The following is a 72,089-nucleotide window of genomic DNA, read 5'->3' as shown; positions in this document are numbered from 1 at the left end:
GGTTTGGACTGGAAGGTGATGATATTTTGGAGAATGTGACGTATGCTAGAGCCTCTAACATTGATCATCAGTCAAGACTTCTTCTTGAAGCAGCTTCTATGATGGTAGAGATGAGGTATGTTACTCTTTTGGATTAGAATTGCATGCTCGTGATTTTTCTGCACAATTGCCTAGAAAAACATTTGGAAAATATTTCAGGCGTCGCACTTGAGCAAACTAGGGTGAGAGATAAAGTTGATAGATTTTGTTGGGTGCATGGATGGTAACACACCAAACATAGGTTAAACCAAGTTTATTGAGATGAACTAATGCATACTGCCGCTAACCTAATTTAAGTCTTTTTAAGCCGTGTGACCAACCTACTTTGGGCGAACGGTTCGAAGCGCTACTTACAGGATATGAGCTACGTGATTTGTCGAGGCCAAAGATGGGTTACAGGGTGAACATATCGGCCCCTCATTGGTCGTCTAAAATAGAATCTAAATTGTACGGTTTGGACGGCTAAGTTGGACTGCCACGATTGATTTAGTACTGCTATAGGCGGTCTTAACCTAATTAAAAACCTTTTTTGAACCGTGCAACTAGCCTACTTTGCTAGCAGCTATGGATGCCTGCAGGCTAGGAGAGTTCTGATTGGATGAAATAAAAGAGGGCCCGTCAGTGAGTATCAGGCTAGGAGAGTTCTGATTATCCTATTTCAAGAAATTGATGATTTATGTATCAATGGTTGGTAATCGGTATCCATCCTTAAAGAAAAATCACAACGGAAATTATTAAAAATTCTAGGATTCTTAGTTGCATGCCGCATATTACCAATTATACTAGTAATCTTAGATTATCTAATGTTATCTCCAGTATTTCTAAATAATGTAACACTAGAATCAAAAAGAGTACAAATAGGTTTACAAGCAAAAGAATACAAACAAGTTTTATAGTAATTCCCATAACTAATCTTGCTTCAACCAAATCTTTAATGTCAATATTCGAACTAAGCATGATTTTAGTTTCATTAACAACAAATAAATTGGAACCAAATATAAGAAAATCATCTACATATAAACAAAAAATAACACATGTTCATTCCTAGATTTATAGTATATGCAATATAACTCTCGTTCGTTCTGAAATTATTTAAAATCACTAGGTTACCAAATTTCTCAGGCAATTATTTATGATCCTATTTCATTCATAAAAGGGATTTCTCTAGCTTACATATTTTTAGAGCATTGCTTGGTTAAGCCTACAAGTTTTGTTATCTCAAGCATCTTGTCAATATTAGATGATCAAAAGTATATATTGACTTTCAGTCTACTAAGTCAAGTCCCGGAACAGGTTAGAATTGTAGTTAAGTATCAAAGATCACCCTTGACGACTTAAGATCGACAAAGACATTTGGATAACTTCTGTATCAGGTATGTGAATACTGAACCATTCTATTTTACTCATTATACCATTATTCTATCTGTTGAGACTATATCGTATGACTTACAGTAGCATTAGTTGTTCAATGGTCCTTAAACAATATTAGTTCGATGATTTAATTTGTGGATTAATTGAAAATTTCCTTGCAAATGATTCGTGGTGTGGGAATGTTTCAAACATCATAAGAGAGAAATATGAACTTATTGATATTTCTACTCAGGGTATCTAGGTTGGAGAACCAGTTCCCAAACCAGAGATATCTGAGTCACCGAAATACAGGGAAGGTTGGCGAACCAGTTAGAAAACTGTAATTTCAGTCGGGAACAGTTCACGAACCAGGTTGGCAAACTGTGGTGAAATTATTTTTAAGTTGGGTATAATTGGCTAGCAGTTGGTGAACCCAGTTCACGAACTGTAGTCAACTGAGTGCGGGAGTCTTGTAGGGTTGGTGAACTTGGTTCACGAACCGTCGTACCCTAACTCGTGAACAAGCTCTGCGGTTCACGAACCTTTGTACCAACTGTCCTGACAATGTTTAGCAGATACTCAAAGACTTATTGTACCAACTATCCTGACAAGAGACGAAGCACATAAAAACACGGATGTACTTGTGAAAAGTGAAAGTGTTATTACCTCTGAGAAAATGCTTGTTAACGAATTATCATATGAATATCTTAAAAATTCGGTTTATATTATTACAAGACAATTTATAGATCTTATCAAAAAGATTAATAAACTTTTCTCAATAGAATTTTCATCATCATTGTTGATACATGAAAAATATTACCTCTTAGCCGGGTTAGTGTACCTAAAAAGGGAGGCAAGCCCAATATGAAGACATGGGGACTTGGGGACTAAAGCCCAAGTCCACTAAGAAAGTATCCGCTAGATGGAAAGGATAAGGGAGGAATTAATAGGAAAGAATGAGGTTTTATTAGAGAAGGAATGACATTATTAGTAATTAAATAAGTTTAGGACGCATGGCATGATGTCATAAAAGGAAGGGGTTTTTGGAAAGTCTATATAAATAAGGACAAGGTACAATGGAAAGACAACTCTCTCTCTTACTATTATTAGAAAAGTGAGGTCATTTGGCTAGCTAGGACAAGTAGAACCTCAAACCTAAATTCACCCCTCAACATTTGGCGACCACACCCGGATGCTTGTTCCTAGCTCACCATGACACACACAGAAGGCGCTAACTCAGGCGCGACATGAAATCAAGTGGCCGGTCAACCCCTTAACCTCGACGAAGTGATAATAGAAGATGATGACAGCGAGGAAGAAACACTGATCCTGGCATTATCAAGCAATCGGTAAAACTTGGACCCCAAGATAAAGAGGTGACAACGTCACAGGAGAAGAGTAAGCAGGCATCCCAGCTAACGAAACCCATATCATACACTTTACAAAACATGCAGAAAGAATTGGATGAGCGCACACAAAGGAAACAGTAGCTTGAAAACTGGATAGCACAGGCAGTAATGGAAGGGCAACGTACTTCCAAAGAGACAATGGGGAGCGCACAACACAAAGGTGACAAGACGATGGTAACATCACAAAAAGAAATAGCCAAGTACCTAGAGCAGAACTATCACGTGGTAAAACAAGATAATCATTTTCGCGTGAATAACCCATACCCCACGCACATCCGGGAATCTTCGTATCCCGAAGACTACATCTCTCCAGAGTTCAAAGTATATGAGGGCCAAGGAAACGCGCTAGAGCATCTCAACTGATTCTTGTCAGCAATGAACGACAAGGCTACCGATGGAAAGTTGTGCTTAATAGAATTCCCCAAGTCACTCACGGGCAGATCGTTCACTTGGTACGAAAACCTAAAGGAAGAAAGTGTGGAGTCTTGGCAAACCTTGTCCATGCTCTTTCTTGGGAACGCTCTTTAACGGCGTTATATCTGAGTAAGTACGGGCAACGAATAGGCGAGGAAGTAGGAAAATATATCTTGTGGTTCCGGCACTTGACATTGGATTGTCACGAAGAAATCAACGAGGAAGCGCTTGTCGAAATCTGCGTGCAAGGAATGGTCCCGACTTTTAGAGGGATTTTAATCAATTTCAGATTCCAGGCATTCGTAGAGCTAGAAGAAGCAGCTGAGAGGATCGCCGACTGCATAGAAGGGACACCTACAGATTCCGTTTGGCATACTACGGTTAGTGCTGCGTCAGGAACCCCATGCAACGTAAGACCTAACATTAGTAAGGAAAATAGAGACCAACCCCAGATTGGTGGAAGAAGCCGAGGGAGAAACGGAGGAAGCACGCGCAATTATAAAATACCACCCACTCTCCCCTGCACTAAAGAACGCGCAATTAAACTCTTGAACCAATGGATCGCTGAAGGAGAAATTCAGCTACCCCCGACCACGGTGGATATCAACAAAATGGATAAAAACGCGACCAGATACTTCTTCTACCTTCGAAGAATGGGGCACCCAACGGAGAAATGCTTTACCATTCAGAGCATATTTGAACACAAGCGGGCAGCTGGGAAACTAGAGCCGACAAGACAGACGATTGCACATGACCCGTTCCCTCGCCACTAGCCCAAAAAAAAAAGAGAATGCGAAGCATAGGCCCTCGAGTTGTAAACACTTTCGTTTGGTAAGAAAATTTCTATCAATGTTTGACATGCGAGTATATCAAAAGGTCTCAGCAAAGCCGAGGGCGCCTGATTGACTGGCAAATTCACAAAAGGTCCTGGGAATACAAAAGACGCCCGGTCGACTGGAAAAAGGTCTCGCGAAAGCCAAAGGCGCCTAATTGACTGACAAATTCACAAAAATTCCTGGGAATGCCAAAGGCGCCCGGTCGACTGGAAAAAGGTCTCGGGAAAGCCAAAGGCGCCTGATTGACTGAAAAATTCATGACTGAAAAATTCAAAAAAGGTCCCGGAAACACCAAAGGCTCCCAGTCGAATGACGAAAGGTCTCGGGAAAGCCAAAGGTGCCCGATTGACTGATATTCACAAAAGGTCCCGGAAACTCCAAAGGCGCGCAGTAGACTGGCAAAAGGTCTCAGGAAAGCAAAAAGCGCCTGATTGACTGACAAATTCACAAAAGGACCTGGGAATGCCAAAGGCGCCCGGTCGACTGGCAAAAGGTCTCGGGAAAGCCAAAGGCGCCTAATTGACTAACAAATTCACAAAAGGTCCTGGGAACGCCAAATGCGCCCGATCAACTAGCAAAATGTCTCGGGAAAGCCAAAGGCTCTCGATTGACTAACAAATTCACAAAAGGTCCCGGAAACACCAAAGGCGCCCGGTCGACTGACGAAAGGTCTCGGGAAAGCCAAAGGCGCCCGATTGACTGACATTTACAAAAGGTCCCGAAACGCCAAAAGCGCCCGGTTGACTAACAAAAGGTCTCGGGAAAGCCAAAGGCACCTGATTGACTGAAAAATTCACAAAAGGTCCCCGACACGCCAAAGGCGCCCGGTTGACTGAAAAAAGGTTTCGGGAAATCCAAAGGCACCCGACTAACTGACAAATTCACAAAATGTCTCAGGGCAACCAAAGGCGCCTGATTGACTGACAAATTTACAAAAGGTCTAAAGGCAGCCAAAGGCGCCTTATTTATTGACAAATTCACAAAAGGTCTTGGGAACGCCAAAGGCACCCGGTCGACTGGCAAAAGGTCTCGGAAAAACCAAAGGCGCCTGATTGACTGACAAATTCACAAAAGGTCCCGGAAACGCCAATGGCTCCCGATCGACTGACGAAAGGTCTCGGGAAAGCCAAAGGCGCCCGATTGACTGACATTCACAAAAGGTCCCTGAAACGCCAAAGGCGCACGGTCGACTGGCAAAAGGTCTCGAGAAATCCATAGGCTCCTGATTGACTGACAAATTCACAAAAGGACCTGGGAAAGCCAAAGGCACCCGGTCGACTGGAAAAAGGTCTCGGGAAAGCCAAAGGTGCATGATTGATTGACAAATTCACAAAAGGTCCTGGAAATTCCAAAGGCACCCGGTCGACTGGCAAAAGGTCTCGGGAAAGCCAAAGGTGCCTGATTGACTGACAAATTCACAAAAGGTCCTGGGAATGCCAAAGGCGACCGGTTGACTGGCAAAAGGTCTCAGGAAAGCCAAAGGCGCCTGATTGACTGACAAATTCACGAAAGGTCCTGGGAACGCGAAAGGCGCCTGGTCGACTGGCAAAAGGTCTCGGGAAAGCCAAAGGCGCCCGATTGACTGACAAATTCACAAAAGGTCCAGGGAATGCCAAAGGCGCCCGGTCGACTGGCAAAAGGTCTCGGGAAAGACAAAGGCGCCTGATTGACTGACAAATTCAAAAAGGTCCTGGGAACGCCAAAGGCGCCCGGTCAACTGGCAAAAGGTCTCGGGAAAGTCAAAGGTGCCTGATTGATTAACAAATTCACAAAAGGTTCTGGAAATGCCAAAGGCGCCCGGTCGACTGGCAAAAGGTCTCGGGAATGCCAATGGCGCCCGGTCGACTACCAAAAGGTCTCGGGAAAGCCAAAGGCGCCCGATTGACTGACAAATTCACAAAAGGTCCTGGGAATGCCAAAGGCTCCCGGTCGACTGGTAAAAGATCTCGTGAAAGCCAAGGGCGCCTGATTGACTGACAAATTCACAAAAGGTCCTGGGAACGCCAAAGGAGCCCGGTCGACTAGAAAAAGGTCTCGGGAAAGCCAAAGGCGCCCGATTGAATGACAAATTCATAAAAGGTCTCGGGAACGCCAAAGGCGCCCGATCGACTAACGAAAGGTCTCGGGAAAGCCAAAGGTGTCCGATTGACTGACATTCATAAAAGGACCCGGAAACGCCAAAGCCGTCCGGTTGACTAACAAAAGGTCTCAGGAAAGCCAAAGGCACCTGATTGACTGAAAAATTCATAAAAGGTCCCGGAAACGCCGAGGCGCCCAGTTGACTGACAAAAGGTTTCGGGAAAGCAAAAGGCTTCCAATTGACTGACAAATTCACAAAAGGTCTCAGGGCAGCCAAAGGCGCCTGATTGACCGACAAATTCACAAAAGGTCTAAGGGCAGCCAAAGGCGCGTTATTGACTGACAAATTCACAAAAGGTCCTGGGAACACCAAAGGCGCCCGGTCGATTGGAAAAAGGTCTCGGGAAAGCCAAAGGTGCCTGATTGACTGAATAATTCACAAAAGGTCCCGTAAACGCCAAATGCGCCCGATCGACTGACGAAGGGTTTCGGGAAAGCCAAAGGCACCCGATTGACTGACAAATTCACAAAAGGTATCAAGGCAGCCAACGGCGCCTGATTGACTGACAAATTCACAAAAGGTCCCGGAAACGCCAAAGGCGTCCGATCAACTGACGAAAGGTCTCGGGAAAGCCAAAGGCTCCCGATTGACAAACATTCACAAAAGGTCCCGGAAACGCCAAAGGCGCCCGGTCGACTGGCAAAAGGTCTCGAGAAATCCATAGGCGCCTGATTTATTGACAAATTCAGAAAAGGACCTGGGAATTCCAAAGGCGCCCGGTCGACTGGAAAAATGTCTCGGGAAAGCCAAAGGTGCCTGATTGATTGACAAATTCAGAAAAGGTCCTGAAAATTCCAAAGGCGCCCGGTCGACTGGAAAAAGGTCTCGGGAAAGCCAAAGGCGCCTGATTGACAGACCAATTCACGAAAGGTCCTGGGAACGCCAAAGGCGCCCAGTTGACTGGCAAATGGTCTCGGGAAAGCCAAAGGCGCCCGATTGACTAACAAATTTACAAAAGGTCCCGGAAACGCCAAAGGCGCCCGGTCGACTGACGATAGGTCTCGGGAAATCCAAAGGCGCCAGATTGACTAACATTCACAAAAGGTCCCGGAAACGCCAAAGGCGCCCGGTTGACTGGCAAAAGGTCTCGAGAAATCCATAGGCGCGTGATTTATTGACAAATTCACAAAAGGACCTCGGAATGCCAAAGGCGCTCGGTCGACTGGAAAAAGGTCTCGGGAAAGCCAAAGGTGCCTGATTGATTGACAAATTCATAAAAGGTCCTGTAAATGCCAAAGGCGCCCGGTCGACTGGCAAAAGGTCTCGGGAAAGGCAAAGGCGCCTGATTGACTGACAAATTCACAAAAGGTCATGGGAATGCCAAAGGCGCCCGGTCGAATGGCAAAAGGTCTCGGGAAAGCCAAAGGCGCCTGATTGACTGACAAATTCACGAAAGGTCCTGGGAACTCCAAAGGCGCCTAGTCGACTGGGAAATGGTCTCAGGAAAGCCAAAGGCGCCCGATTGACTTACAAATTCACAAAAGGTCCCGGAAACGCCAAAGGCGCTCGGTCGACTGACGCAAGGTCTCGGTAAAGCCAAAGGTGCCCGATTGACTGACCTTCACAAAAGGTCCCGGAAAATCCAAAGGCGCCCAGTTGACTGACAAAAGGTCTCGGGAAATCCAAAGGCACCTGATTGACTGACAAATTCACAAAAGGTCCTGGAAATGCCAAAGGCGCCCGGTTGACTGACAAAAGATTTCGGGAAATCCAAAGGCGCCCGATTGACTGACAAATTCACAAAAGGTCTCAGGGCATCCAAAGGCCCCTGATCGACTGAAAAATTCACAAACGGTCTCAGGGCAGCCAAAGGCGCCTAATCGACTGATAAATTCATAAAGGGTCTTAGGGCAGCCAAAAGCGTCTGATCGACTGACAAATTCACAAAAGGTCTCAGGGCAGCCAAAGGCGCCTGATTGACAGAAAAATTCAGAAAATGTCTCAGGGAAGCCAAAGGCGCCTGATCGACTGACTAATCCACAAAAGGTCTCAGGGCAGCCAAAGACGCCTGATTGACGGACAAATCCACAAGGTCTCAGGGTAGCCAAAGGCGCCTGATTGACTGACAAATCCACAAAGCCTCAGGGAAGCCAAAGGCGCCTGATTGACCGACACTCACAAAAGGTTTCAAGAAAACAAAGGCGCCTGATCGACTGCCCCTCCACCCAAGTCACCAAGCCCCTTTTGAAGAAAAAAAAAAGAAGGGGGGTAAGCGTGTTTCACCAACGCCTACCCCACCCAAGACCCTTTCAACAAAAAGAGGGGGAGTAGGCGCGTTTCACTAACGCCCAACCCACCCAACACCCTTTCAATAAAAAGAGGGGGTAGGCGCGTTTCACTAACGCCCACCCCACCCAACACCCCTTCAACAAAAAGAGGAGGGAGTAGGCGCGATTTACTAACGCCCAACCCACCCAAGTTCTAGGGTCTCATTATGCTGAGAACAAAGGTGGCAGTAGTTGGGAATATTGGTGAATTGTGCCAGTTTGGCTGCTGCTGGGACCATTTCCTGAATGCACTTGTAAACAAAGAGTTGTGTCCCAGGGGGTGGTCTGGAGATTCTGTAGATCCTCAGATTGGTAATTTGTATTGCCGGTGCTTTTCATCTTCAGTACCCGAAGATGTAGCATCCCAGTGGGAGTTCACCAGAACCATTGTTGGGGATTTTAGTTGATGAAGATATAGTATGCAATTTCATAAACTAATGACTTGATTGGTCACTAGCACAGAAAATCTACTATGGTGTTTTTGGATTTGACTCTGATTTTGCTAAATCCAATGCAATTTATTGGAGTTTTAGTCGAAGAGTTTCCATCTTGTTTTGGCTTGTTAATTTCGCATTATTGTTGTGCATTCCTTACTGATACTTGTGATATAGTACCCCGAAGATATAGTATTCCAGTGGGGGAGTTCACAAAACCATTGTTGAGGATTTTAGTTGACAAAGTTGGTCCAGATATGACCTCTGGAACAAATCCAAACATAGAATAAGAAACAAGTTGCTAAACATTTTTTATGAATCCTGATTTTGGGCATACTGGAATCTTACTAGGCATATTGCATAAAGACAAAAAAAAAAGGTTGTGAAATACCAAAATCAGATTACCCTTTAACCCAAAATTTTTTTAATGAAAAATCTACCCTTTATGTATTAGTGTTAGTAATATTGATTAGTGATTAAAAATTTTGTTTAGTGATTAAGAAAATTTTCAGAATTATAAAGGTTGTTTAGATGATTTTTTGGATCATGGTTCGGCGAAACAAGTTGAGGTTCGACTCACATCTATGAGCCGAATCTACCAATTGATGAACGGTTCGGCTCACTGAATCTGTTTACTGCATGCGCCGAACTTATAATTTTCAATTCCAACCCTTTTGTTAGACACTGGTTCGGCTTATATGAAAGTTTCGTAGTAAGCCGAACAACATCCTGAATAGCCCGGAAAAAAAAATAATTACTGGTTCGGCTTATATTTCAAAAATCGTATGAGCCGAACATCAATTTGTTATTTTTTGGGTTAAAATATTGTTATTGGTTCGGCACATATTGAGAATATCGTAATAGCCGAACCTCGTAAATGTGCTAGGTTCGGCACATATTATGATTATCGAATACGCCGAACCCCTATGCATCTCTATCTGTGACTAGGTTCGGCTTGAAATTTCATGAAATTTCATGCCGAACTGTTCATATACACTTACAGGAAGCTTTTGTGAAGAACAGTTCGCTAAAAACGCAACTAAATTTTGAGCCGAACCCAACACTGTAACCGTCATTTAATCGATGAAAAACAGCAATAGGAGATTGGGTTTGTAAAACTTACTTTCTTATCCCCATTTCCGGGGTTGGAGATGCAGTTTGTTCAATTTCTGATTCAATTGGTGGTTGATTTTTAATTTTCGGTTCAATTGGGTTTGTAAAACTTACTTTCTTATTCACATTTCCGGAGTTGAAGTCCTCAACACCAGAACAATGCACTAAAAAGAGCAAGCCTGTAACCAATCAAAGCCCAGAAAACAAGTGATAGAATTAGTAGGACCACTGTTAACCCAAGAAGAGATGTTTTCAAAGATGATCTAATTTATTGTTTTTTCTTGTTACCTTCCTCTATATTCCTAGATCTGAGTTAAATTTCAGTAGAATTGCAATACATTATGAGAAAATTCATTTTGGGTCCTATAAAAATTTAGCAACCAAACGTCAAAAGAAGTTATATTCTTCACTGCCGAGAATTTGTCTAATGTTGAAAAGTGTTATATGACGTGTCAAAAAGAAATGTGTGGCTGACTCGCCGTATGAACAGGTGTCTAAATGTACCTAAGACACCAAGTGATGTACGTGTCCTTGTAAGAATCTTGTACTCATGCATGAGCGCCTACAAAAGGGGGCTGCTCGGCTAGTTGTATATACAGAACTTAGAGATAGAAATGATGTGCCTTTTCTCTCTAGCATTAATTAATAGTGAGTACTGTGACCTTTCGTATTCCCTTTGTAAAGTCAGCTACAGATCAGTAGTTAATTACTATAGCTACAAATATATAGATCTGGTAGTATATAGTTAGTACTTATCATAAGACTTAAGTACATAAATTAGCTACGTACCACAGTACCAAATTCAGAAAAGTTATAAAACGTTATCAGCACGACATAGCTCGGCGTGTACGTGATATTCCAGCTTTTAATCAAACTAAAGGAGTGTCCGTCCGTTTTGATCATCTTCAAACTCAGTCTCGACAGGTTTGATTTTTTTGTTATATTTCTTTTTAAAATGTCGTCGAATTTAGTTAGTCTGGATTTTATGCCACTTGAGGACTCCGGTGAAAACTATCTCTCATGGACGGTCGATGCAGAGCTGCATCTGGAAGCGAATAAACTTGGTCATACGACCATTGGAGGAGATTGTACGTCATACGAACGTGCTAGAGCCGTAGCTTACTTGCGTCGTCACCTCTCCCCAACCCTGAAACATGAGGTAGCACACTGCAGAGAACCTCAAAAGTTATGGAGTACCATAAAAGGAAAATATGACCATTTTAAGGTGGTCACCCTGCCAAAAATCCGTGACAAATGGATTCATCTGAGGTTTCAGGATTTTAAATCTGTATCGGCTTACAATTCTGAATTGCATAAAATCGCTGCTCAATTTGAGATGTACGGTGAGCTGTTATCAGAAGAATCCAAGCTAGAGAAGACGTTAAGTACATTTCATGCTTCACATATTGTCTCCAGCAGTTATATCGGGAACGTCGTTTTACACGGTATTCTGATCTTATCTGCTGTCTTCTCGTGGCTGAGCAGAATAACGAATTGTTAATTAAAAATCATGAATCCCGTCCTTGTGGTTCTGCTCCGGTGCCTGAGGTAAATAGGGCATCGTATTCTGGACATGGACATGGACATGATCGTGGTAAGCAGGGTTATTGTGGAAAGAATCGTAAACGCGGGGGCTATAGGCATAGAAATGCCAACAACTATCCGTATAACAAAAGTGCAGAAGCGAAGCAAGATAAAGGGAAGGGATCAACTTCCAATTCTCAAAAGAAATCTGAGAATTCCCCCCAAGAAAAATGACGAGGGTTGCTATCGCTGTGGTTCTAAAGACCATTGGTATAGATGCTGCCGCGCTGATCTCTGTGAGCCTCACAAGAAAAATGAAGCAAACGTTGAGATGAATTTAGCAGAACACAATATTTCCACTGAATCTCCAAAGTTAGAGGTTTCTGACTACCTACTCGATTTTGAAGGCAATGAATACCAGACTGCTTTTGACAAGTTTGCTGATGGTCTGTTTAGTGTAAATGATAGACACATTTTTGTGTCTGAATTGTCCTCAGTGTCTCTACTGTTAGTGCTTGATTTTGTACTTATTATGGTGTTTTTATGTTTGTGTAAGTGTTTTTGGAGAAATACACTTGTGTGGAAAAAGTTGCTCAAAAAGTGTTATTTGGACCCCTGAGGACATTTGCTATACGGACCCCAGATTTGGCTAAGGGGCACCCAAGGTTATGCGTAGCCAAAATTCATCCTCAGCACCCAAATTTGTCCTCAGCACCCATCTTCTATTCGCACTCCAGAATAGGATAGGGGCACTTCATCTTCAACATTTCAAAACTGAATTTTGGCGGGAAAATAAAAACAGAACTGTGTGATTTTTCGATCGATATTTGAAGGGCTGAAATTTGTTGGGTACTTGTGATATATCCCAACAAAACTATCATGAGTGATTTAATTGGCTAAATTTGGCTAGATAATTCACGAGAAGAAAACATGGGAGTTTATTCTCGGAAGAGGATATCACGAGATTTGCGCGAGCAGCAAAGGAGTTTGCACGTGTTTGGAAGACCCTAACAACTATTTGGAGTGTGAAGGAGTTAAATATGACAATTTGGAAGCTTCAGAACGCATGTAGAGATCAAAAATCTGAATTATTTCCTAAACTGGCCGTGAAGAATAATGGAGAATTATATGAAGTTATTACGTGAGATCTTGCTGTTGCTGGGTTATAAATAGGTGCTGGAATATCATAGAAGGTTTACGGAGAGTTTGGGAGATTATAGAGCATCACAGAGTCGAAAAAAATCAAGTTCCAGAAATATTTTTCTGCTGCTATTCATCTGAAGAACGCGAAGAACAGACCATCCAAGACAGTCGTTTTTCAACAGTGGAAATGACACACGAGCGTGGGTCGAAAATCAGCGACAGTACTGTTCTATCGTTCTTTTCAGTTTGTAACACTTATAACTGTTGCAAAACCGGTTATCATTGTTTCTCCCATTTCATCATTTGTACACCACCTTTGAGCAATAAAAAATGAATTTTGAGCGTGTTTTTTCCTAGTGATGAGCTAAACCCAATCCTTGGGGCGACGGAGGAAGTCATTCTCTCAAGAATTATGTGGTAATATTTATTTTATAAATTTATGCAATATTTTTATATAATTAATTGCATTGATAAAAAATAAATTAAATGATTCTTATTAATCAAATGTGTTTTCTCTTGATGATGCATGCTTAGTTTTAGACTCTTGATGCGTTATACTTGCGACTAACATTTGATATTTTTGGGAATCTGATTTTCGCAATATTAATCAATTGTTTAAATTTCATGATATAAATTAATTTAGAACCACATAAGTATTGATGAATGGTGAAATCCTAGCTCCAACTTCTCCATAATTTTCACAACATATCAATATTTATTTGTTTTATCTTTTTTGCATTAAAATTAAGTCTAAAATCTATTGCTTTCACAAGTCTCAACGAACTTTTTACTACAACTCAATTTGAAATCACATCAATTTTTGGCGCCACCGACGCGGACTTGTCTTTAGGCTAGAGTTTTTAGATTTTTATTTGTTTTTCATTTTTATTTTATTTGTTCATCCTTACGTTTTTGGGTTTTTGTCTTTTCCTTACAGATTTTGGAATTTGGAGCGAAAGAAAAATTTGCCAAAGCTTTTGGTGAATACTTAAAGATTTGGAGTAAAAGCAAAGCGAAATGAGCGAAAGAAAAGGAGAATAAAAATTAATTAAAAAAAAGGAGAGAGAGAGAGTGACAATTTTTTTTAGAATTTTTTTTTTAGATTATCTTTTTCTTTTGCACTTTATTTTTCGGACTTTGGATTGTGGACTTTGGGATTTTGTTTTTTAACCCTACGGAAGGGTAGTTTAAATATCAATTGTTTGCAGAGAAGGACGGCGCTTACGATATCGCCTCGGCCCCTCGGGTTTGTACATGACATAGGAGTCGTGGCCCGAGTCGACTTCAGCGGTTCATCCCCCGTCTGGTACGGGAGGTAAGTTTGTCGAAACACTCTCGAATCTCCTGTCAGTGAGTTACTGTATTCCTTCATTTGCATATATGCTGAGGATTTGAAAACTGCTTTAATTTCCTAGTAAAGGGAAAAGACTGGCCATACAAGATAAGGGTTCGTATTTCATCACCGTTCCCTTCTTGCCCGCCTTCGGAAAACGAAACCAAACGCGAACCTAAGCCTAAAATTTGACTAGAACGAGACCTATAGGGTAACGAGTTTAATAGGAAAGTCATTCGAAAAATATTGGTTACTCTTTTAAGCATGCTCCAAAGTTCATGATGGTTTCTTTGAGTTGAATACGCCGCCTTGTAATGCTGGTGAGGCCTTGGGTATCAAATCTCCATTGAGCTTCCCTCGTCTCGATTCAACTTACTTAAACTCGGATTGATTCCAGAGGGGTTTGCTTAAATTGTAACGAATTCTCTTTCGAAGGATTAGAAGCTGGTCTAGAAACAATCTAAGTGGAGTCATCATGCTTTTTTTTTTGCTAGAAATCAGTAGGTTTGTTGTGGTGGAGTCATCCTTGTTTGTGTTTACATAGAACTTCCCTTCCTTTTAGGATTTCTTTCTTTATCTTTTGTTTTTCTAGTGTATGCCCAAGGTTATTAAAGAGCGGGCTTGGAAAACAAACACTCTAGGTCGTTTGATTAGTGATAAACCTAGTAGTTCTTCTTGTGAAGGCGGGGAGCTCGAAGACTCTTCTTTTGAGAGCCCTGTTTTTGGAAACTTCAGTTTTGAGAATCTGTCTCTTCGTGAGGAAAATACCCCTAGTACTTCAGCTGTGCCAGCAATGGCAACTTTGAAAGATTACATGTTCCCAACTAGGTCCACCCGAGCTTCGTGCATTAAATTGCCAGCCACTACAGCTAATTTCGAGATAAAACCTAATATTCTTCAGATGATCCATATATTCTTAGGGAAAGACGATGAGAACCCTTATTTTCATATTAGGGACTTTGAGGAAATTTGTGGAACAATTAGAACAAAAGACCTTACTGATGAAGTCTTGAAACTTAAGATGTTTCCCTTTTCCTTGAGAGATAAAGCCAAGACCTAGTTGAACAACCTACCATCTGAATCCATTGAAACATGGAAGGAACTTATTGCTGCTTTCTATATGAAATTCTACCCTAAGCATAAAACTATGTCTGTTAGGCAGAAAATTAGTGCTAGTGTGCAACAAGAGGGAGAGTCTCTTTATAGGTTTTTAGAGAGATTCAATGATCTCCTATACCAGTGTCCTCACCATGGATTTGATAAGATGAAACTCGTAGAGATTATTTATGATGGTTTAGACTATTCAACCAAAGCCATGGTTGAGTCTATGTGCGTTGGTGAGTTCACTAGTAAAAGTGTTGATGATGTTTTTACCTTCTTAGGAGTTGTCGCTGAAAAATTCCAACAGTGGGAGTCTTGTGTTGAACCCCCCAAAAGACTCTTGGTCAATAGAAGTAGCACCAATGTGGTAGATACAAGCTTCGAGTCTGATGCTAAGTTTGCTGCTTTGTCTAGAAGGTTAGAAGCTTTGGAATTGAATCATCCTAAACATAGGTCTCTTGTTGAACCTGATGATAGGTTTAGAGCCTCTCAAGTGTCTAGTTGTGGAGTAGAACCCAATAACTCGTTTTGGGAAGGTCAGGTTAGTGAGAGAAAGCCCATGCTGTCTATAACAATGCTAGGTTTGAGAACCGTCAGAAGTTTGACCCATACTCAGAGACTTACAACCCTGGTTGGAGAAACCATCCTAAGTTTTCTTGGTCTAAGGGTCAGAATCAAGGACAGTCTAGTAATTCTCAGCCTCCCCCAGGTTTTGGTTGTGCTAAGAACTCTTCAGGTCAACCCCAGTTTCAGAATGAGAAAAAGATCTCCACCTTAGAATAAACCCTTACTATGTTAGCAAAGAACCATGAGATGTTATCAAAGAACCACTATGGTTTTCAAGAAGAAACTAGGCATAATTTTAAGAATAATTCCCAGTCTCTTGCTAACTCAAGTCGGCCAAATAGCTAAGTTTCTTAGTGAAAGAGAAGATGGAAGGTTCCCTAGTCAAACTGATCCTAATCCTAAATGAGAGAAATCGTACAATTATGTGAATTCTATAACAACCCTTAGGAGTGGAAAGAAAGTTGACAATAAAGTTTCCATGCCTGATAGTGAACATGCTGTAGTTCACCCTGCTGAGCCAGAAAATGAGGAGACTGATAGAGTCTCCAAAGAGACCAATGAGGGTCCTGCTGAGCCCGGCTTTGTTCCCAGAGCCCCGTTCCCCAAGATGCTAGTTCCAACTAAGAGGGAGTCCAACTTTAATGATATATTGGAGGTTTTTAAGAAGGTTACTATCAACCTCCCATTGTTAGATGTGATTAAGCAGATTCCCGCTTATGCCAAGTTTCTTAAGGATATGTGTACGCGAAAGCGAAAAATTAGTGTCCAGAAGAAAGCCTTCCTAGCTAGTCATGTGAGTTCTATTATTCAGAATACCACTACTCCTAAGTATAAAGACCCAGGGTCCCCTACTATTTCTTGCACAATAGGTAAATACCGTGTCGAGAAAGCTTTGCTTGACTTAGGAGCCAGTGTGAACTTACTGCCATACCATGTGTACCTTAAGCTAGGACTTGGTGAGATGAAACCTACCCAGATGATACTTCAGTTAGCTGATAGGTTCGTTAAAATTCCTCGTGTCGAGGGCGTTCTTATTGAGGTCAACAAGTTTATTTATCCAGTGGATTTTGTTATCCTAGATACCCAACCTGTCCCTGACCCAGAGAACCAAATACCAGTGATTTTAGGTCGCCCGTTTTTAGTTACATCCAATGCGATCATTAACTGTCGAAATGGTATTATAAATTTTTCTTTTGGTAATATGATTGTTGAGCTGAACATTTTTAATATTAGTAAGATACCCTCTGAACTAGATGACTCGAGCATAGAAGAGGTGAACATGATAGGAACATTAGTCGAGGAGTCATTACCAAACACTTTGTTAGAATATCCATTAGAGAAATGCCTAGCCCACTTTGGAATTGATATTGATGATGCCGATGTGATTAATGGGGTGAATGCTTTGTTAGATTCAACCCCTTTGATAGACACTAGTAATGGCTGGAAACCTAAGTTCGAACCTCTACCCGTTTCTGAGTCTACCCTAGTTCCTTCATTAGAAAATCCTCATAAGTTGGACCTTAAACCATTACCAGTGTCCCTGAAGTATGTGTTTTTAGGCCCATCTGAAACTTTACCTGTGATTATAGCATCCGACTTGGGTAGTGATCAGGAAAGTAGGCTAGTGACCATCCTTCAGAATAATAAGGAAGCTTTAGGGTGGACCATAGCATACATTAAGGGTATAAGTCCTACTGATTGTATGCATCAGATCTATTTAGAGAGTGACACCAAACCTTCTAGGGAGATGCAACGTCGACTGAATCCTAAAATGAAAGAAGTAGTTCGAACCGAGGTTCTTAAGCTGTTAGATGCAGGCATTATCTACCCCATTTCAGACACTAAGTGGGTCAGCCCCGTTCAGGTTGTTCCCAAGAAATCCGGTATTACTATAGTCCAGAATGATAACAATGAGTTAATCCCAACCCGGGTGACCACGGGTTGGCGTATATGTATTGACTATAGGAAATTGAACAAGGTCACTAGGAAGGACCACTTTCCCCTTCCCTTCATCGACCAAATGCTAGAGAGATTAGCTGGACGTAGCCATTATTGCGTTTTAGATGGATACTGCGGTTATAATCAGATTGTCATATCCCCAGAAGACCAAGAGAAAACCACTTTTACCTGTCCCTTTGGTACCTTTGCGTATAGACACATGCCTTTTGGGCTATGTAATGCCCCTGCGACCTTTCAGCGTTGTATGTTGAGCATATTTTCTGACATGGTAGAACGGTTCTTAGAGGTCTTTATGGATGATTTTTCAGTGTTTGGTTCGTCTTTCGATGAGTGCTTTCATCATTTGTCATTAGTTCTGACTAGATGTAAGGAAAAGAATTTAGTGCTTAATTGGGAGAAATGTCACTTCATGGTTCGTTCAGAAATTGTTCTAGGGCATATCGTATCTTCGAAGGGTATAGATGTAGATAGAGCCAAAGTTGACCTTATTAAAACTTTACAGGTCCCAAAAACCGTAAGAGATATTAGATCATTCTTAGGGCATGCAGGTTTTTATCGTCGATTCATTAAGGATTTTAGCTTAATTTCTAGACCTCTTTACAATTTTCTTGCAAAAGACGTTAAGTTTGTCTTTGATGATGCTTGTTTAGAGGATTTTGAGAAGCTTAAGAATTTACTCACTACCGCCCCCATAGTCCAGGCGCCCAACTGGAACCTACCCTTTGAGATCATGTGTGATGCTTCAGATTATGCTATTGGCGTTGTGCTGGGTTAGCGAGAAAATAAGTTACTTCATGTGATTTACTATGCTAGCAAAACTCTGAATGATGCCCAGTTGAACTACACCACTACGGAGAAGGAACTATTAGCTATTGTGTTTGCCTTAGACAAGTTTAGATCCTACCTCTTAGGTTCTGAGGTCATAATCTTTACTGATCCTGCTGCTTTGAAGTATCTTCTTTCCAAGAAGGATACTAAACATAGATTGATTAGATGGATCTTATTGTTGGAGGAATTTTCCTTAGACATTAGAGACAAAAAAGGTGCAGAAAATGTAGTAGCAGACCACTTGTCTAGGCTTGTTGTGGATACCCTTAATGATTCTCCTCCTGTTAGGGATAGTTTTCCTGATGAACAACTGTTCTTTGTTACCCAAGCACCTTGGTATGCGAATATAGTGAATTATCTTGTTACTGGTTGAATGCCCCGACACTGGGGTAAAAAGATCGTTCTAGGTTTTTAGGCGAGGTGAAGAACTTATTTTGGGATTATCCTTATCTGTTTAAGTATTGTCCAGACCAGATTATTAGAAGATGTATATCTGAGAGTGACCAGTCCAGTATTATTTCCTTTTGTCATGATCATGCTTGTGGGGTCACTTTAGTGTTAAGAAGACTGCTTCTAAGATATTGCAGTGTGGATTCTATTGGCCTTCATTGTTTAAAGATTCCCATAGTCACTGTGTTACTTGTGAGCGTTTCCAGAAGTTAGGAACCATTTCCCATAGGAACATGATGCCCTTGAACCTTATTTTAGTTGTTGAGGTCTTTGATATATGGGGTATTGACTTTATGGGTCCTTTTCCTAATTCTTTTGGTAACTTATATATCCTTGTCGTTGTAGACTATGTCTCTAAGTGGATTGAGGCGGTTGCGTGTAAGACTAATGACCATAGGGTTGTGATTGAGTTCTTGAAAGATAATATACTTACACGTTTTGGTACACCGCGAGATATAATTAGTGCTGGAGGGACGCACTTTTGTAATGGACCTTTTAGGCTTTCGATGAAGAAATATGGTTTCGATGAAGAAATATGGTTTCGATGAATAAATATGGTTTCGATGAAGAAATATGGTATTACACATAAGGTAGCTACCCCATATCATCCACAGACTAGTGGTAAGGTACAGGTTTCCAATAGGGAGATAAAGCGTATATTAGAGAAAACAGTTAATCCTAATCGGAAAGACTGGTCGTCTAGGCTTACTGATGCCTTATGGGCTTACCGTACTGCGTTTAAGACCCCCATTGGAATGTCGCCTTATCGTCTTGTGTATGGCAAGGCATGTCATTTAACTGTTGGGTTAGAACATAGAGCTTATTGAGCTGTTAAGCATCTAAATTTTTCACTTGACAAGGCAGGAGCCCATAGGAAACTCCAGCTCAATGAGTTGGAAGAGATTCGTATAGATGCTTACGATATTTCGAAGGAGTATAAGAACAAAATGAAACTTGTGCATGATAGAAATATTTTAAGGAAGTCATTTTCTCCAGGTCAAAAAGTTCTTCTGTATGATACCCTCTTGCATCTTTTCCCATGGAAGTTACGTTCTCGGTGGACGGGTCCTTTTATTGTCCGCACTGTCTTTCCTCATGGAGATGTTGAGATCGAGACACCAGATGGTAGTAGTTCTTCGACGGTTAACGGTCATAGATTGAAACCCTTTCTAGAGCCCTTTCCTACAGGTGATGTTGAGGAGGTCCCTCTGGAGGACCCTGTTTACCCTTTATTGACCATCGAGGCGATTGTATGTTGTATATTAGTTTTTGGTTTCTCTCTTCACCCAGGTACTATCTTTCCGACTTATCTCTTTACTGATTCCTCATGTTACTTTGCTTTTTGGTATTGCTCTTTCATTAGAAACATTGAGGACAATGTTAGATTTAAGTTTGGGGGTGGGGAAGAAACTTTTTGTTAGCTTTTAGTTGCAATAAATAAACTCCAGAGCCTAGAATTTATGCTTATTAAGGTTGGCACTTACCAATCTAAGTGGATGGGAACATCTTGGTTATAGGAGTTGAGGAACCAATCTGATTAGATGGAAACATCTAAAGAGTCTATTCATAAAACCACAGAGCTCAGGTGTTAGAATTAAAAAAAAAACATGGTAGTTTCGCCATAACTCGTTGAATCCTAATCCCTTCTGTTTTTATTTCTTAAGTGATTTGGTGGGGCACACGACTCAAGTTGTTACCATTTCTAGGTGAAATAGAGTGATTGAGATCAAAAAAACAAAAAAAAAGTTTGAGACCAGACCATCAGAGCAACCGGAATAAATTCAATAAAGTCGACCACTGGTGCCCTTGTATATGCCAATTGTGTTGACCTAGAATTAGGTTTATCGACCACTGGTCCCCTTGTATATGCTAGTTGTGTTGATATTAGTCAGACCGGTATCTCAGTCCATTAGGATATGATCATCTTGGCAGAGGCCTTCAGACAGATATGGGAAACACCGTTCACTTTAACCATTTAATTTTCTCTTTATCCATCTTCTTAATCTTTCCATATGATTGGTTGACTCCGCTTATGATGTCTAGAAACTATCTGAGTAGAGCTCTGTCACTTATATATGAATTATAGTATGCTGAGTGCAAACTCGTGTACAACAATTGAAAATTCGCACCAGGATACTTCCTCCTATAGTCAATGTTTGTATGCCAACCAAGGAGATTCTTTAGTGCCTTCCAAGGTTCTGCGTAGATAGCTAAGGTCTGGAGTAATGGTTTTATGGGTACACCTCTGGTAAACCCTCTGGAGACAACACTCCGCCGCTAGGGCCACCTAGCGGTTTAACGGCTTGCTGCACGTGCTAAGTGTAGTCATTTTATATTAGATTTGCTCGAGGATTAGGAAATAATAAGTTTGGGGGTATTTGATAGACACATTTTGTGTCTGAATTGTCCTCAGTGTCTCTATTCCTAGTGCTTGATTTTGTACTTATTATGGTGTTTTTATGTTTGTGTAAGTGTTTTTGGAGAAATACACTTGTGTGGAAAAAGTTGCTCAAAAAGTGCTATTTGGACCCCTGAGGACATTTGCTATACGGACCCCAGAATTTGCTAAGGGGCACCCAAGGTTATGCGTAGCCCAAATTCATCCTCAGCACCCAAATTTGTCCTCTGCACCCATCTGCTATTCGCACCCCAGAACAGGATAGGGGCACTTCATCTTCAACATTTCAAAACTGAATTTTGGCGGGAAAATAAAAACAGAACTGTGTGATTTTTCGACCGATATTTGAAGGGATGAAATTTGTTGGGTACTTGTGATATATCCCAACAAAACTATCATGAGTGATTTAATTGGCTAAATTTGGCTAGATAATTCACGAGAAGAAAACATGGGAGTTTATTCTCGGAAGAGGATATCACGGGATTTGCGCGAGCAGCAGAGGAGTTTGCACGTGTTTGGAAGACCCTAACAACTATTTGGAGTGTGAAGGAGTTAAATATGGCAATTTGGAAGCTTCAGAACGCGTGTAGAGATCAAAATCTGAATTATTTCCTAAACTGGCCGTGAAGAATAATGGAGAATTATATGACGTTATTACATGAGATTTTGTTGTTGCTGGGTTATAAATAGGAGCTGGAATATCATAGAAGGTTTACGGAGAGTTTGGGAGATTATAGAGCATCACAGAGTCGAAAAAAATCAAGTTCCAGAAATATTTTTCTACTGCTGTTCATCTTAAGAACGCGAAGAACAGACCATCCAAGACAGTCGTTTTTCAACAGTGGAAATGACACACGAGCGTGGGTCAAGAATCAACGACAGTACTGTTCTATCGTTCTTTTCAGTTTGTAACACTTATAACTTTTGCAAACCCGGTTATCATTGTTTCTTCCATTTCATCATTTGTACACCACCTTTGAGCAATAAAAAATGAATTTTGAGCGTGTTTTCCTAATGATGAGCTAAACCCAATCCTTGGGGCGACGGAGGAAGCCATTCTCTCAAGAATTATGTGGTAATATTTATTTTATAAATTTATACAATATTTTTATATGATTAATTGCATTGATAAAAAATAAATTAAATGATTCTTATTAATCAAATGTGTTTTCTCTTGATGATGCATGCTTAGTTTTAGACTCTTGATGCGTTATACTTGCGACTAACATTTGATATTTTGAGAATCTGATTTTGGCAATATTTTGGAATCGAATCAATTGTTTAAATTGCATGATATAAATTAATTTAGAACCACATAAGTATTGATGAATGGTGAAATCCTATCTCCAACTTCTCCATAATTTTCACAACATATCAACATTTATTTGCTTTATTTTCTTTGCTTTAAAATTAAGTCTAAAATCTATTGCTTTCACAAGTCTCAACGAATTTTTTACTACAACTCAATTTGAAATCACATCAGTAAATTAAAGTTGTAATATCATGTTTTAGTGTGTTTCTTGTATTTTGTACTTACCTCTTTTGGTATTTTCGCTTGTACTGATTTTTGGGTTTGCATATGTGTAATATGTATGAGTGTATGTAATATACGTGTGTTGCTAAATTTATTTTGTGCAACTATCTTATAACTTATCTATATATATGGAAGGGTATGGAGTCCGAAAGCAATTCCGACAGTGAATTTTGTCTTGTTGATAGTGGGACAACAAATTCAATATTTTGAAGTACTAAGTACTTCGTAAACTTGAAAAGGTTCAAGGCCAGTATCACTACCATCAGTGGTTCAGCTAACCTTATAGAAGGTGCTGGTAAAGCTTGTGTCTCATTACCGTGTAGTACCATATTCACTATCAATGATGCGTTATATTCCTCCGGATCCCATAGGAATCTTTTGAGTTTTAAAGATATACGCAACAATGGATATCATATTAAAACGGTTGATGGGAACAGTAAGGAGTACTTGTATATTACATCGCCTGACGTAAGGCATATTGCTGAGAGGCTTCCATCTCTCGCTTCTGAGTTGTACCATACAAAGATTCGAAAAGTTGAATCTTATTCGGTCATAGTTCGAAAATTTTATGACCCAGATACGTTTGTGTTGTGGCACAATCGACTTGGACACCCAGGTTATATTATGATGAGTAGAATTGTTCAGACCTGTCAGGGACATCCTTTGCAGAAACTTCTGCTTAACAAGGAACTTGGTTGTACTGCTTGTTCTTTTGGGAAACTGGTTACGAAACCGTCCTTGACAAAAGTGGTTCTGGAATCACCTACTTTCTTGCAAACGATACAAGGTGATATATGTGGTCCTATACATCCTTATAGTGGACCCTTTCAGTACTTTATGGTTCTGATCGATGCTTCTGCAAGATGGTCTCATGTTTGTTTACTTTCAACACGTAATTTAGCATTTCCTCGGTTCCTTGCCCAAATTATTAAATTACGTGCTCATGTCCCTGATTATTTTATCAAGTCCATTCGGTTTTATGGTGCAGCGGAGTTTTCTTCAAAGGTATTTGATGCATACTATATATCGTTAGGCATTGAGGTTAAGCATCCTGTTGCTCATGTGCATACACAGAATGGTTTAGCAGAATCATTCATTAAACACATACAACTCATTGCCCGACCTATGCTTATGAAAACTCAGCTCCCTATTTCGGCTTAGGGACATGCTATTTTGCACGCTGCTGCATTGGTACGTTATCGACCTTGTGCGAATAATCAATATTCCCCTTTACAACATGTGTTAGGTCATCCACCAGACATATCTCATTTACGTGTTTTTGGTTGTGCTGTTTATGTCCCTATTTCACCACCACAACGCACCAAGTTTGGCCCACAACGTCGACTTGGGATATATATTGAATTTGACTCACCATCTATAATTCGATATCTTGAAGCATTAAAAGGGGATGTTTTTATGGAAAGATTTGCAGATTGTCATTTTGATGAGACAGTCTTCCCGCCGTTAGGGGGAGGAAAGCTACCGCCTGAGGAACGGCGTGAATTATCCTGGTATACACCAGAGTTGTCTCATCTTGATATACGCACAAGCCAATGTGAAACTGAGGTGCAAAAGATTTTGCATCTTCAAAATATTGCAAATCAAATGCCCGATGTATTTACAGATACAACAAAAGTAATGAAAGTAGATGTGCCAGCTAAAAATGCTTCATCACGCATCGATGTTCCTGTAGGACAATCTACGGATGTGGCTGCAAACAAGTCTTCTGAGGCACGCCGTAAGCGTTGACGACCAGTTGGATCAAAGGATTCTGTTCCTCGAAAGAGGAAAAACCAATCTCAATCATTGACTAATAGTGTTGTTGAGGATACTATTAAAGAAGGATCCAAACTCGCTGAAAATAGATCTCCTGACGAGGAGAATGTCTCGATGGAGGCAATGGAACCTCAAAATGAGGAAGCCTCTATTAATTATGCATGCAATAAAGAAGTTTGGGATCGAAGTACAATGATTGTTGACGACATATTTTCATTTACAGTAGATACTGACATTGCCTTGGATGATGATGGTATTGAAACACACTATATAGAGAAGTGTCGTCAAAGGGAAGACTGGCCAAAATGGAAAAAGGAAATCCAAGCAGAATTACTTTCTCTCGCTAAGCGCAATGTTTTTGGTACTGCAGTCTGAACACCAGACAATGTGAACCCGGTTGGCTTTAAATGGGTGTTTGTGCGCAAGCGAAATGAGAAAAATGAAATCCTTCTCTATAAAGCGAGACTAGTGGCACAAGGTTTCTCACAGAAACCAGGGATTGATTACAAGGAAACATATTCTCCTGTAATGGATGCAGTAACCTTTCGGTATTTGATTAGTCTGGTAGTCCATGAGGGACTAGGCATGCATCTAATGGATGTGGTTACTTCATATCTGTATGGAAAACTAGATACAAATATCTATATGAAAATCCCTGAAGGTTTTCAGTTGTCAGCAGATAAACCACGTCATATGTATTCACTAAAATTAAATCGAGCCTTGTATGGTTTGAAACAGTCTGGATGAATGTGGTATAATCGTCTAAGTGAATACTTGTCAAGTCAGGGATATGTGAACAATCCTATATGCCCATGTATTTTCATTAAAAAGGAAAACACTGGGTTTGCCATAATTGTTGTATATGTAGATGACATCAATTTTATTGGAACTCCTGATGAACTCTCCAAAGCACAAAAATGCTTAAAGAAGGAGTTCGACATGAAAGATCTCGGTAAAACAAAGTTTTGTCTTGGTCTAAAACTTGAGCACTATGAGGTGGAATTCTTGTCCATCAATCAGCGTATATAGAGCAACTTCTCAAACGCTTCAATATGGACACGCTCAGCACTCCAATGGTTGTGAGAACTCTTGATCCAAAAAGAGATCCAGTTCGCCCCAAAGAGGAAGGCGAAACACTTCTTGGACAAGAAGTACCATATTTGAGTGCCATCGGTGGGTTAATGTATTTAGCTCAGTGCACTATACCAGACATTTCTTTTGCGGTAAACCTCTTAGCTAGGTATAGTTTTGCACCAACAAAGAGACATTGGGCTGGAGTAAAACACATTTTCCGCTATCTGCGTGGCACTACGGACATGGGACTGTTCTACTCAAAGGACTCAGAAGACTGCTCGAGGATTAAGGGTTACACAGATGCCGGATATCTTTCGGACCCCCACAAAGCAATTTCTCAAACAGGATACGTCTTTACAAGCGGCAGCACGACATTTTCATGGAGATCTTGTAATCAGAGCATGCCATCTACCTCCTCCAATCACTCCGAAATAATTGCTTTACATGAAGCAAGTCGAGAATGTGTGTGGCTGCGATCCTTAGTCGAGCATATCAAAAGCTCTTGTGGTCTACCGTCCAATACCAGTACACCAACAATAATTTGTGAAGACAACCCAGCTTGCATAACACAAATTAAAGAGGGCTACATCAAAAGTGATAGGATAAAGCATATTTCACCAAAGTTATTTTACGCTCACCACCTCCAGAAGAACAAAGAGATTGAGATCCAGAAGATACAATCTTGTGAGAATTATACTGATCTCTTCACCAAGTCATTACCGACAAAGCTCTTCCGGAAGCTGGTTTATGGGATCAGAATGCGCCACATATATAAGCAGAAAAATTGACGGAGATTCTGTTCAGGGGGAGTTTTGGACTATAACGCGTTGTACTCTTTTTCCTTCGTTAAGGTTTTGTCCCACTGGGTTTTCCTTGTCAAGATTTTAACGAGGCAGCATATGCGTGTCCAACACTATTCTAAGAATTTTCTACGTTGTACTCTTTTTCCTTCGATCGGACCCATCGGATTTTACCGGCAAGGTTTTAAAGAAGCAACATACTTAGAATGGTGGTCATCCAAGGGGAGTATTATATGACGTGTCAAAAGAAAATGTGTGGCTGACTCGCCGTATGAACAGGTGTCTAAATGTACCTAAGACACCAAGTGATGTACGTGTCCTTGTAAGAATCTTGTACTCATGCATGAGCGCCTATAAAAGGGGGCTGCTCGGCTAGTTGTATATACAGAACTTAGAGATAGAAATGATGTGCCTTTTCTCTCTAGCATTAATTAATAGTTAGTGAGTACTGTGACCTTTCGTATTCCCTTTGTAAAGTCAGCTACAGATCAGTAGTTAATTACTATAGCTACAAATATATAGATCTGGTAGTATATAGTTAGTACTTATCATAAGACTTAAGTACATAAATTAGCTACGTACCACAGTACCAAATTCAGAAAAGTTATAAAAAATAGTCAATTTTCTAAAAAAAATCTAATCACATATTAGAACCCATAATCCGAAATGTAAACTTCCTTCGTAAAAAAATACGTAGAAGTGGATAATTTTAAGGAGAAAAGTATCATACAACACATGGCACAAGATTAGAGCTAGAGTATCTTAATACAATGAAATGGACTATACCGTATACACACCACCTTATACACGTGTTACAAGATCAGTGACGGAGCAACTTAATGCAACGGAGCAGTCTACACCATATCCACACCACTCTTCGTTCTTCTACTTCACTCTAGGGCTCACTGACTAGAATCGCTTCAAACACCAAAACAGTCCCACAATTTCACTTCTTGCTTTAATTCATCATCACTAATGTCATTCTCTTCTTCGGTTTATCTCCAATTCACAGCTCTTTCTGAATTTGTGTCTTCTCATAAACCACCATGGGCTACTCCTAACACCCTAGGGTTAGTTTTTTATGCTATTAATCTTATTTTGAGCCTTTGCATGCCTTTCGTTATCTCTCCCAACAAATACCAGGTATGAATTTTGACTACTTCATTGTTTGTTTTTTTTTGATATTATTTATTAGGGTTTTTTTAAATTCTGAATTTGAGTTTTGGATTCATAGATTTGCTTCTTCTTTTTCTTGTTGTTGATAGGCGATGGATGAAAGAGATGAATTAGAGGCTGAAGTGTCTGAGATTAAGTGGAATGATAGAGATGGGTGGAGTAGGAAATTGATAGAAAAGAAGAAACAGAAGATTGCTGCATTGGAAAAGAAGATTGTTAGGCTTCAAAATTGGTACTCGGTTGCTAATTTCTTATCTATGTTTTTATTTCTCGGTATGTTTTGCATTGTTTTATTGCTTTACTGCCTACAATAAATCGTCTTCTCTAGGTTATTATGAAGAAATGAAATAGACCCTTTGTATATAGATTAGATTGATATGGAGACAGACTCCTTCATTAGCCATTATGGGTTTGTTTTGAAAAGTATTTTGGTAACTTCTAAACTAGAGGTATTATCGTGCTGTGAATATGTAACGAGAATGCTCTCTTTATATCATCTAGTTTATCTTCTGGGGTGCCTCTTTTGTTTTTTACATGAATGAGGCATCATTGATTGTTTGAATTTCATTTGTAGCTTTGTCGATACTGTACTCGGTTCAAGTGTTGGCTACTGACTGCTAGTGATTTCCTTATTGATTGTAAAGTCTGATTAAGTTAAGTTAAAGTGTTGACTAGTGAGTCAAAGATGATATAGGCATAGAGCAATATGATAAGTTATCATTGATAACTGCGCCATGAGGGAGATGAGATTAGAAGCTTGATAGTTGATAGATTACGTGTAGTAGTATCGACCAATAGATGGTTGGTGGTCCTTATATCACTGTGACATAAAAAGTTACTACTTAATGTTGGATTTTGTGGCCCAAATATACCCATATCCATTTGGGTTAGATAGCAATATCCAGTTTATACTAGACTCTTCGTTATGGCGGCAAACAAGTGTGAACTGTCGCAAAGAGAACTCTAGAATGACGGCTATTTTGTAGCTTACTTAACTAGTAAGGTTTCTTTGATGGAAAGAAGATCTGTAACTATAAATAGCCCTTAAGAGGTGATAAACCTATTCCTTGCCATATGAGAGAATTGGGTTAGCAACTAGAAAGAGTGGTGAGAGGAATAAAGTTTATCCTCCAAAATTTGTTGCTGCAAATTGATGGAGATGGAAGATAGAAAACAAACAGCAAGGTTCTATTAATGTTAGCTTTAATTTGAGGTATGTAACTATATCCCTATTTCCTTGTTATGGTTAAATTGAGTTTGTAGCAAACCTGGATAATCCTAGATCCTATTGTTCATGCTTGAATTGTTGTGTTAGCATGATGAATTCCCAACACTTGACGCACTAGGTCTCGGATGCAGAACTTTGTACAAAATAGGAACAAAGTTTTCACAATGCAGAACCTACAAAATAGAGCTGATAGAACCACTAAGATCACTGTTATCCCAGAATGAGAGGCTTTCAAGCACAATACCGAGTTTGTACTTTACTTCTCAACTTTATTTCTTTGGTATGGTACATTGCTAAGAAGTAAGAAATAAGGAATGTTGGTACTTTGCAAATGAAAGTTATTATATTGAACATGCATCTTTAAGTTCTTTGATCTAATTTTTCTATTGAACATTATCCAACAAAAAGAAAAGGTAAAAATTAGTAGATACTTCTAATAATACCAATTTTTTATAACAGAAGAAACGGTGCTTTGCATTCCGATACCGCGGAGCAATAGCTAGTTAGCTACATTCATTTCTGTTATGGAAATGTCAACCGGCAGATTAGAAACTTAGAATTTTAGCTTAATACATTTCTGGTGTTTTATCTATCACATAGTACAACTAGTGTCACCTTCGAGAAAAACATCGACATACATCTCTGAATGAAGAAACTGTTGCGTAATTGTAACTTTAGTAATATGATTTATAACTGCATCAAGTGAGAGTACGATTAAGTTAATAGAATCGACCAAAAATAAAGTCAAGTGGCGTGTGTAACATTTTGAAAATATTTCAAATATAGAACAAGACATGCACTGACCAGCTGAAGGTGAAATTTATACTGAACTAGCATGAGGTAGAGGAGCATGCTGTGTCTGCAATACTCCAAATTAGTAAGAATTAGAAGAACATGTCCAGGAACACACTAGCTTCAGCAGTATGTGGTCATGATTCTTAATACCTTGTAATGTCTAGAAAGCTTTGCATCGGCTTATGATCCAGTGGCTGTCGAACACAAGAAAACCTTCCAGCAAGGTGATCATTAGTTATCATCCCTCTTTTGCTATTTAGTGGGATTTCAATATTGAATGTAACAGTATAATTTCAAAGTTAATTCTGAACGATAAAAATGTACTTTTCCACTTACTGTTCCGAGATTGCTCGTTGTCTGGTTTTGGCTTTCAGTTGGGGTACATTTGCATTTTAGAGCTATCTTTCCTTTGTTTTATTTTTGCTTCTCTTTGTGATCCTGTGTGCTTTTCCAGCACTTTTCTTTCTTTCAAATACTGGCTAGCTTGCAATGAAGGTTCACTTAAGGGCGTACCTTTCAGAGATATTACTTTTGCATAGACCATATCGCAATTGGTAAACTCTTTTTTCTTTTTTGAATGAATGCAATTCATAGACTGACAACTTGATTGGTTGATAGCACAGAAAATCTACTTGTTGTTTTGGGGTTTGACTCTGATTTTGCTAAATCCCATGGCTTGTTAATTTCACATTATTGTTGTGCATTCCTTACTGATACTTGTAATAGTGTTTGTTTTTCATCTTCAGTACCGGGAGATATGGTATCCCAGTGGGATTCCATGAGAACCATTGCTGAGGATTTTAATTGATAAAGTTGACCTCTGGAAAAAATCCAAACAGAATAAGAAACAAGTTACTAATTTTTTTTATTACTGAACTCTAAGTCCCTGACACCAGAACAATGCACTGCACAGAGCAAGCCTGTAACCACTCAAAACCCACAAAACAAGTTATAGAACAAGTAAGACCACTCTTATCAACCCAGAAAGAGATGTTTTCAAAGATGATCTGATTTATTGTTTTTTTCTTATCTTTTTTATTCTTTATATTCCTACGTCTAATTTACCGTTAGTTGTCATATATGGTGGAATGAGTTTAAATTTAGTAGAACTGCAGTACGTTATGAGAAATTCACTTTAGGTCCTATAAAAATTAGCTTCCAAATGTCAAAAAGAATTACTGCCTCACTTTTCCGATTTGCCGAATTTTCAAAAAGATGATTGTATCTGTTTTCCAGAAGCGGATTTGCCTTATTTTCAGAAAAGATGATTGTATCTATTTTCCAGAAACGGAAAGAGAAGAGTATACATTATTCCTCGTCATATAGGGTAGGGTATAGGGTAGGGTAGGTAAAACATATGGGCAATGGAATCTCAACTTCCCCCGAACCCTAGTTAGTAAGTTCGCGAATGATTCGCGAATCATTCGCGAATTTTTCCGTATCACGAATTTTACCGTTTTATTCGCGTACGTTTGCAACTCCGAACCCAAATCACGTATTATGTGGCATTCCCGGATTATTCGCGAACCGTTCACGAATTTTACGTATTCCGAATGATACGTCCGCTTAATTCGCCATAAATTCTTTAGCTTTTACTTTTCAAAGACTCCACTTTTTGGGTTTTACTGCCTTCCGAGCATACACGACCGAATATTAGACGTGTTGTAATTTTTATGAAACAAAAACGACTGAAGAGATTTGAAGGTGAAGGTGAGAGAGATCTCAAACTCACTAACCAAGCATCTACACCACCATACGACGTCCTCTTGGATAACTAATGTTGTATATATTATTAATATCATCATATTAAGTTTATTTTTCTTTAAATAACTCACACATATGCATAAAAATTGGTCTATGACCTTATAAATACAAATTATTTGTTATATATAGATACCGAATTTTCAGAGCCGAACTCACATTTATAAATCGAATTATACACGTACGTATGCCGTTCCGAATTACTGACGAATCACGTCCCGTTGACCGAATTTTGGACCGAATCTGGATTTTACAAAACCGTATAATACTCGTACGTTTGCCGTTCCGTACGTTTGCCGAATCCCGAATTGCTAACTAGGCCCCGAACTATTAGAATGTCAATTTTTATTTCCTTTTATTTTTATTTGTGAAATGCAGACTTAAATAATTAAGTAAATTAGTAGTGTCCTTGTGTAACTCCTTTCCTGGAGTTAAAGAAAATGATCCGCCAGTGTGTACTAATATTAGTTTTTCTGGCAAATTTTGCTACTGCATTTGTTGGTTAATTTTATAGATTTCCTGTGCTAATACTGCAAATAAATATCGTTGGGAAGTTAATAGCAAGTATTAACTGAAGCCTTACTTCATTATCATCATTATCATAACACGCTAAACTCAACCACTTGATAAGAAAAAAACTGACATAATTGCTAGTATTTCTGAATTTTTTTGCTAAACAAAATTATGTAACAATGACCCATATTAACAACTATGGAATAAATGTTATTGTCCATCACTAAATCAATCAGAATATTTGAAAAAGATAAACTATAATAACAAATAAAATAAAATAAATGTTATTGTCATTTTCTTATTCAATAACACCATCTGGAGGCTAGATAAGGGCATTAGGACCCCCAATCCCCATCCAATTGAGCAAATTTAGATTATTTTTAATATCATGATTTGGACAATTTGATTAATATTTCCCAACCTACAGAGATGCCTAACCGAAACTGAAAAATGCCATCAACAAGTTTGAAATTCCCTATAGTGTGTATAATAAGACTTTTGTCTGCACCTTCAATTGCCGGAGCTCCTAATTTAAATCTTGTAAGAATGGTGTTGGAAACTAGTAAATGAAGTCTAACTAGTTGGTGCCACCCATAAAAAGATGCAGCAACTTTTCAAGTACCCCCATGAAAACAATGGTAGTTATAGACTTATAGTTTACCAGTTATTCAACGCCCATAGAATATAATCCCAGAATTATTCTAATGATACGTAAGAAAAAATGACTTTAAATCGACTGTGAAAATCATGAGCTACTAGCAGTAAACCTGACTTTAACAATCCCAGAATTTAGTAATCGATAGCTAAATTTATTTTTTTGAATACAATTTACTTTAAAAATGGATTTAAATTGGCAGCGAGAACTATGGACCAGTACACCTGACTTTAACATCCAACCACTGGATTTATTCATTTTTCTCCCTGGATTAGTCAGTTTTATTTGCTAGTTTATTATATATCGGAGAGTGACACCCGAAGGGACTTCCGATACGTGCATATGCATCATGGGCATGCTGCATGCATGTCAAGTTGTCATGCATAAATTTGGCAAATCTTGATCATCCCCACCTTATTATAATCTCACTTGTTTTGTTGCTTATATCATTAAAATCACATCTTCCTATATACAACTCTACACAGCAGTCCACAGTCTCAATGTTGTTATTATAATTCCCTTTCACTTAATTTTCCTACCTTCTCTTCTCTGAATCCTCCTCTTCTCTCCATAAATCATAGCCGGAAACCGATATAGAAAATTTTAGTCATATCTCATGATATGGGGCCGTATGATTTAGGCATCTCCATCGGAAGTAGCAACAACTCCGGCAGCAATTGTTTCCATAATGAGAAGTTGGTCACGCCGGATATCGATGGGTTTCTGGCTTCTGATGCAGTTCTTTACTCCATGCTTAACGAGTTGAATAATCAGTCCTTACCTAATTATAGTAGTGCATCTCATCATCATCATAATCTATCAAATTTATCAGCTGATCTAGAGCTTATAGACTCGTTAATCCCAGCGCCTGAATCATTAGTTCCGACAGCCGGTAACATCGCGTGGAGTGATCAGAACGGTATAAATCAGCAACCTCAAATTAATCAAGCATCACCACCGGCACAACAACATCAAATGACGACGGCAAGTGTAGTTTCGCCGAAGAACGAGATTGAAATGTCATACGAATCATCAGAGAATGTTCAGGAACTCGGAATGGTTTCGGCGTCATCACCTGCAGAGGCTACGGAAGAAGAAGATCCTAGTATCAGGTTAGTACACTTGCTGATGACATGTGCAGAGGCAGTCCAACATGGCCACATCTCATTGGCTGCAGCTTTGATTGAAGAAATGCGTTATACATTGACACGGGTTAACACCCTTTGTGGAATCGGGAAAGTTGCCGGATATTTCATTGATGCACTATCCCGACGAGTTTTTAGCCCTTCGTCACAAGAAGGATTCTTACCGGCAACCGATTCGACTCAGGAGAATGAGTTCTTGTACCATCAATTTTATGAAGCTTGTCCGTTTTTAAAATTTGCTCATTTTACAGCGAATCAAGCAATCATAGAAGCGTTCCAGGGTCATGATTGTGTTCATGTGATCGATTTTAATCTAGTGCATGGTCTTCAGTGGCCGGCATTGATTCAAGCTCTAGCTTTACGTCCTGGTGGACCACCGGTTTTGAGACTAACCGGAATTGGTCCCCCATCAACAGACGGCAGTGACTCGCTTCGTGAAATCGGATTACGGCTAGCCGAAGTAGCTTGGTCGGTTAACGTTAAATTCAGCTTCCGGGGAGTATCAGCATCACGGCTGGATGATGTGAAGCCATGGATGCTACAAGTTAAACCATTTGAAGCCGTAGCCATAAATTCAATAATGCAGCTCCATCGGTTACTAGGAACCGATTCAACTCGCGGATCACCACCGATTGACTCAGTACTAAGTTGGATTCGAAGCTTAAACCCGAAGATCGTGACGGTTGTTGAACAAGAAGCGGACCATAATCAACCTGGATTCTTATCCCGGTTCACAGAAGCCTTGTACTATTATTCCACAATCTTTGATTCTTTAGAAGCTTGTGGACTTCAACAAGAAAAAGCTTTTGCAGAGATGTACATACAAAAGGAGATATGCAATGTGCTAAGTTGCGAAGGTGTAAGCCGGGTCGAACGTCATGAACCGCTGATTAAATGGCGCAACAGGCTCGTAGACGCAGGGTTCGGGCCGTTACATCTCGGTTCCAATGCTTTGAAACAAGCAAGGATGTTATTGACATTGTTTTCAGCTGAAGGCTATTCAGTGGAAGAGAATGAGGGTTTTCTGACATTGAACTGGCAAAGCAGGCCTCTCATTGCTGCTTCCGCTTGGCAGCCCTTCGCGTCAAATTAGTCAGGCCACCACGGCACAACCAGTGTCACTCCTACAATAAAAATACATGTAATTACAGGATTAAAAAATGTCATGTTGCTTCTGATTGGAACCTATACCGAGTTATGTTCTATGATGCTTATTTTATGTTGCAAAAGTCTGGCTGATCTTGATAACTTGTGGCCTAGCTCAATATTTCAAACTGCCATCAAATTATTGCCTAAAGAAAGCAGTGCACTTGAGTTGAGAGGTGGATACTATGTCAGCACAGTGCAAGTTTAGTCAAGAATAGACTAACTTGTGATATATGGATCCTATGAATGAGGTGACCTTTTGCAATTTCTTTCATTACTTTGAAATGATTGTGGTTCAGTGACTCACCAAAGATTCTTGGACTACTTTTTACTTTTCGGTCGCTGCTACAAAGAGGGTACCAAATTCCATAGCGGTGTTAGGTACTAGTCGGTGGATCCAGTAGTCAAGATTATTTTTGTTTTACACAGGTATGGACCGGTCCGTAAACCCATGGAATGTGGTAGTATTCCTACCGCGGTGATGCATTGTTTGGCCCAAGAATTGCAAATTTGTCTACGGTCCCAAAGGGTGAAACAACAAACACTATATAATGGTGACTGGTGAGAAGTATGAAACATGGGATAATAGTACAATGTTTGTCAAATGATAGAATGCAAGCTTATTGCCAGCATTTCTGAGCCAAGGTGGGATCCTATGCCGTATTTCACTATTAGATTCTTCTTTACCCCCTAAAATTCATTGATTTCTGAATTTAAATCAAGTTGCGCAGAGTTATGGCTTTTACCAAATATGCTTACAGGATGTTTAACAGCCAAACTGCTTTTGCTTTTCACAAAAGAAGAATTACTTCCCGGAAGCAAAAAGCAAAAATACTCTGCTTCTCTGATAGCGCGTATGAATACTAAAAGGAGAATTCAGAAATATAAATATTTTGTTTTACATTTCTTGCTTTTGGTCAAAAAGTTAGTTCTAGATATGCTTCTCTAATAGCGCGTATGAACACTAAAAGCAGAAATCAGAAACAGAGCTATTTTATTTCACATTTCCTGCTTTTAGTCGAAAAGTTAGTTCTAGATATGCATCTAAATGCGCTATAAAGTTACTTCTTTTTCTTAACTTAAACATATTAAATCTATTAATTTCCCGTATCATTTAACTCGTCCATTCATTTATTCGTGATTTTCCGATTTCAAGTCATAGATATCATGATATCTGATAATTTTATTAATTAGTCAGTTTGTTTAATCAAAGTGATGGATTAAGTGACCTACTAATTATGACATTTGTATAATGGAATTATGAGGTTAGGGACTCTAATCACAAGACTGAAAACTTCCCAATCTTAGGGAGCAGAATCATCTGAACTTCACGTGCTAACGTTCCCAAGTTTGTTTGGCTGACAAAATGATCATATTTACCAGTTACCAGTACTAGTCAAGTCCCCACGTCTCATCACATCATGCATAGGGGGCCATTGCCCCCACTCGAGCAACTACTTTTCATGGGACCACCATGAAAACAATACTCACGTGGCAATTAGTCAGTGTACTTATTCTTCTTCTACTACAACTACTGGTATCTCGTGATCTTCTGCCTAGCTTGTATTTCCTTAATTTGATCTCAATGGCCTACTCTTTTATGTGATTTGTGTCCCTTTGTTTGGCTGCCTGTCTGTCTGATTGAAACTTGTTTACTAGTATTGAGCATGAGGTTGTATCTTGAGGAAGCTTAAATTATTGCGGTTTAGGTTTTGGTCAGTGGTGGGGGTTTAGTTAGGTCGGTAGGGCTGGGTTGGTTCTACAATCGGCAAAAACTCATTTTGCAAGCTGAATTTCAAATAGGATTTTGAAAAAAAGGAAGCTCATCTTAAAATTGATTCTCTGTGTTGTAATTTGGGTAATTTGGAAAAAAGAATTGACATTACTTTTCAAGCTTGAAAGAAGAAGGTAAAGGAGGTCCCTAAGGATATGAAGCTAGCAATTTATTTGTGGGGGTCAGCTAATAAAATTTGTAAAGAGTTCACACTAGCCAAATTCATGTACAAATGGGATTATGTAATCAATTCCTTGAAATTTTCTATTATTATAGAAATGAGATACAAGATGTATATATCTTTTTTTCCTCCTTCAATGTAATCTAAATTTTCTCTTTCGAAAATAAATAAATATGTAATTATAATTTGGAATTCGTCAAGAGCATGTAATTATTTTACGATTCACGAGTGTGCAAATATTCACTCTGAAAAAAACCTAGAGTTTTCTTCTTCTTGCTTAGATATAGTTCTTTAGGGTTAGACCTGAGCAAGGATTTTTATTATGTTCCCACAAGTATGCACCACATTTTCATCTTCACGGTACTCTGTCAAATAAACCAAAGCATTTCGTGTAATACCTCTAATCGGCATGTAAAGTTCGGCGGATAAAATATATATAATGGTTTGTTCTTTCCTCACACCGAGCCTTTCTCAACATAATTGAGAGTTGGAAGAAAACTCTACATGTAAGGGTTTTCGGGCGAGAGTAATTAATGGATGAGTGACATCCCGAGAACCTGTTGCTCGATGACCACATCTATGCAAGTTGAATGCCCCACACTGCTGGATAACCGCAGTGGCTAGGTGGAAATAATATTTGTAGAAGGTCAGGTCATTATTCAACATCCAGAGAGAGTACGCTGAATGGGTTGCGTCAGGTAATGGTCTCATGAGTGATAGGGAACGTCAGAGATCTGGGCTTAATATATATTCAGCATCCAGAGACGGCTCCAATTTAAGGTGGTCGTATTGTGATTCCCCTATTCGACGGGTAGGGTTCGCCGAATGGAATACATGTGGTGGTTTGTCCTTTCCTAATACCGGGGTCTTTTTAGCATAATTGGCTCCAGAGTTGGCAAAAAACTCTAGAGTTAATCGTGCTCGGGCGGGAGTAATCCAAGGATAGATGACCTCCCGAGAAGCTGCTGCTGCATGACGCAGTGGTGGCCGTGAAAAACCTCACGCTAAGTGGGGACAATATTGGTGGAAGGGCGGGTCACTATAAAATTTACCAAAGCGTATGACGGGTCACCTGCCGAGTGTGTAAGGTATACTAGACGGGTCGAGTCAGGTACTTGTCTCATGCGGGGCAAGAAATGTCAGAGATATGGGCTTAGATCTATATTACGGAGTCGAGGACGCTCCAATTTAAGATGGTTGTATTGTAGTAAACCCCATTTCGGTAGGTAGGGTTCATCGAATGGAGTGTAGGTAATGGTTTGTCTTTTCCTAACCGAGGATTTTTCAGCACAATCCAGAGTTGGCAGAAAATTCTGCAGTAACGTGGTCGGTCAAGAATAATCCAAGGATGGGTGACCTCCCGGGAAGCTGTTGTTGGATGAACGCCGCGATACCCGTTGAAAACCCCATACTGCCAGATAACCGCAGTGACTAAGTGGAGAAAATATCGATGGAGGATCAGGTCATTACAAATGGTATCAAAGCCAACGAAGGATCGTCTGGAAAGTGTAAGTGAGTACACTGGATAGGTTGGTTCGGGCACAAGTCTCATGAGTGGCAGGCAACATCAAAGATATGAGCTTGTATATATATTTCGGAGTCCGGGACGACTTCAATTTAAGGTTGTGACATTGTAATACACTGATTCGGCTGGTAGGATTCGTTGAATGAAATATAGGTGACAGGTTGTCCTTTCCTATCATCGAGGCCTTTTCAGCACAATTTTCTCCACGGTTGATAGAAAACTTTGCAGTTAAGCGTGCTCGTACAGTGTATCTAGGGATGTGCGGCCTACCGGGAAGCTGTTGTGGATGACCCCAACGGTGCCCATAAAAAACCTCACACTACCATATTACCACAACGGATAAGTGGGGACAATATCGGTTGGGTGTCGGGTCATTACATTTCGTATTTTCGGGGCTTAGCATTGTACTACTTTAACACAATCTATTCGACTCTCTTATCTTGTGTGTCATAATTTTTTTCGTCGTGACATTCTCTGGACCGCGAACCTCACCTTGGAAAAATATTTTATTGGTTTAGAGAAGATGAAAAATATCTTGAGTTGCACCCATAAAAGTACCACCCAATCGTGCTTGACTTGATCATATCGCTGATGGTAAGGTTGAAACTATGAAAACCACACGAAGAATAAAATTCTTCAAGAGTTGTTTGAATCATATTAATTATGTACCTCTTTACGAATTCCTTTCGTTAGAGCATTGATCGGTTGAACCCACAAGTTTTTCTATCTCAAGCTTGTTGTCAATGTTATGTCATAAAAATTATATCTTGGTGTCTAGTCTATTAAGTCAAGTTTCGGATTGGTTAGAATTGTAGTTGAGTATCAGAGATCACCCTTGAAGACTGAAGATTGACGAAGATATTTGGAGAACTTATGTATTATGTATGTGAAGATTGAACCATTCTATTTTACTCACCATACCATCATTCAATATATTGAGACTGTGTCGTATGACTTATACTAGATTAACAAAGAAGATGTTTCGAGTCAAGCTTGTCTTGTAAAAAATATCGAAATATGATTTAACGATTGGATGTTCAAAGGTCCTTAACAATATTAGTTCTATGAATTAATTTGTGGATCAATTGAAAATTTCCCACACAAATGATTATATCACTTGGAAATGTTTCAAACATCAAAAGAGAGAAATATGAACTTACTGAATTTCTACTATATGGTAGGTTGGCGAACTCAGTTAGCAAACCATAGATATCTGAGATCAACTGAGTTAAGTAGTTAGTAGGGTTGGCGAACCGTAGCACCCTGACCCGTGAACAAGCCTTACGGTTGGCGAACCGTTATACCAACTGTCCCGATAATGTTTAGCAGATGCTCAAAGACTTATTATTTCAATATGTTTGACATTGCTAGAACTATCTTAAACAGTTTCTAAGACTTCATTGATTTATTAAACACTTATATCTTTGAATCATGATTAATTTCTTAGGTTTTTAAATGCAAGTTACTTTTAGTTCTTTGGCTAACTTGCCAATAAACAATCATTATACTCGGTTCAGTAACTGAACCTATGTGTATAGTTGTAGCGCCTCCTAAGCTAGCAGCTGACTAATCCAAGAGATTAACTATAAAATGAGGCACTAACGATCTAAATCATTTACTTAAACATCTAATTAGAATTATGCTACAAAACTTAACCCAAAACTAACCCAACACTCTTATATTACCTAAATGAAAATCTCTCAAGTGATAAGAATGCAATAATGTATTGTTTACCAAATTAATAAACAATACAAATATGAACGATAAACAAACATCTTCAATTCGCCCAAACGTTAAGCTACAAAAAAGGATATCTTCACGCGCAACGATTCTTCTGATAACTGAAAAACTGAAGTGGGAACGAGTGAGCACATCATCCCTAAAAGGGGAGCCCAGTAGAAATAATATTTAGCTTTTAAGTAAATATTGGCATGATTCGGAAAACAATCCATGTTTTCCCGAACATTAAAAGACAACCAGTTTGCTAAAATAAACAATCATGTATATGGACTAACTCCTTCTTTATTTCTGTGGTGACATTTACACACCGGATTGGTGATAATTACACACCAACCATTATTTATGTGGTGACGTTTACACACCGGAATACTAGTGACAATTACACACCTAGATAGTCTGTGGTTGATTGTACACACCCGTAATATTAGTGACAATTACATACCTAGATAATTTTGGTGACAATTACACACCCAGATGTGCATAAAAGTATAAATGAAGGAGCGTATCCTATATACCATAGATGGAAATTCTTATTTCCCAACAGTTCATAAATTAAAATCAAACGTTACAATTCCTTTCCAAACAATGGAAAGATAAAAAGAAATAACACAACTTTAGTAATTCAGAGTTACACAATGCACTCATTTCCAGTCAATGGAATGATTAACATAAATAACGTAACTATTAGAATGTAAATTAAACATTGCATGGAAAGCAAAACCAGACGATGCATGAGTTTGATAAACGTAAACTTTCGTAAAGAAAACAACAACGGTCATTAAACAGTTAAATATAAATTCTCACCATTTTTGATGACAAACCATGCCTACCTCGAGATCCACGATCCACTAGTTCATCCTTTGAATCGATCGTTGTTAATAATTAACTGTTAATCACACAAGAACTCTGAGAATCTAGCCAAAAGGCTCACACAAGAATCATACAATTATATCTAATGGTGTTAGTCCCATTATGGTATCTCATTCTCTACCTTTAACATAACTAAGAGTTTACTATTCCAATTAGGTTGATTCTATAGTCCATCAGCTAAGTCTAATGAAGTTCTACAACTTTGTGTAAGAAGCCAAAGGCTAACTCAGACCGTAAGGGATCCAAAATATCAAACTAAGAATGCAAGATACTAAGTCCAAGTTCTCTAAACAGGCCCATTAACTAAAGTCCAGTCCATCTGACTCAACTAACGGTTAAACTGATCAACTGACAGTCAACGTTTAAGTTCAGGTCAAGTCCATGTCAACTGGTCAATGATTCAAAGTCTAAATCAGTCAACTGGGTTAACTTAGGTCAAAACAAGGAACTTAGTGAGTCAACACGATTCAACTCAGTCAGATGATCTAAGTCAGGTGAGTCAGCTATACTGACTGGGATGACTAATATGCCAAAGTCTCAAGAATAAAAGTTCATATAATCACTATACATTTCATTCATTCAAAAACAACTTCACAAAACAATTTCAAATAAAATACAGCTTACCTGCAATTACAGTTTCAATCTTTCATTCTTCTTACGTACTACCCACTCTATAATCAACCAACTAACATTTCTTCACTATACAACATCATACATTCTAGCTTCTAAGTAATATCACTATTATATTAACACCACTAACACTTCTTCTCCACCATTCAGTTAAACACCACCATCACAATATCACTTCACTCAACATCTACTTCATATTACCACTACAATCAAAATCAACAACTTTCTTTCATCCAACTAAGTTTAGCTTCATTCACAACTCCATTTGGACTTAAAGCTCCACCTGCACATCTCATTCCAGTACATTTAACTTCAGTTGAGACTCAATCCCATTCCATCATCTCACAAATAACCCAACACACAATTGCATTCTACCATATCTATCACATACACTCAATGCTTCTTGTTATCAGCTAAGCCAGCCATCCAATTTACTGGACTTCAGTCATTCCCTGCACCTCAACCAACAACAACACCATTCACATACATGTCTCAATATCAATCCTTAAATTACCAATTCAATTATCTTCAATTCATCACCATGCTAAACTGTGAACCTTAATTTCACAAGGGAACTATAAACCATCCTTACACCACCATGTCTACTTCTGTTAACACAACTGCTAGTCTTCCTGAAGAATCTCAACAACTTCAGTCAGTAGAAGAATGTAACAACTCTAGTCTATAGCCCCGTAACTAGGTCTTTAAGTTACCTTTAAACTCGTTCATTATTTGTTAGCATTTATTTAGCATCTGTAACAGATTTTTGAAACAGTTCTGATGAACTATCAATATAAATAAGAAATACATCTCCACACGTTTCTTGTGGAAAATATTCTACCAAATACTGTGTTAATACAAACAGCCTCATAAACATTCAGATCCATCACCTTGTTACCTTGAAGGTAACTGAAACAAATCACTCACTATGGAAAACAAAGTTTAAACCCATTTTCAAAGGATATGGGCTAACTGGATTCATTGATGGATCTCAGGTAAAACCTCTTAGAACTCTTCCAGATTCAGAAGATATAAACCCTCTCTTCACAGACTATGAAGCACAAGACTCTTTAATTGTGGGATGGCTCAATTCCACACTGACACCAGAAGTGCTTTGTCATGTCAGAGGCTTGGATACAACAAAGCAAGTTTGGGATAAACTTGAAAGCCACTTTGCTCCAAAAAAAGAGCTCACAAGATGAGCCTTAAAAAACAACTTCATTCGATGAACAAAGGTAATAAAACTCTCAAAGCCTTTTTAAGTGAAGCTAAAAATCTTTTTGATCAGCTTGCAGCGAATGGGTATGATGTCTCAACCGATCAGATGAAGCAGACCATCAGTAATGGATTGAATCAAACCTGTCATCCAATCTATAATGCTTTAAGTACCATTGAAGAAATAGACATGGACACATTCTATTATCATCTTCTCACATTTGACATGCGGCCAGAGCAACAACTTGCCTTACTTCAGCAACCCATTGCTAATATTGTTGTCTCACACACTGCATCTTCAATCAGAAATGTTCCAAGAATTCTCATCAGCAAAACCGTGGACCTAATCAGGTGAACAACAATCAGCATCAGCGTCGCAATCATCCTGCTCAGAGAAATAATAATGAGCCTTATCAGATCTGCAAGAAGAAGAATCATCAAGAAAAAGAGTGTTGGTTTCGGTATGACAAACCAAATAATAACAACCGCAAGCCACCTGCAGCTTACATAGCTCTCCCTAGTGGTGAACAAGATAATCAGTGGGTGACTGATACTGGTGCTACTCATCACCTCACTGCAGATATGATGAATTTAACCATTCCACATGAATACAATGACACTGAGAGAGTGCAAGTTGGTAATGGAAATGCACTGAACATTGCTCATGTTGGTAATGCAACTTTTACACATAACTCAAGACTTTGCAGTTTGAATCATATATTTCATGTGCCTCAGATAAAATCAAATTTGCTATCCTTTTCCCAATTTTGCAAAGATAATGCAGTGTTCTTTGAATTTAACACATCCCATTTTTTTGTGAAGGACAAGGACACGGGAACAACACTGCTGCGAGGGATGAATAGGAATGGTATTTATATCTTTGAGGGCATTGATAAACTCGACACATCAGTAAAGCCTCAATCGTTTGTTGCATCTTCTTTTCCAATCTGGCATCAAAGAATGGGTCATCCAATGATGCGTATTGTCTCTAGCATCTGTCATAGGTTTTCCCTACCAGTTTCTAATAAAAGTTTTGAATTATGTCACTCTTGTCATGTTAGCAAGAGAAAAAAGTTGTCTTTCTCTCTCAACAAAACAGTTTATTATAAACCTTTATTGATTGTCTCAAATATATGGACATCCCCAGATTTGTCTAGAACTGGTTTTCGGTACTATATGCTCATCATGAATATGTACTCTCATTTACTTGGGTTTTTCCTCTTGTTCAAAGGTCTGATGCATTACATACATTTGTTCATTTTCGCAAAAAAATAGAAAATCTGACAGATCATAGAGTCAAAGTGTTTCAGTCCGACAATGCATTAGAATACAAAAATTTTGCAGCTTATCTAAATGAATCTGGCATCCAGTACAGATTTTCATATCCCCATACATCACCATAAAATGGCATTGCTGAGAGACGCATACGTCATGTTACAGAGTCAGTTCTAGCTTTGCTATTTCATGCACACATGCCTACATCCTTCTGGTCAGATGCATTCACTACAACATGTTATTTAATTAACAGGATTCCCAAATCAAGTTCTGAACTCAAAACTCTGCTATAACTTCTCTTCCAAAAAGATCATGATTACTCTTTTTTAAAAGTCTTTGGGTGTTTGATATATCCATGCTTAAAACCATACAACTCTCATAAACTAGAATCAAGGTCGTTAGAATGTGTTTTTATCGGGTACAGTAATTCTCATAAAGGTTATCTCTGTTTAGATAGAAACACAAATAGAATCTATATTTCTCTCCATGTGAGGTTTGAAGAGAAGACATTCCCATTCAAGCCAAAGCAGCAGCAAGTACCGGTTCCAAGTTTAGGTATTGTACCTTCTGATACCGGTATACTTTTGTCACCACCATTTAGACGCAACAGATTGCCATGTACACATGAACCTGTTGCTCCTGAGTCTCCAATCTTGTCTCAGTTTACTGCACATTCATATAATACTATATCTGGTTTTTCTGAGGCTACACCAGCTAATGCGATACAACAACAGCAAGCTACATCACCTGACAATTTGGAGGTATCTACTACATCACCTTCCCTTTCAGAAGACCAGTCATCTGCGCAATCTTCACTCAATAGTCTTCCTACTCATCCGATGGTAACAAGAGCTAAATCTGGGATCAGCAAACCAATTCAGAAGTTATGTCTTACGGCTACAAAACATCCTCTTCTGGATTCAGACTTCATGGAGCCTACCTGTTACACCGAAGCTTGCAAAAACCCGAAATGGAGAAGTGTCATGGATGTTCAAATCAATGCACTCATACGCAATGGAACATATTCTCTGGTGAAGTATAAGAAGGGCATGACTTTTGTTGGATCTAAATGGGTTTTTTGTGTGAAACAAAATCCTGATGGCACCATAGAACGCCACAAAGCACGTCATGTGGCTAAAAGGTTCAATCATCAAGAAGGAATTGACTACGGGGAGACGTTTAGTCCTGTGATAAATCCGTGTACAATTCGTCTAGTTATGTCGATAGCTTTAATGAACAATTGGTTTTTGAAGCAGCTGGATGTTGAAAACTCTTTCCTACATGGCAACCTAGAAGAAGATGTCTACATGAAGCAGCCAGCAGGGTATGTAGATCCTAATTATCCAAACCATGTATGTAAGTTGCATAAGTCCTTGTATGGACTCAAACAGGCACCTTGTGCCTGGTTTTCAAGGTTAAGTAGCTACTTACTAAAGCTAGGATTCAAGAGATCAGTTGCAGACAATTCCTTATTTGTTTTACAAACATCAGAGTCTATCACATATATGCTGGTATATGTTGACGATATAATAGTTATTGGCTTTAATTCATATCATATCAGTAAGCTAATCTCTGACCTAGGAAAATAATTTGCTATTAAAGATATGGGTGACTTATCTTTTTTCTTGGGTGTTGAGGTCATCAAGCAAGGTCGAGAACTAGTTCTCACCCAAAGGAAGTATGTAACATATCTTCTTAAACGGACAAAACTAGATGGAGTAAAACCAGTTTGCACCCCAATGGCTCCAATCATGAAACTGCGTCAACAAGGCACTGAGAAGTTTGCAGATCCAACGTTGTATCGAAGTGTAGTAGGAGCTCTGCAGTACTTACATCTTACCAGACCAGATATCTTTGTGGCAGTTAATAACGTATGTCAGTATACGCACGATCCTTATATTGAACATTGGGAACTTGTAAAATGCATTATACGCTATCTCAAGAGCACCGTGGACTCTGGGTTACATCTGAAATTCTCTCAAGATTTCTCCCTTCATGCCTATTCGGATACGAACTGGGTTGGTTGTCTAGATGATCGCAGGTCCGCAAGTGGTTATTGTGTATACTTTGGTGGTAACTTAATATCGTGGAGTGCACGAAAGCAGAAGACTGTATCAAAGTCCAATACAGAGGCGGAATATAGAGGAATTGCAATTACAACTTCAGAGTTAATTTGGATTCAATCCTTGCTGCAAGAACTTTGCTTCTCTATCTCAGATCCTGTATTATGGTATGACAATTTGGGAGCAACGTATCTCACTGCTAATCTGGTGTTTTATGCTTGCACAAAACATATTGAAATATATTACCAGTCAGGGAGAGGGTTGCAAGTAAGTTTGTAAGTTCAAGAGACCAGCTTGCTGATATGTTTACTAAGGGTCTGTCTTCACCAAGGTTTCAGATTCTTAGTCCAAGTTGCACATTCGTCAACTCCAGCACAACTTGAAGGGAGGTGTTAACAAAACTTCTAGTCTTCCTGAAAACTCTCAACAACTTCAGTCAGTAGAAGAATGTAACAACTCTAGTCTATAGCCTCGTAACTAGGTCTTTAAGTTACCTTTAAACTCGTTCATTATTTGTTAGCATTTATTTAGCATCTGTAACAGCTTTTTGAAACACTTATGATGAACTATCAATATAAATAAGAAATACATCTCCACATGTTTCCTGTGGAAGATATTCTACCAAATACTGTGTTAAAACTACTTCAATTCCAGCCAATATCCATATGTAGCCAATCAAATAAATTCATTCCCATATAACATATACTTCAAAGCATCAACATAGCAATACCCAATTCATCACAACCTCAGTTCCAAACACAAACATATAACTCAATGAATCTTAGTAATTCAACTTCAATTACTGCAATTAATCAACATAAAGATTTACTCAGATATTAGCCTTCCATGAATTGTTGTTTCATCAATTCCAGCTGTTGTAGCCTTAAATTAATCAATATTCAAATACCCATCCTTAATAAACTTCATCACTGACTCTCAGCAAAACATTAAAGTTATTCTCAATTCAACACTTCTCTAATTCGAACCCAAATCAACAATCAAAACCTTTGATTAAACAAACCCATCTTTACTCAGACTTCTAAACCTTCCATTTCATCTTCCTTGGCGTTTCTTATAGAACCTATTTCAATCTCTGAGGAACCCTAACTCTGGATTCATTTACCAGATAACACTACAACTTCAATTCAGCAACAACCCTCCATTCCACATCAACTAACAATCCGATTTAACCTATCAATTTCATACGGCTCCAAAATTCATCTCAAAACCCTAATTCTGCTTCATAAAACATCAGCACCCCTTTTAACTCTTCATCAACCTCAGCAGCTACTTCTACTGTATGTAATCCTCATCATAGATCAATTCTCTCAATCGAATTCTCTAGCTTTTACTCTCAAAAATTCGCAGAAGAAGAAGAACAAAGGAGAAGAGAAAAAATAGAAGAAAGAAGAAGAAAAAATAAGGAAGAAGAGATAAGAATAAATGTTTTTCTACGATTTGGTTTTGGTAGATAAGACCAACGGGAAACACTAAACACACACTATCCGTGATAGGGGAAGTCAGGGTCGGTATAATAACAAAAAAGACTAATTTGTCCTTTATGCTAATTTGATGATATGATCTTCTTCGCCCGGTATCCGAATGACACATTCGAGTAGCCCATTTCGTACAACTTTTTGAGGTCTATCCAGCTGTAATAGTTTCGTATCTAGATCGTTGTTAGATTCATTTCTATTCATTAAAGTTCGTGTTAGCCTAATTGAGTTACTATCGGCTAATTCGTCACTTGACTGGTCTAATAGGGTTGACGAGCTTGAGGGTCCTTAAAATAGTCTTCTATTTGTATCTTGAAGACCTATTGTGTTTGCTTGATTCTCAAGTTATCTTAGATTGAATTCTAAGCTAACACCGGTCTTTGAAAACTATAAATAGAGCATCTCTGTCAACTGGGAAAATCTACCCCTGACACTTTGTGTCCTAGTTGATTCTAGAGTCTCCTTTAAAAACCTTTTAGGTCTACGACTAAAAAGACTTATCTTGGGGATTTATGAAGCCAGGTCCTATCTTTACCGTGATAGTTTGTGAATCCTGATCTTGCTTTTATGTTATCAAGGTTTTCTTAATCTCTTTCATGCAAGATACATAGTAATCACAAAGTTCTCTTCGTCTCAGACTTTGTGATTCCTCAAGATATATATCTAAAGACTGATCTCAGTTGATATTTCGACGATTGTTCTTGAGAGGTGGTTAAGAATCTATGCTGCTCTAAATAAACAATCATGTTTAGGAATTACCAATAGGAATTACCATATATGTAGGAATTACCAATAGGTACCATTATAGTGCTCTTAGTTAGTGGCAGGTCCACCCATTAAAGCCCAGTAATCAGAGGTCCATAATTAAAATAAAACATGAAAATGGACCAAATATTTTTTAGCCCAGGTCCTGCACACGTGCGAGATCAGGTATACGTAATATGAAAATACCACAAATAACATGTCCTATTTAATAAGTTAAAATCATGAGAAATATTTTTCACATTTCATATTCATTTTCTTCTTCTCTTTCCTCTCACCATTGTTGCAGATGAAGCTGAAGATTTGTTTTTGTTCTTTCTCGTTTCTACCGAATCAGATGATGAAGATTTTCCATTGTAATGTTTCTTTTAAGGTTTTGGCGATCTAATCATTGTTGTGCTTGATTATGTTTTCGATCTCCATGGTTGATTTGTCGACTATATATTAGGTCTAGATGAATAATCACATTTTTTGTTCATTTCGTTGCTAGATTCGATTATGCCACTTCCATTTTAGATGTTTTAGACGTGTTTCAGTTCTTTTTTGTATGTGAATCAACAATATCCTGTACTGATAGAAACTTAGTTTATTTTTGAGAAGAAGAAGAAGATGCATCGTTATGATTTACGACGAGAAGATTGTTTGTGTTTCCAGGTATGTATATTAACAATGATTTTCGGTTTCCATTCTATTTTTTTCATAGATTCGTTACTAGTTTTTCACATGCAGCTGAAGTTTAGATTATGAATCAGCAGTACATATATGATGTACTGAAAAATTATGCTTTAATTTTGTTATTTTTGTAGTTTTTGATATTTTTCTTCTTCGATCTAGAAGTATATATATGGAATATTGAAGAAAAAAAGTGTTTCGATTCTGGTTTTTAGAGATTCATTACTTGGTTTTCACATGCAACTGATTTTAGTTTCATTTTGGTTGTTTTTGATATGCTTTTAAGTTGTTTTTGTGTATTAATCATCGGTACGTATATGATATACTGGTGGATTTTGATGGAACAAGTTCAGATCTAAATAAACAATCATGTTTTGTGTTTATTTCATTAGTAGATCTGATACTTTTATGGTTTGTTTTTCAGTTTTCTTTTGTTATTATAAATTGTTGATAAACATCACTGTCCAGAGTTCGTCCTAAATTTTATACTTATCTTGCTATTTTAAAAGTTTGTGGGGATATAGTTGATGAAAAGAATGTACACAGTTGGGTTTTTCTTAGATTTGTTTATAGACCTTCTTTGATTCATATGTGTAGTATTTGAATTTTATGTTTGTTAGTGATGTTGTGAAGTGTTTGATGAATAAGTGTTCTTGAAATGCATTAGAAGCGTTGGGTATCTTTAGAGAGATGAGAATTAAAGGAGTTAAATTGTAATTGTATGACTGTATCTTACTCATTGCTGGTGCTCCACTTAGTGAAGAATTGAAGGGGATTTTGATTCATGTGTATGTGCTCTTCCTCTTATGTGGTCTTCCTCTTTTCTGTATTTCCTTTTAAGATTCATGATAAAATTTGTATCTTATCTATCACGGACAGGTGAAGGTGGGAACCCGTTCTGCGTTACTCAACTTTGGATCACCAGTGGATGCATCTCAGCTATATAAATTACTCCATGCCCTTCATCCACATCCTCATTAGAAGAAAAATTAGCAGGCAGAGGTGCACCTGGAACATGTATGTTGCTCGGATTTTGTTGCTTTTGTCATACATACCAAAATAAATAGAATAGTAGCTTGGTGCATCTTCTCGATGTTGTTTACTTCTATGGAACTGTTATCCTCAACTGGATAGATAGACCTCACCCTGTGTAGTTTCTTAAATGCCAAATGGCCTAATGTAGGCTGATGGGCATGCAGATAAGTAAAAGTTTATCCTAATATTTACAGTTAGATAATGTGATTTTGTTAACTGATACTATTTTTTGAAAATTTTATCGTTCTCCCAAAATCATGTAGACCTCTGAGGCAGAACAATTCTTTTTTCTACCACAAGTTTCCTGACTACCTGCTGCTGTGCGATATTTCTGTCTCATTGGAATACCCATTTCTTGCTTCATGCTTCAAACAGACACCACCTGATACACAACTGTTTTTTTCACCCTTAGTCACTATGTGGAAATGATAATCTATAAAGTCACAAGACTCATAAATTGTTATTATCAATTGTTTTTCAGTTTTCTTTTGTGTATTACCTACCAGTACATATATGACGTTTTCTAATTTATTTATCATTGATTCTTACAGATTTGTACTCTACCTGGAAGCAGTGCAGCAAATATGTACTCGAATTTGTAAGCATTCAGATATATAATCGGATTTGTAAGCAGTACGACAGATATGTACTCAGATTTCTAAGCAGTGCGACAGATATGTACTCAAATTTGTAAGCAGTGTAGCAAATATGTACTCGAATTTTTAAGCAGTGTACCAGATATGTACTCAAATTTGTAAGCAGTGTAGACACACATGTTTGGTAGTCATGGGCATTATGGACATTTCCATGTTTTAATTAATTTTGGACCTCAGGATAAAAAAAAACCGGTTGGACCCTACTATAAACACTATATGGGCCTAGGACCAAACAAGAAATTTTCCCTACGGGAGTCGTAAGCTCCGGATTTGTGAGGTTTTCTAGATTGCTATTGCAAACATATTTCCATACCTTGACCTTTGATCTAAACGAAAATCAAATAGGCTTATCTGTTAGAGAAAGACTGGTATCAAAAGTATTCACTTCGGCTGAAGCAAATCTTAGGCTATAAAGGATAGCATCTAAGGGAATCAAGTACTTAGATCCTTGAGAGGTTTAAGAGACTTAAGGAGCGCGACTGTAACTGAAAATTTCTTGGAGGGTGCACTCGATTTCAACTACATTTCAATCTGAAGCCTGATAGTAGGCTAGTGTTTGTAGCGGCTTAATACAATATGGACGAGATCTCGGGTTCCGTTATTTCTATTCCAATTTCCCCTTTAATAAAGTTTCTGGTGTCTTGTGTTTTTCCTTTTCCGCATTATATTGTTTATCTTTATAATTGTATTTGTACATGTTTGTACGTATTCAATCTAAGTAGATACGTCCACTTAATTGTAATCAATTATGAGACTTGTTTCTTGTAGAATTCGTACATTTAAAGATACATAAAAAGTTTAACCACTTGGCAGACCTCCAATTGAATTATTTGGATACGACTAGATTAATTTTGGATATAGATTTTTGAGATTGTCCAAGCACTCTGCTTAACAATCAGGTTCACGGACCTTGTGTCTATATACATACTGATTGAGTAGAGGTTAATATATTAACTCTATATACATAATTTCAATGATCATTTAGTTGATCTACTTGCAATTGTGTTAATTTTTGTCTACATAGATTGTCGAACGAAAAAGTTCGGTGTATTTGGTATCCCCAGCGTTTTCACCACTCGTATTAAAACCATTGTCATATCTTTGGCCCTTTATGTTGTCAATATCAAGCTGAAGATCACTCAAAGTATCCATGATACATTAAAAAGACGTTCACCAATTGTTTCATCCACCTTTAAGAATTCCATAAAAATTTACTGGAGTTGCAAAAGTATTTATACACCTAATCAAAAGAGTCATTTACTCTTCATGACTAACATCAGGAGCATAGTCTAGTATAACCGAATGATTACTTATCTCATCTTCTTAATAATCATGTTTTACATTATACCGACAAATATCAATATTATCTTATTTTGGATCTTGTGACCAAGGTAGTGAAGACACATTTCTTTATTTTATATATATTGTGAATGTGCATTTCTATCACTTCATCAAATTATACTTTTCATTCAATAAATCCCAAAAATTTATGTTGTTTTCTTGATCGATCTTTCCATTATCTATGGGAAACCCTTTTTTTTTTTGCAAGTTGCTTACAAAGCTAACTGTACGTTGTAATATTTCTCTCAAATACTTTCTTTCTTTGTTAATTTGCTTTTAAATACTTTTATCAATTGTATAAGATGTTTTGAACCTCATTCCCAATTCAGACTAACTACGCAAACAAGTCAAGTGATCTGTTTGGGTTTCATGATATCGAAAATTCCCCTTAAATTTCCCCAATATTGAGCACCATCATTAGCTAGCTGACTGATTTATTACTCAACGAAGAGTAAACAACTTGCAACATAAACAATGGACTTTGTGTTTTCTCATTAGGTACACTAGCCAACTTCTGTGGTATTTTTCCCCGTTGATAACATTTTGAGTATAATAACTGCTAGCGAAACGCCTCCTATTTTTACTTCTTTGATACTCATGAAATAAATTCTCACAGGACCACTTTGCACCAACTTATCTCTCAAATATTTATCAATAAAATTATAATATCCAGGATAAGTACTCATCATCAACTTCATTATTTTCAATTACATTAGGCTTGTTATCACCTAAATCATCATCAATATATCATTCTCATCTGCAATCGTGTTGACGTTGCTGCTGCTAGTAGTAGAATTCTTATTCTCGACCGTACTCTCAATATTTGTTGTTGTAGGGGGTTTAAAATACTTAACAATAGCTCCTGCTTGTGTCTTTTCTAAATTATCGAGTTTTTGCTTTTTTTTTTCCTTCTTTTCTTACCGGGTTCATGCTTCCTGGTTGCAACTGGAGGCACGATATAATCTCTTTGAGCTCTTAACTTGTTAGCGGTAAAAGAAAATGTCAAGGGAGAATCAAGAATTTTACAAACTTACAATAGTATTGAGATCTTTTTGAATTGAACAAAACATTTAAAGTTGTGTATAAGTGGATCGTGGACATGTGGATACATGGAAAAATAGCACAAACAACAATATAAAAAAATAAAACATGCAAGCATCCATCCATTCAAGAATAACAATTCATTTAGATTATAACTTATAATGTAGGAGATATCAAACATGCAGGGGTTTGAATAACAATCATTCAGCAAATTGAATTTTGGGACTCCCCATCTCCTTGTATGAGCACTATGTTAATTTCTATTATGATATAATATAAGATTCTAGATCTAAAGAATTACCACACCACTGATCAAATCATTCAAGTTATATTTGATGATTCAATAAATTTTGTACAATAGATCAAATTAATCAAATCTAAGGTTTACCCAAAACACCAAAAATATATACAAATAGAATAATCAGAAAAACTAAAGAAGAAACCAAAATAATGATTGAATTAATTGTCTTAAGAAAATAGTAATATCATAGTACATGAACCCTAAAAGAAATTTATGTTTCCTTTTCACTTTTCTTTCGGTTTTGATAACTTGGTTTCATAAGTGGAGCTTTCCATTCAAGGGATAAAAAATCGTATCTTATACTAATATTAAACGTCAAAAAAAAGAAAAAAAAAGTGCCCTTCTTATGGCCTCAAGAAAGGCTTTGATTTCTTTAGCTGGAGAGACGGTTTCGCTCAACTCTCAAGAGACTAGGGGACCTTAAAGATGGATTTAGGTACTTATCATTTAAAGACATAACATTAAGCATAAAAATATATTAAGAAAATTGTCTCCAAAATGATTCAGCTAAGCCTCTGAGGCTAAACCTTATGGATGAAATGCAGCGAATAACATGATACAAAACCATGGCGAAAAAAGTGTGTTCGTATTCTCTCCTTAAAAGGGAACGTACTTTAAAAGAAACAGAGATATGGGTTTCGCCCAAAAAAAAATCTATATATCGTTTTTCTTCTTTTATCAGTTTAATTTAATTTAAATCTATTATATGGATTCACTTTTTATATTCAATATAATTAAATCCTTTAAAGCGATAAATAATGTGTCTAATTTTTTTTGTAAATCGAAAGATGAAATCTCGCTTAAGTCGATTTATATACCAAATCGATGCGCCTGACCAATGTTCCAAGGTGGTGTAGCACCACTGTCACCTTACAAACCTCCATAAGACTTAGCCTAATAACTGAACCACATAATAACTTCAATAATTTCTCCTGGAATGATATTTTTGGAGGATCCCTTAACAAAAGGTTTTGATAAAACTTTTTACCAAAAATTCAAAACTGTTGGATCTCACATATCTAATGGCTTACAAGGTGCACTTAATTCACTTCTAGCTTGTGTTTGGCTCGTGATAGACGCATTTATGTGTCTAATTTGTCCCAATTGTATATATTGTTAGTGCTCGATTTTGTACTTATTTAGTTATTTTATGTCTTTGTAGGTGTTTTTGGAGAAATAAGCTTTTGCGGCGAAATTGGCTCAAAATGTGGCATTTGAACCTCCGTAGATAACGTACCAGAAGCTCCCCAGAAGTATGCCAGAGACACCCCAGAAATACCCCGGAGGAACCCCGAAAAGTGCGGAAAACATCCCAGAAAAATTACTAAAGGCACCCAAGTTTTGGTTATTTCCACCCAATAATTTATTTCAGCCCCACTTGCTATTCGCACCCCATCAGAGGATAGGGGGCATCCTTCTTCACATTTCAAATTAACGTTTTGGCGGGAAAATGTTTCCAACGAGAACAAAATTTAGGGTTCGATTGTTAGGCTATTTTGGGAGAGATTCAATCACCAATATCAACTAGGATGGACTCTAATGGACTTAACAGAGCTTTTATGGGCAATTTCCTCGATCCAATTGGGCTGAATCGTCGATTCCAAGCAAAACAGAGGGCTGTCTTTCACGGGTCTTCTGTGGAGTTGGTTTTGCGAGATACGTGCAGATAAGGGAAAGTTAGGATAGAAAATATCTTCTATGGGATATTTACTGAATCCTAAGAATAATTGTAACAACCAGGGACGCGTACATAAGCTAAAAAAGAGATTTTCTCTCAACTGTTGACCGAAGAGAATAAAAATAATATTCATAGATAAACTCGGATTTGTGGGTTTTGCTGGGTATAAAAAGGCTGGTTCGAGTCTTAGAAAAGTTATCAAGAAGTTTGGGGAAGTTTAGAGACCACAGAGAGGCAGCAGAAAGGCTGGAAAACGAAGAACATGAAGCTGCAGGAAAGCCTCCTGCTGCTGCTCGAAGAGGAAGAAGAAGACGAAGAACAGACAGTCAGAAACCGTCGTTCTTCAACAGAGGCAGCAGCAGTTTGCATGTGTCGTTGTTTACAGCAGTATCGTCTTATCGTTCTTTCTTTGACACCTTCTGTGAGTCTCAGAAATAATTTCTAACTCACATTAATCAGCTCGTAAGAATAAGTCAGACCAAACGAAAATATAGGAGTTATAATGAAAGCATAACTGAGAAAATTTCCTTTCTTAATTAAAACGAATAGGAAAATTTCTAAAATTATTTAACTATATCCATTTGGTTGAATATCCATCTTCTTCCCATACCGTATTAACTAATAAAAGCTCAGAAATTGTTCGTTTTTAATGAATGCTTTAAATAATTCAAAATTACCTGTTAATATAGTGTACATTGGATCATCAAGGAAATGTAGAATCTAGTAGAGTTTTCCAAACAACAGTATAGAGAACTAAAAGAAACAAGAAAAAATTCGACAAACAAAATATTTCACTAATTCTTTGGAAAAAAACTCTTACAATAGTGTTTACCTCACAAGAACTAATCACTCAAAGTTCTCAAACAATAAGAACCCTACTTTCTCTTTTCTTCTCTGATCACAAACAGATTTTGTAGACTCTCTAAGAAGAAAATATCTATACCTCTAACTTTACGGGTCCTTGTATAGATCAGGCAAACTTGTCTCTAAGAACTTATTAGGTTAGTTTTCTACCTAAATTAGATAACTGACCCATTCCAGAATATTCCAGAATTTAACTAAACAAAACCTAACAATCACCACCTTTTGTGACATGAACAAAACCAGCAGTCTTTTTACTTCTTCACTTTGACGTATGAAAATATTCTTCTGTCTCACCCTTATTCAGGGCCGCCCTCCCATAAGAGCCCTTAATTATCTAGGTTGATAATTAAGCCATGTACAAAGAGGACATAGTCATTGACACCTTCCCTTGAGTTGCCTTGAACTTTCGTCTAGAGGCACCACCTAAGCCTAACCTCCTTCTTGTTGCATCAGCACCACCGGAATAGGTATTTCTTAAACTTCTAGAACCACCACAAACAACTCTTCTACGTAATTTATACAAGTTCCTGCACCGTCTTTCCATCAAGATTACATTGTTGCCATGATATACACTCATTACTCCATATTTAGTAGAGTATCTCATTACAAGTGATTCTAATCTAGGTAAACTAATTAGATTCCACTTCATTTCCTGCACATGTCTAACATTTGTGATTGTTTTAATTGAGCCATCAAACAATTCCAGGCGAACTTCGCCGACTCCATGAACTAGAAATCTTGAGCCATTATCCATGTAGAAAACCCCGCTGCAATCTTCATAAGTTTTGTATAATGAACGATTGTTGCAAACATGCACATCGACACCACAGTCTAATACTCATCCTCCCTGACTTTTAAGATAGGCGTCAGTAGGACCTCATCACGACCACAATCTTCCGATAGCATCGCTAAGGATGCAATATCTTTACGAAAGTTAGCCGAAACTTTCCCAAAACCTTCCTTCTTCTTAGGAAAATCTCTAACACAATGCCCTGGCTGACCACACTTGTAACAATTACCTTTGAAAACAGTTCGTTTTCCTTTGTTGTTACCAACTCTCTTCCCATCAGCTACAGATGCATCTTCAGAAATATTACTAACCCGATCTCTTTTCACATCATCTCCTCTGTAGCTAAAGCATTGCAGACTTCTAATGTAGTACACGACGATTGACTCATAAAGTTCTGTGACGACGTCTTGTACGATTCTGGAAGCGTCCATATCAGCTGTAGAGCTTTGTCTTGATCATTCAAATTGTCACCAACAGCTTCAAGCTTCGATATTAATGAATCAAAGAAAGAAATATAATCCCATTAGCGGAGTATTCCCTTCCATCCTCATATCATATAAAATACCCTTAATAAAGATATTTTTAGTCACTGTTTTAGCCATGAACAAACTCTCAAGAGAGTCCCACAACTTTTTTGCTGATGTAGCATCCTTGATTGTAGCATGACCTTGCACCTTTCTAGCGAGATGAAGCCGAATCTCCGATAAGCACTTTTTATCCATCTTTCTCCATGCATCAGTAACATCTTCTGACGACTCCATCTCATCCAAATCTTTATTTTTCTGTTGCTTCATCGTTGGACCTTTTAGAGCATCATCCAAATCTAGCACGACAAGATAATATATCATATTCATCTGCCAAAGCATGAAATCATAATTCCCATCAAACCTTTCCATACGATAAGACTTCAATTGTCCATACTTTTCTATTGCAGCAACTCCTTCTCGACTATCCACGCTCACCGCACCAATTGTAGAATCCAGTAGAGTTTTCCATTAGAAAATACACTATTACTTTTTTTTTCCGAGTAAGATGTTCTAACGATCAAACAACGGTATAGAGAACTAAGAAGAAACAAGAAATAATTCGACAAACAAAAGATTTCACTAATTCTTTAGAAAAAACTCTTACAATAATGTTTACCTCACAAGAACTTGTTACTCAAAGTTCTCTAACAATAAGATCCCTAGCTTCTCTTTTCTTCTCTCACAAACAGATGTTTGTAGACTCTCTAAGAAGAAGGTATATATAACTCTAACCCTGCGGGTCCTTTTATAGATCACACAAACTTATCCCCCAAGAACTACCTAGGTTAGTTTTCTACCTAAATTAGATAACTAACTCAAACTAGGAAACCACGTAACTTGGGAAACACCCAAGTAATGTTCTGACCCATTCCAGAATATTCCAGAATTTAAAGGAACAAAACCTAACAGGAAAATTGATGAACTTAAATTTCGGAGGGAAGGGTAGAACTTTGATTATTATTTATAAGGTTGTAAGATCAGTTTATTTTCCTTTTAAGACTTTGTCAACACACCCTTGCATCCAATAGTATGATAGTATTCACTCTATTTAATTTGTATGCATGAGTTGCTTTGATTTTGAGTTGCAACTGTACTTGAAATACATGGAATTTCCATGTCAGTTAGTGAAAAAGCGGGGGTATAACAACCACACCCAGTAATTCGTTCGGAAATTTGTATGGAATAAACTCCAATATAATTCCGAGAGCACTAACTAAAAAGTGAGACTCAATAAAGAAATATATAAAAGATCTTTATCTCTATTTATCAACACAATCAGCAAATCGAACAGATAGAAATCCGTAAGCCTGATTGATATGAGAAAAAACTTGGACGGTACCAAAGACCAATGTCCAAGTGTCAATCAAGTTCTACCAAACAATCAAGGTCGGATTTATCAACTGATTGAACTACGTACAACCTATGATATTTCAATTATATAAACAAATATAATGCAGAAAAGAAATAACGCAGACAACAGAAATTTTGTTAACGAGGAAACCGAAAATGCCGAAAAACCCCGGGACCTAGTCCATATTTGAACACCATACTGTATTAAGCCGTTACAGACTCTAGCCTACTACAAGTTAACTTCGAACTGGAATGTAGTTGAGACCTAACCAAGTCTCACACTGATTAAGGTACAGTCGCATTCCTTACGCCTCTAGAACCATGCCCGGATTCTGCACACTTGATTCTCTTAGTTTATCTCACCCACAACTAAGAGTTTCTATGACCCAAAGTCGAAGATTTATAAACACTGTCTCCCACAGATATGTCTATTCTTTATTCGGTTTTTGTTCCTTCTTTTGATACAAATATCAAGGTGAACAGGAACCAACTAATAATATGGTCTTATACTCCCGAAGAGCAGCCTAGAAATATTAGTCACTTCACAATAACCCAACTGATTAACATGAAAAGTTATTGCGGAATCACAAATCTGAGACAAATAACTTTTGTGATTACTTTTAGTATCTTACCTATCGGAGACAAATCTCGAGTAAATCTTAGGGAAGATAAAACTTAATACGATAGAACAAGTAAGATCAGAATACGCAACTACATAGAAAATAGTTGGATCTGGCTTCACGAATCCAAAATGAAGTCTTCAAGTCGTTAACCTAATAATGGTTTGGGAAAAACCTAGGTTAAAGGAGAATCAACTCTAGTTTGCAACTAGGACACAGAAAAGTGTCGGGATTAGGTTTTCTAGTTGCTAGAGTTCTACCTTATATAGTCTTTCAAATCTTGGTTGCTTACAATCAAAGCTAAGATAGCTTAGTAACAAAGCATTCAATATTCACCGTTAGATGAAATCCTGATTTAAGATTCAAACTAAGTCTGCTTAGAAATTAAGAAATCAATCTCCACAGTTATGGTCTTAGCTTGTTACAAACAAATGAAATATACTTATATTTAGATATGAGTTACCGTACTTTTGTATATTGAGTTGGCTCAATAACAGTTAATCGAAGTTAGCCATATGAACACTTATAGATCAAATATGAAGATCAATCAATCATGAAAGATAATCAAATGAATCTAGTTGTGTTTCAAAGAGAGTTGTTCAATTGTTCACTTTCTCATAGAAATATATATGAAAAAATTGAATCGAAATCAGCTTGATTCGTAATTGTACAAAGTACTTATACAATAATCAATCCATGAATATTAAACCACGGGTTGCAAGGTTAATTTTCATTCCTTAAATCATAGATGTTTCAGTTCATGAGTATGAGAATTATACATAACTGATTTTAGAAATTAACCACTGAGTTCGCAAACTGGGTACGCGAACATCACCACCGGACCTTGGACTAGTCAAGCCGTTCGCAAACCCGGTTCCGAACAACTGTCCCCGACCCAACTCAGGTAAACCCGTTCACATACTAGGTATGCAAACAAGAGTTCCGGACCTGAATCATCACAATACAGTTCGCATACTAGGTATGCATACCGTGTTGCATCTAGACATGGGTAATTGTTCTAAACTCTCATTTCAATGTTGAAACATCCTTGGAATACGACAATGGTAATCTAACACATACTATTAGCTTCAAGTAATTTCAAGTGATCGAATGATTAATACGAAACTTCCCGAGCTAACATCAAATAACTGCCCCACACAAATCATATAAGATGTTCAAGGTAATTTTCACATGTTCATCTTTTAACTTAATTTTTAGTTTCCAACAAATAGATTGTTTCCAACTAAACTCGTCAAGAATATGATGAACATAGCTAAAGCAAAAAGCTTCCAACACATATTTCGAGAAATAAAAAAGCGAGATTAACTCGGCTCGAAATATCAAATGTGTATAACGTAAAATCTATATAGTTATACGACTTAGTGTCATTAGTAGATAAAATAGAATAGACTTCTGAGTGATAGATAAGTTTTAGTCTCCACGTACCTTTTGTTGATGAAGTTCCTCCAAGATCCTCAGTAGATCTTCGTCTTCAATTGGCGAACACCGTGAAGTCTAAAGCTCAACTACACATTCTATCCTAATCCGAGGCATATATATAAGTAGACTAGAAATCAAGTAGATAGTTTTGATCAACTAAACTTGACAAACAAGCTTGAGATAGCAACGCTTGCGAGTTCGACCGAGCAGTGCTCTAACAATTAGAAAACAACAAAGTTATATTATTTCAGAACCAAGCACTTATAAGGAAGACGATATTTATATATATCTTTTCCTCCCAAAATAGTTGATTTGCGTAAAGAAAAAAAAATAGTCCGCGAAGAAGAATCAAAATCTAGAACCATTATGAAGAAATGATAACAGTCATCAATATTTATGATCTGAGATTCTTTTCTACCGGTAAACATAGGATCTTTATTGACTGATGAAATTTTTTTTCTCTATAAAACTTCTCATCAACATATTTTTTCCTATATTTACGCAATCACGTTTGACTTGTTTCTTATTAAAGCCAAACACATAATTAAGTGCCATACTATCCAAATTATAAGCCGTTGGATATTTATGATCTCATGGTTAGCAATTTTTGTTGAAAGGTTTTGTCAAAACCTTTTGTTAACGGATCCCGACCCTAAAATAAAGATAAGGATCCCTTAGCAAAAAGTTTTGACAAAATCTTTTAACAAAAATTCATAATTGTTGGATCTCACATATCTAATGGCTTAGAAAGTGCACTTAATTAATTTCTAGCTTGTTTAGCTCGAACAAATAAGTCAGACCAGACGAAAACATAAGAGCTACAATGAAAGTGTAATCGAGAAAATTTCCTTTCTTAATTAAAAAGAATAGGAAAATTTTCTAAAATTATTTAACTATCTCCATTAGGTTGAAGATTCATCTTCTTTCCATACCGTTTTAACTAATAAAAGCTCACAAGTTGCTCATTTTTCATGAATGTTTTAAATAATTCAGAATTACCGATTAATATAGTGTACATTGGATCATCAAGGAAAATGGATGAATTTGAATTTAGGAGGGAAGGATAGAAGTTTGATTATTATTTATAAGGTTGCAGGATTGATTAATTTTTCTTTTAGGACTTTGTCATCGCACCATTACATCCAATAGTATGATAGTATTCATTCTCTTTAATTTTCATGAGTTGTTTTGATTTTGAGTTGCGGCTGTACTTGAAATACACGAAACATCCATGTCAGTTAGAAAAAAACAAAGGTATGTTATTTCAGAACCAAGCACTTATAAGGAAGACGATATTCGTACGAATCTTTTCCTCCCAAAAATGTTGATTTGCGTAAAGAAAAAAAAAGGTTCGGGAAGAAGAATGAAAATCTAGAACCATTACGAAGAAAAGATAACAGTCATCGATGTTTACGATTTGAGATTCTTTTCGGCCGTAAATATTGGATTTTTATTGACAAATGACAAATTTTTTCTCTATAAAACTTCTCATAAACATTTTTTTCCCTATATTCACGCAATCAGTTATCAGTCACGTTTGACTTGTTTCTTGTTAAAGCCTAACACATAATTAAGTGCCATATTATCCAAGGTATAAGCCGTTGGATACTTGTGATATCATGGTTATCAATTTTTGTTGAAAGGTTTTGTCAAAACCTTTGCAAAATCTTTTGTTAACGGATCCTGACCCACAAACAAAGTAAGGTGAAATAAACTGCAGTTATCTTTAGAACGGTTTTTTGGGACCATTTTTTTTATTTTGGGTAAGACATTAGAAGTAAATCTAGATCACTCTTTATCTAAATATTTATATTAATACCAAAATTATCAATTTCAATTAAGTTAATATACTGATTAGTTGTATCATTAGGTTAACATAATTAGTGATTAGTGCAAGATTAAATCCAAAAAAAAATTAAACTAAATAATCAAAAAAAAAAAATAGTTGTATCATTAGGTTAACTAAAATTACCCCTTAACATAATTAACTAGTTCGGTTAGGAAATGTTTTTTGCGACGTAACCGAATTGATGTTCGGTTGGGAAATATTTTGTGAAATGACCGAACTAAAGTTCGGTTGGGAAATGTTTTTGCGACGAAACTGAACTATTAGGGTTCGGTTAGGAAATGTTTTTGCGACGTAACCGAACTGATGTTCTGTTGGGAAATATTTTGCGAAATGACCAAACTAAAGTTTGGTTGGGAAATATTTTTCGCAACTAACCAAACTATTATGGTTCGGTTGGGAAATGTTTTTTGCGACGTAACCGAACTAAGGTTCGGTTAGGAATTATTTTTGTGAAACAGTCAAACTGTTCTTCATGTTCATCATTTCCATTAGGGTCGGTTAGTTCGACAAAGTTTTTCACATAATTCCTAGACGAACTTCTCTCTGCAACTTCCATTTTCAAATCATTTTGATGGTTAATACTCATTTTTCAATCGAACGATGAACGTCAAGGAAAGAGAGAAGAAGAAGAGAACATTTTTTTTTTCAAAACTAAAATTTTTCGTTTCCTCCTGTTTTTGTTTTTAATTTTGATTTTGGTTAATAGATTCATTTAGATTAGATACATATGATTAGGTTTATATAGTTATTAGGTTAGTTTTGATTTAAAATGAACCACGAAAACCAGTCCTTTTATTAATTTTTTCTCTCTCTTCCGAGTTTTACTCTGCAACTCGGTCTGTTGAGAGTTTGTAACCGATCCACCATTCACAACACTCTTTCTTCTCCTTCTCAGTCTGATTTTGCACATTAACAAGACAACTAACTTGAAACTAATTCAATATGGGTTTTCAATTCGATGTTGGTTGAACTGGCATAGCTTTATAGTTGATGGATTCGGAAGCTTGCATTCTTCATACCTCTTAAGTTTCTAGATTGGATTTAGTCAAGTAATTGAATAACCGACTCTTCAAGAAGTTGGAAACCAGGTTTAGTTCCTGGAATCTTCTCCGAATTGCGTTCTTGTAAGTATTCACAAGTTTCTTAAACACCGAGCCTGGATCTCTTAGAATAGTTCATCTTTCTAGTTGTGATTTATCAGACTGTGCACAATCTATTCCTTTCTGTTAGCAAGTAGATCTTCTTCTGAGTCGCAACTCAATCACAGTCCATCTACTGTTTTATTTATATATCTCAATATTAACTCTACTATGCGAAAATCAATCAAGGAAATCTCCACAAAAACCAAAGCAACATCACCTACATCCAGACGATATGTACTCTCAGAAATACCACCTCACAGTCGTTTCCCTTGTTATCTTCAAATTAATCCCTCTATCTATCGGTTTATCTATAATGGGTTTCACATAAATCCATTATCCTTCAAGAGATCACGTTGTTGGGTCTCTAAGCCGATCCAGGTAAAGTGGATTAAGGGTACACATCTCCTTGTTAATCTTCGAACAAAGGAAAACGGTAGTCCATATAGAGAAGAAACTTTGGAAGAAGAACTGGAAGAGAAGACAAAAATTTTGATAATTCTTCATCAACAAACTGTGGATGGCCTGCGAGCTTTGGAAATGGAAATGAAACTCCACCAAATCGGAGGAAATCAGCACCAAAGTTTTCATCAGGCTAGAGATGTCAAGGGAAATCCACTTACAGGGAAAATATGATTAATTTCAGCATCGATGGTTTCACTGAGCACCTTGGTCGAGTCGCGAGAAACCTGGTTCATCACGACCCACAGGATTCGACCCGGTGTAAATGGATTCGGGTGGCAATATTCCCTGTAGGTACATCTCCTGTTTTGGGGAATGTGCCGGTCTCTGTTGCTGTTTCTGATGAAGGAAGGGATAAGGGTCTTTTTGAACGACACGTCAAAACACTTGGACATAAGGATATATAACAGAAATAGGGTGACCAAGTGGGCTAGTGTTATCCCATAAAGAGAATGACTGCAACTAAAGGTAAGAAGATCGAAAAACATTTTCCAGGCCCAGACACGGGTATGTGTAAAGATGAAGCCAAGGAGAATGTGGAGAGAGTTCAACTATGGGAGACCCAGCTTAGCGAAGAAATGCGAGAGTTTGGCAAGTTACGACTCTCGCAAGCTGAATGATTACTAAACGGCTGGACTGTCAAAAGGTACAATCATTGACAGTCCGAATCTGCGTAGCCCTACTGATGAGCACGCAAGTGTGACGCATTTTCACCCATAACTACATTCGCTATGACTAATTTAATTACGAATAATCTTGTTTTAAGTCTTTTCAATAAAATAAGCTCTTTTGGAAAAATAGCTCGAAAAAGTGTTAAAGGCAACCAGAGGAACTGATAAAGGCACCCATCATTTCATACACGGGCACCCAACAAATGGATAGAGGCACCCTCTTCTTCTTCATTTGAAACAAATTCACATAATTTATGGGAGATCTCAAAGATTTAAGGAAAATATATCTTCTTGCCTATTATACAGGAAGTTTTCATATCTTGAAGTTAAAAGAGATAATATATTGATGAGTTTATTTTTATTGAAAAGGAGAAAGAAAATCTGTGGTTTTATTTATAAATAAAAAAAATAATATCCCCAGGATTTTATTATAGCAAATAGAGGAAGATGTGTGATAAATGGAGAAAGAAATTATTCCTGAGATATCTTTCATTAAAGAGAAGATCTGTTGGATTATGGAAGAATATTTTGAAAAGATGTTTGAGTAATGGGTTGTTGTGTATAAATAAGGTGTTAATAGGACCAAACAGGTATCCAGAGAAGGGGGAGTTTTGGAAGAGCAAAATAGTTGCGTTTAATTTTTCTTCATTTTCACCATTGTAAACACTTTTCGAGCAATAAAATAATCTTTTAAGAGTGTCTACAACATGATGAGCTAGACCCCTACACTGGGTCGACGGAGGAATCCGAATTTCATACATGGGTAAATTTATTTTATTTTCTATATGACTTTTGCACTAATTAAAATAGAATTATGATTTGAATTAATTAGTTATTATTTTATTTGATGGGTCATGCTTGCTTAAATGTTTGATGTCCCATGCTTACGGTTTATAACTAATATTTTGAGAATCTACTTTGACAAAATAAGAGTCGATGTTATTTTTAGTGAGCGATAATTGTTGAGAATGAATAATTGAGCCTTATGATATAAATTCGGTGGAATCTTAGTCCCAGTAGCTCACTTTTATTATTTTCGTTAAACCTTTAAATTTAATCTTCACAAATCTTAGAGTTCGAATCTTATATTACTACAAAAATAATCAAAAACATCTTCACCTACGCATGCTTTTAGGGCAAGCTCGGAAATTAGACTAGTATTTTCCTTCATGTTCATAAATAATCTAAATTTCGATAATCTAGAGTTAGGTTTAGTATTTCCCTTCGTGTTTTTCCCTTTCATGTTGTTAAACATGTATGGAAAAAGTATCAAGGATACTTTAGGTAATCTGAGTCATCAACAACAGGAGTCTTGTATGCAAGTTTCTCGTAATCAACAACGACAACAGGTAAGCACAGAAGGCGAGGGCGGCAGACATACATCTCACCACAACAGAGACAGCTACCAACCCATCAACCACACAACTATATAACCACCAGCAACACCAAGGGATCACTTCAATCATCTGTCAAAATTTAGGCTATTCTTGTGGATAGTCATTGAAGAAGGTGTAACAACCTTTACACTCCGGATCTATCACCACCACGCCAACAACAAACATCGGGCTAGCTATATCTGTTGTGTTTTACACCAACTGTGGACCAAAACACCAAAGTACAGAAACCAACATTGTGATGAAATTATGCAGGTGACGAGGATCAAAACAGGACTCAAGACTCGCAGGAATGTCGATGCAATCAAGGGGATAAAGAAGCAGCGAACAAGTTGATCGGAAGTTAATGCTTATAATTGGGAATTGGTTACACAAAAGTTTTTTTTACCCAATTGTAAAGACCAGGAATGCTACTTTCCTGAATTATGTAAACCTTGACTGATCGCCTATATAAATAAATTCCTCTTTTCAAAAAAAAAGGTTAGTTTTGATTTAAATTAACGGTCCGCGAGTTGTAACCCCAAAGGTGTCACTATCCATCCATAAAAAACCCATCAAAACAAAAGTAACACAAAAACCTCATCAAAACAAAAGTAACACAAAAATCCCAAAGAATTTTGATGAAACCAATTTTGAAATTTGGGGTTTTTCTATCACTTTTTAAAAATTTGGGGGTTTTTGTATCAATTTTGTTTAAGATGGAGTTTTAATTGATCCCAACATTTGAATGGGGTTTTTGTACCACAAGTTTGGTCACCTTAGGTTTTTATGACTAGTTCTGTTAAATTAAAGTCAAGAATAAATGTGTATTTACCTAACTTTAGGACACCCTGTTAAGTAAAGAGAGGTTGGCCTAATAAGACCATGGTCCCCAAAAAAACCATGGTCCCTAAAAAATGGTTATATCATATCCATCTTATCCGTTATTTTCAATATAATGTCGACTGTGTTGAATAACCTAGCATACCAAAATAAAACCCACAGGCCCAAAATTAAAACTTTTTCTTCTCTTTACTTCCCGCTTGGGCGAGCTGCCAATGAGCCAACTGCCGTCCAAATGGACTTGTTTCCTCCTCAAGCTGACATTCATTGCTCTCCGCGGAAAAATATGTAGTTTAGTATCAAGGTGGTTGGGGTTTGAGAGAGATGAAATGATGTTTCCAATGTTCAGCAGGAGCTAGACAGGTGGGTAAGTGTATCAGCCATGAATTTGGTTCCAATTAATGGTGAGAGATACAGCCAATGCACATCAAACATTTGACAAATGCTTCCACTGAAGAAGAGATGTGCACCATAATGAACCTGAGTTTGCCATCAATACGTCAATCATATTTCTTTACTGTCGTCTTTACTTGGAGTCTGAAAAGCAAAGTCATTGAATTTCATTCAGTTTTAATGAAGAGATGTGTGGGTTTGGTGGTTGGGTTTCTCAGATTTTTAATGAAGCCCCAGTGCCCGTACTTCCTATAGCGAACTATGATTGGTTTTCAGCCTGCAAATTATGTCTTTTTTTTTATTATTTTCTTCAAAGCAAGCAAAAGGGAGTACATACTACATGGACCAAAGGAAAAAAAAAACCCATTTTTTTGTTTTGTTTTGAAAAGGAAGTGGTGGAGTGTTTTTTTCATGGTGATTTTGTGATCAACAGAAAAGATGGTGAAGAAGACGAGAAAAACAACAAGTTCCAAGTCATCTTCATCAGTAACTAGAAGAGTTCCTGAGTTCTTCAAGATCTTTTTCTCCCCTCGAAGCTTCCACAAAATGGTAAGCAGCATATCTTTTCTTTAAGAAACTGTGAAAGGACAATGTTTTCTATACTCTATATGTCATTTACTTATGCCCTCAAGTAAGTATGAAAGGTAGAAAGAATTTCAAGTTATGAGAACTGAGATTGCTGAAAAGTGCTATCTATTCTTTTTTGAAAATGGAAGGTACTGAATGAGCTTGGCTTGTTATTTGAGAATTGCAATAATGCTTTTTGTTTGAAGGGTATGCCATATGCTGAAAAGTGCTATCCAAAGTATTTTACCTAGCCTTTTCCCCTTTGGCTCAGATCAAATCCTTCCACTGAGTTGCACATGCAATAGTTGGTTGATGTGATTTCACATCCTCGTTTGTTTGGATTATCCACAGTTGGGATTGCATTTTGAACGGCTGACCAAGTATGAATTTGCACTTTAGTAGGAACATGAATAACCCAGATGCATCTAAGAGAAATAGAGATTGGAGCTGACTGCTGCCTGCACATCCGTTGATGGCAATCTTTTACGGTAAAGCCAGAATTACAGAATATCTGGTCTTCCACCTAATCTGTCAGATGTATGAATCTTAGATACAGTACTTCCTTAACGTGGCTACTGCAACTTGTTTTTGCAGAAAGGATCTCAGTTTGCGAGTTGAATTTTAAAATCATCTTTGTCTCTAACTGTTATTGCTGAAAAGTGCTGTCTATTTGTTTTTATAATGAAAGGTAGTGAATGAGCTTGGTTTGTTATATGAAATGAAACAATGCTTTTTGTTTAAAGGGTATGTCATATGTAGTATAATTATAGCGAACGAGTACTTCAAGTAGTAGTTTGTTTGCATAAAGTTATTGGGTGAATTAGTTTACTACATGAAATTTCAATCAGATGGAGCTTTTGAATACAATTATGTAATGGTGACTTCTTTTTTTTGGATTGATGTATGAATCTTAGTTACAGTACTTTCTTAACGTGGCAAAGGCAATTTATTTTTGCAGAAAGTCCCTATAGAGTTCTTGGAACAATTAACATGTGAAATTCCTGAAATATTTTCATTACGTGGTCAAAGTGGAAAAGTTTGGAGTGTACGCTTACTTGAGATGGGTGATGGCTATTACTTTGAAAACGGATGGCAAGACTTTGTGATTGATAACTTCATGAGCGATCAAGACATTTGTGTTTTTAAATATGTTAATGATTTTCGGTTACAAGTGCAAATATTTGAGCAAAATGGATGTGAAAAAGAATCTGCTTTTGAAGCCAATTGCAGTCAAGCATCTTCTCCAAGACGCTGGCGGAAAAAGGCAGCGAAGAATCAAGGTAAGTTTCCAATATCTAAGTGAAGTTAATTTTTCTAGTTGTTTATCTTCTTTCAGTCTCCATGGTTGATAATTAATTTCTGTTATCATATGACTGAATCTGTTTGTTGTAGATGAAAGACTAGGAGGACGTTTAATGTCACGAAGACGTGACATCACAGTGGAAGAAGAAAATATGGCATGGAATGCAGCACTTGGGTTTGTCTCTAGAAATCCCTATACAGTGATCACTATGCGAAATTCCCATGTTTATACTGGATACTGTCTGGTGAGTTTCTGATTTCCTCGACTTTTTTACTTCTTTTTTTCTTTGTGATCAGCAAAAGTTAGCATAAATGAATAAACTATAAGTATTATAATGAGCTTAGTAACCTCTATGACCTCCCTGTTTAAGATCCATGTAAATCCAAAACTGTCTATAAGAAGTATTGCCAAATGAGCATGGCCTTTAAAAAATTCAGTAGCAAGTGGGTGATTGTTCCAAGTTCTTCCTTACATATATAGCACCCGTAAAATTGTCTTGTAATATGGTTAATATTGATTCTTGTCCTGTTTTTAACTTTAACATCAATTTGTTTTGTTAACGCAGCCATTGCCACGCTCATTCTGCAATGAGCATCTTCCTGATCGCAGTCAAGATATGACTTTGAGGGATCCTCGTAGAGAAGTGTGGGACTCCAATCATAAGACTGATCTGAAACTTCCTAATCTAGGGGAGCAGCATCATCTACACTTTGCTTGCTAACGTTCCCATCATGCCTGGGGCTATTGCCCCCACCGAGCACCTACTTATTCTTCTTCTTCTTCTTCTTCTTCTTCTTCTTCTTCTTCTTCTTCTTCTTCTTCTTCTTCTTCTTCTTCTTCTTCTTCTTCTTCTTCTTCTTCTTCTTCCACTGTATCTCGTGATCTTCTTAATTTGATCTCAATGGCCTACTCTCTTATGTGATTTTGTGTCTCTTTGTTGGCTGCCTGCCTGTCTGAATGAAACTTGTTTACTAACTAGTACGGCACATGAGCTAAGCTTGGTCAGGGGGCTTGGATTTAATGGGTATATATACATACTCACTTGATACTTGACTAGAATTATGGGATCATTTTTTATTGGGTTATTTACCGTTTGGTAGCTACCAAATGTCTAATACCTAACCTTGGTATCCCACATTTTAAATAGTAACCCCTTATAGGGACGACATGGTTTATTAGAGGGGCGGCATTTTAATAGGACAAAAAGAGTCATTACATGATCATTCAAGGTGTCTCTTTTTAAAAAAAACTGGAAATGACAAATTAACCCTCATAATTGATAACCTAGTTTAGTGATGATAATCAAATTTAGTGTTAATGATTAATTTCATTTATATTAACTCAACATCAAAACCAAAATCAGATTTTTAGGGTTAAAAAAAAAAGTTTAGAGGAGAAGGTCGATCTCAATCAATTGAGGAAATTAACCAACAAAATGAACAACCAGGACCTGAAAATGACCGGGTATACTTCTAAATTAGTCTCAACTAGTTTTTTGTTGCTCAAAGTTATCTAAAGTACGTAAAAAATTCAATTTTTTTTACATTTTCAGAGCTAATTACGGTTGGAATTGTGTTCATAACCAACCGTAAATCGAAGTTACGGTTCGTAAAAGATGAACTACCAACCGTAACTGGTTAAATTTGAAGAAAACCCAACCGTAAAACCAGTTACGGTTGGTAACTAAATGTTCGATACGAACCGTAACTGAGGTACGGTTGGTAACCAAATGCTCGGTACCAACCGTAACTGAGTTACGGTTCGTAAACTAAAATGGTTACTAACCGTAACTGAAAAAAATTCTCAGATATAAGAACATACGGTTGATAATTGAACTATTACCAACCGTAACTCACATAAACCCAGAAATTTCAATTTCAATTTTCATCTAAAACTCTATTTTCGATAAAAATTAAACTTAAATCGAATAAAATAAACCAAATCGTAACTGGGTTTTCAAAACATACCTCATATAAGTCATTATACTACACTTGATTAATTTTCGAATCGTCGATTAATCGAAGACGATGAAATTTTGAGTTTTAAGGGAGGTTACGGTTGATGGGAGGAGGAGAAGAGAAGAAGAAAGAAAACAAATTTTCAATTTAGCTTTGATTTAGGTTAAAAAATGTGGAGGGTAATCTAGTTAATTTACACCCCCTATAGAACATCCCCTAACCAACTAGAGAGACATTACTATCACACTGCTGCCCCTCTAATAAACCCTGCCGCCACTATAGCAAGTTACTTTAAATATTAATGGTTGGTACCTAAGCGGACGTCGACTGCCGTAGATGGTGATTTTGTGATGAGAGGCAAAAGAATGATAAATTGGTCATATCAGATGGACTCGAGTCAATCGGGCTAGTTCAGCTTTAGGCCCTGACTAGCTTGACTTCGTTCCAGGTTACGACTAGTCCAGCCCTACGCCGCGATTAGTTTTGTCGGAGGCCTCGACTAGTCCTTCTCTGGGTCGTGATTGGTCCAAACCTAGGCTGCGACCAATAAAGCACAACCAGTACTCTGTTATATAGATTAACTCTCTGACCAAGCATTATAACTCTAATATAGCCAAGCAAAAAGAGAGAAACATTGTAACCAGCACGGTCGTGATTAGTAAACAGAGCAAGATTCTAAATATGACAAGTCACCCTTGGATTTGAGAAGAAGGAAACGGTATCGACAGGCATCATTGAATACTGATCTTGATTGACCTGTTTTCTACGTATTTGCGA

General features: G+C 37.7%; 3 protein-coding genes and 1 long non-coding RNA gene across 4 annotated transcripts; all 4 read left to right on the top strand.

The window, feature by feature from the left end:
- The first annotated feature begins 27,420 nt into the window (after positions 1 to 27,420).
- On the top strand, positions 27,421 to 28,198 carry LOC113361055. Its single transcript, XM_026604435.1, has 2 exons — positions 27,421 to 27,632; positions 27,755 to 28,198. Exons 1-2 carry the CDS (start codon positions 27,465 to 27,467, stop codon positions 27,977 to 27,979), a joined length of 393 nt encoding a protein of 130 aa, XP_026460220.1. The 5' UTR covers positions 27,421 to 27,464; the 3' UTR covers positions 27,980 to 28,198.
- Positions 28,199 to 28,727: 529 nt separating this feature from the next.
- LOC113361054 lies at positions 28,728 to 29,250 on the top strand. Its single transcript, XR_003364923.1, has 2 exons — positions 28,728 to 28,878; positions 28,981 to 29,250. It is a non-coding gene; the product is annotated as an uncharacterized LOC113361054 (long non-coding RNA).
- Positions 29,251 to 32,942: 3,692 nt separating this feature from the next.
- LOC113355635 (DELLA protein GAIP-like) lies at positions 32,943 to 34,991 on the top strand. Its single transcript, XM_026598554.1, has one exon. The coding sequence runs from the start codon at positions 33,239 to 33,241 to the stop codon at positions 34,853 to 34,855; it is 1,617 nt and encodes a 538-aa protein (XP_026454339.1). The 5' UTR covers positions 32,943 to 33,238; the 3' UTR covers positions 34,856 to 34,991.
- A 32,923-nt stretch (positions 34,992 to 67,914) lies between these two features.
- On the top strand, positions 67,915 to 70,255 carry LOC113361053 (B3 domain-containing protein Os01g0723500-like). Its single transcript, XM_026604434.1, has 4 exons — positions 67,915 to 68,033; positions 69,010 to 69,331; positions 69,444 to 69,598; positions 69,920 to 70,255. The coding sequence occupies exons 1-4, from the start codon at positions 67,923 to 67,925 to the stop codon at positions 70,073 to 70,075; spliced, it is 744 nt and encodes a 247-aa protein (XP_026460219.1). The 5' UTR covers positions 67,915 to 67,922; the 3' UTR covers positions 70,076 to 70,255.
- The last annotated feature ends 1,834 nt before the right edge of the window (positions 70,256 to 72,089 follow it).

This window comes from Papaver somniferum, chromosome 3 (assembly GCF_003573695.1).
Source record: "Papaver somniferum cultivar HN1 chromosome 3, ASM357369v1, whole genome shotgun sequence".
In the NCBI taxonomy this organism is placed as follows: domain Eukaryota; kingdom Viridiplantae; phylum Streptophyta; class Magnoliopsida; order Ranunculales; family Papaveraceae; genus Papaver; species Papaver somniferum.
This window is presented reverse-complemented; position numbering and strand designations above follow the sequence as displayed.

What these genes read in the sequence shown, in the direction of transcription:
- LOC113361055 (XM_026604435.1), top strand. Translation starts at nt 27,465, where the DNA reads ATGTCATTCTCTTCTTCGGTTTATCTCCAATTCACAGCTCTTTCTGAA. An exon ending in TCTCTCCCAACAAATACCAG is followed by an intron (nt 27,633 to 27,754) that starts GTATGAATTTTG and finishes TGTTGTTGATAG; the next exon opens with GCGATGGATGAAAGAGATGA.
- LOC113355635 (XM_026598554.1), top strand. Translation starts at nt 33,239, where the DNA reads ATGGGGCCGTATGATTTAGGCATCTCCATCGGAAGTAGCAACAACTCC.
- LOC113361053 (XM_026604434.1), top strand. Translation starts at nt 67,923, where the DNA reads ATGGTGAAGAAGACGAGAAAAACAACAAGTTCCAAGTCATCTTCATCA. An exon ending in CTCGAAGCTTCCACAAAATG is followed by an intron (nt 68,034 to 69,009) that starts GTAAGCAGCATA and finishes TTATTTTTGCAG; the next exon opens with AAAGTCCCTATAGAGTTCTT. An exon ending in AAAGGCAGCGAAGAATCAAG is followed by an intron (nt 69,332 to 69,443) that starts GTAAGTTTCCAA and finishes TGTTTGTTGTAG; the next exon opens with ATGAAAGACTAGGAGGACGT.